Source organism: Hippoglossus hippoglossus, chromosome 6 (genome assembly GCF_009819705.1).
Source record: "Hippoglossus hippoglossus isolate fHipHip1 chromosome 6, fHipHip1.pri, whole genome shotgun sequence".
Classification (NCBI taxonomy): domain Eukaryota; kingdom Metazoa; phylum Chordata; class Actinopteri; order Pleuronectiformes; family Pleuronectidae; genus Hippoglossus; species Hippoglossus hippoglossus.
Genome location: NC_047156.1, coordinates 20638365 through 20701414, shown reverse-complemented (window position 1 = coordinate 20701414; position 63050 = coordinate 20638365). Strand labels below are relative to the sequence as shown.

General features: G+C 40.1%; 3 protein-coding genes and 1 long non-coding RNA gene across 8 annotated transcripts; 1 reads left to right on the top strand and 3 right to left on the bottom strand.

Moving 5' to 3' along the window:
- Positions 1-7209: 7209 nt before the first annotated feature.
- On the bottom strand, positions 7210-9136 carry LOC117763704. The gene is made up of 2 exons (XR_004614200.1): positions 8614-9136; positions 7210-8484 (listed from the first exon to the last, which is right to left on the bottom strand). It is a non-coding gene; the product is annotated as an uncharacterized LOC117763704 (long non-coding RNA).
- Positions 9137-9275: 139 nt separating this feature from the next.
- mfge8b (milk fat globule EGF and factor V/VIII domain containing b) lies at positions 9276-33599 on the bottom strand. Of its 4 annotated transcripts, none has more exons than XM_034588996.1 (11): positions 33390-33599; positions 23190-23312; positions 22943-23074; positions 22118-22150; positions 16289-16402; positions 15783-15964; positions 15389-15544; positions 14818-14962; positions 12773-12975; positions 12527-12682; positions 9276-10376 (listed from the first exon to the last, which is right to left on the bottom strand). In XM_034588996.1, exons 1-11 carry the CDS (start codon positions 33457-33459, stop codon positions 10233-10235), a joined length of 1458 nt encoding a protein of 485 aa, XP_034444887.1. In that variant the 5' UTR covers positions 33460-33599; the 3' UTR covers positions 9276-10232. The 4 variants fall into 4 exon arrangements, with proteins under 4 accessions (XP_034444887.1, XP_034444888.1, XP_034444889.1 ...); XM_034588997.1 differs by having other exon boundaries at positions 12773-12957; positions 33390-33577; XM_034588998.1 differs by lacking the exon at positions 22118-22150.
- Positions 33600-38862: 5263 nt separating this feature from the next.
- LOC117763669 (monoacylglycerol lipase ABHD2-like) lies at positions 38863-50754 on the top strand. Of its 2 annotated transcripts, none has more exons than XM_034589010.1 (11): positions 38863-39100; positions 39457-39515; positions 40756-40989; positions 41697-41872; positions 42192-42359; positions 42695-42878; positions 43085-43177; positions 44153-44254; positions 44341-44410; positions 46633-46717; positions 49654-49919. In XM_034589010.1, exons 3-11 carry the CDS (start codon positions 40775-40777, stop codon positions 49878-49880), a joined length of 1320 nt encoding a protein of 439 aa, XP_034444901.1. In that variant the 5' UTR covers positions 38863-39100; positions 39457-39515; positions 40756-40774; the 3' UTR covers positions 49881-49919. The 2 variants fall into 2 exon arrangements, with proteins under 2 accessions (XP_034444901.1, XP_034444900.1); XM_034589009.1 differs by having other exon boundaries at positions 38865-39243; positions 49654-50754.
- A 1197-nt stretch (positions 50755-51951) lies between these two features.
- rlbp1b (retinaldehyde binding protein 1b) lies at positions 51952-60539 on the bottom strand. The gene is made up of 8 exons (XM_034589035.1): positions 60414-60539; positions 59275-59314; positions 57760-57888; positions 56703-56907; positions 55780-55958; positions 55236-55394; positions 55005-55115; positions 51952-53620 (listed from the first exon to the last, which is right to left on the bottom strand). The coding sequence occupies exons 2-8, from the start codon at positions 59284-59286 to the stop codon at positions 53492-53494; spliced, it is 924 nt and encodes a 307-aa protein (XP_034444926.1). The 5' UTR covers positions 59287-59314; positions 60414-60539; the 3' UTR covers positions 51952-53491.
- Positions 60540-63050: the final 2511 nt, after the last annotated feature.

Below are 63050 nucleotides of genomic sequence, written 5' to 3'. Positions count from 1 at the left end.
AGAATTATTACATTGACATCATTATAAACCTAATGATTGAATAGCAAACCATGCTCCTCATTTCACAGGATGTCTATGTGGATTTAAAGGTCAAGACTCTACAACATATAGATGAATAATCAACAAAACGGCTCAAATTTGCAATAAAATGTTCAATGAACAAGAAGAAACTGTTCCCCCTCTTTTCTTCTTTTGTAATTTTTTCAACATTATGTGTTAATGCACCATTTGTTTATTAAACTGTGTCACTTTAGCTAGACATTTTCTGTGTTGAGCACATATCTGCAATGTTTGCATGTATACAAGTTTGCAAATGAAGTTGTTATGTATATGTGACAAAAAGACAAGGTGTGTAGGGAAGTATAATGAAATTTATGCCGATAGTAAAATCACTGGGAGTATCATCAATGCCACAGGCGGCTTACACGAATATCTAAAGGAAAGCTTCACAAATTTAAAGTCTTAAAACAATAGTCAAGAGCCATTAGTGTCCATTAAAACAATATTTTCCTGCTGTGATGATTCCACTTGTTCATACAGGACATTACCGGATCTCCTCCTGATGGGATTTCAGTGGACACAATCCACAGCCCTTGTTCTCTCAACAGATCCCGAATCTGAAGCTGGTAAAAGGCTCTAGTGAGTCAAGTCAACAGGATATCTTTCTGTTTTTAGAGGAAAATTCCTTGTTCAGTCTCCCTGGGCAGTGTTTCCCTACAGAGGAGGGACTGTAACAACAAGACAGGATTTTATATTAAACATACAGCAACTTGGATTTGTCCGTTAAAGACTTGAAGCTCCACATTAGCATCAGATAAACCTCTGGATGTATTTGTGCATAGGCAGAGGGCTATAGCTTTTGTTTCCTAAAATAATAATGAATGGAAAGTGCATTGATGCTATGTTAAAGTTCAGCATGAACAGGAGGAATACAGCAAAACAGTTTAAACTATAAACAGGGGTGGGAAATAACCAAGAAAAGAAAAAAATATTGCAGTGACACTAGCACCATCACTTAAGATGTGAAAACAAACACTAAACATCTAAATGTCAGTAGAAAATTAAAGAATATTACTTTAAGTGATTATATTTCATATATAATACAAATACCTGTACCAATGCCACTTCACTTCATCTTGCACACAGATGGAACTTGATTGCTATTTGCATCACTCTTAAAAAGGAATGGGGGGTCAGTTCAACCCTGCTGGCCCCTTTCTTGACCTCCTGTCATCCCACTAAAATCCTTCTCAAGCCCAACTGCTCTAGGGTCTTTTTCTTAACCCTTCAACCTTTCATCTGAAACAGGCAACTGTGGCTGCACATTACAGCATCCAAAGTACAGATATACAACCTCAACATGCTCTAGTTTTTATGTTTCCAAAGGTCCAGTCCTGTGTGAGAGTGTGCGTTCTTTTTTATTGCTACAGTCTGTGATATATTTCCTTGCTGTGAGTCCGTTCAGAGGCAGAGGAAAATCCTCATTAACCTTTAACAATGTAGGTGTATTTTATGACCTTTTCTCTAATGGTACACCACGGCCTGTCTCTGACCCTCTGCGTCTGGAGTTTAAAAATAAAGAGGAGGGGTGGATCTCATCAAAAAATACTTTCAGATCCTTTAACTACACAATCTAAAAATGCACGTGTTGGATAAAATCTATAACCAAGAAAAGCTGCAGGTTTTATTTGCCACATCAAATAACTGAAATTGATGGCAGGTGTTTTTTGTGAAGTTTAAAAACCTGTTCAGTCTTTTCTTTTTTTTTTTTTTAAACAGAAGTATTGTCAGGGGCTGCCAGGTTCTGTGCTGCTGGTATGTTGAGCCTGACAGAGCATATTCCATGCCATTGTTTGCTTGCCCTCAAGTAACACAGCAAATATTGCCACACAAACTCATATTTCAGTCAATATCTTAAATGATAGCAGCAGAAGAGGAAAACAACAGTAATTCCATTGCTCCGCTGGGGCCCTGAGAATGTGCTGCTCTTGCACCACCGCCCGAATATCTGAGTGATGGCTGATTATCACGGTGCAGATGGAAGCTGCCCTCTTGACACTGGCACATATACTCACAATATTATTGTCTAACACAACACTGCCATCCTCTGAAGAGCATCCAGTCCTCCAGTTAAAGAGCCTTGACGCTCTCTGAGTCCTGCACGCAATGTTTTCCTCTGTGGTCAGCTGCTCTACAGCCACGGATGTTTTTCTAGTGATTTGACTGACACCCAGCCGCCTTAACGGAAACCCAAGACTGCCACTGTTTCAGTGGGAGGTTGAGGAAAAAAACAAATCAGTATGTTACAATACATGTAACATTCTGAAACATGAAGTTTCACCAAATACTTTCCTAATTCCAGTGTGGTAATACAGCCATGCAAGCAACTCTGTGAGTACAGACCAAAGCAGTGAACTGTGCTACATGCTAATAATGGCATTATAACACTCTCACAATGCCAACAATCTGCTGTTAAGATGGTATAGATTTCACTCCCTTAGTTCAGTATATCTTAACATGCTAACATTGGCCAATTTGCACTGAGCACAGTGTATAGTTGAGGCTCATGGAAAGGGGACTTTCTTGCAGGTATTTGGGCAGAAACCAACTTCAGGAGAAATTCTAATTGACATGATGGTGGCGCTAGAGGGTAAATTAAGGAATCCCGCAAGTATTACTGGTAATCCTATTCGCACCACAAATATTAGTGTAATAATGGTACACAATTAGGTAATCAGGATTCACTGCCAGGGAACTATCAATGTCTGTACATAAATGTGTGCCAACCCATCCAGTAGATACAGAGATGAGTCACTGGAGAAGTGAAAACTATGACCTGCTGGTGTCACCTCAGGAAAAGACGAGGGGACCCCAAAGTCATTGGGATTCATCCACCAGGGATCTCTCACTAAACTGCATGGCAGTCCATCCAATTAGTCGAGAAAAAGAAAAACGAGAGAAAAAGACAATGAATCACCAAAGTCAGTTTGCCTCATCCTCTGTGGATCATACATACGTGTAGAAAATATCATGGCAAACCATCCGGTAGTGGTTGAGACATTTTATTGTGATGTGTTGGACAGACCAGCGGTGCCATCATCAGAGGTTCTAGCATGGCCAAAGCACAAACCCTCACTAAAGCTGAACAATTCCAAAGGAATTCTAACCTCAGTTTGAGTTTATGTGACCCTGCAGACAGCCCAGCTACATTAAGGTCACAGACATGGCTTGAACAAACACACTCACACAAATTGTCTATTATGGCAAGAATCCCAGATCCGGATTTCACTACCAACATCTCATCAGCTGTGGTTTGCCCGAAGTGGAAATCCTCAGTTAACCCTCAGTGTCCTCTTCTGCTCTTTACTTTCACAAACTCACATCCACTGTCTTCTGTTTATCCAGCACTGTAAGGACTGTGATAACTTGCACTACAACCAACAGTTTAATTGACACGGTGGTAATTTATGTTACATTCCAATCATCGGACAGGGTCTTGAAAATTGAAAATTGAAAATTGAAAAGAGCTCTCCTCCATGTCTGGGATTTCCATTTCAAACTTTGTGAGGTGGATGACAGCATTGCTGATATTTAGCTGGTATACTGTGTTCACCATGTTGTGTTAGCATGCAGACAATTTGAGAAATTGCAAGAAACACAAAGTACAGCAGACACTCTCTTTTAACGCTCTGAATGCCAGCATGTAGTAAAAGGTAACATGAGCTAGATCAACGCCCTCCACAATGTAGCCCTCAGGAAAATATGCAGCATCTTCTGGCCTAAAATTATCTAAATTGAAGAGCTTTACAAGAGGTAGACTCAGAGCCAGAGTGTGGTGCTGGAGATCGGATGTCGGATATGTTTTCTTCAGAATGGACCAGAACCGCAAATACACACCAAGGACCGCCCTAAGATGGACACCACCTGGAAAATGCAAACAGGTCTCCCCAAGACAACATGGCAGCGGACTGTGACAAGATGGGTGTCCACGTTGGAGAAGCCCAACACGTAGCCCAGGACAGGCCCAGATGGAGGTAGATAGCTGATGCCTTAGGGCCCCTGAGGGACGAAGAGGACGAAGTATATCAGCAGAGACTGAAGGAAATATAATTTTGTGTTTCTCATAGACCAAACAATTAGACATGTTTAATTCTTGACCTGATGATGGCGCTATATGAAAGGTCAAAAGATAACTAAAGTTGTTCTTGATTTCAAATTTCATGGCAATCCATTTAGTACCTGTTAAGATATTTCACATGATTAATGGATCCTTTGACCAACTCAGACCAAAGCAGAAAAATTCAGGGATCACCAAATACTGGAGTCTGCATCCTCTGTGGACCATGAATGTCTGCACAATATGTTACAGCAATCCATCCAAGTAACTGATGAGATATTTCAGTCTGAAGCAAAGCGGTGGATTGCCTGACAGACAGACCACAGAGTCATGCAACAAGCGGGCTTCGCTTGCGTTTCATAGTTAAGCTCCAAACCCCATTGTTTCCTCAGTAATGTCTAAAAATGTTTGGCCGTCTTCAGAAAGTTTTTATAAAAGTGCTTACAAGACAAGAGTGCAGTCTGCCATGCGGACCACAAGTAGCCAATATTTGATGTATGAATTCCATTTAAGTAGGAAAGTAGTTTTATTCCCAAATTAAATTAACTTCATGATATGTTAAGAGGCAGGATGAGTGGTCATCAACATTACAAGCTCCTAAAACCCTGAAACCTGCCCTCAGAGTCAGTTAGCAGCAGCAGCCCCCGCTCTCAGCCTGTGTGACAGCCACATCCCCTCCCTGTGTGTCTCTAAGCCATTATCACCCAGTGTGTTTGAAGAGATACAACATCGGTGCACTTCCCAAAGCCTCAGATGAAAGGTTTTGGCCTGGGGCCCCAAATACCAGCAGCCCCTGTGAACTGCTGGATGACCGTGGAGGTGGAGTAATTTCTGCAAGGGCAGCCACATTCAGGCCCGGAAAGGTGAGCGGAGCTTGGCCCTGGAGTCCAGAGAGACGACATAAAAGAGGTAGAGATGACTGTGTGTGTGTTTGTGTGGTTTGACTGAAGAACCAGGCAGCTGATCATGTCACACGCTGTCATTAGCAGAGAGTCCTCTTATAAAGGCAGGGTTAGTCACAAAAGGTGTGTGTGAGAGTGCATTCAGTGTGACTGTAGTGATTAGAGAGGACGGCGCCAATAAAAGACCAACAAGAGAGTGAACTGCAGGACTCGGGGCGACGGTTTCCACCCTGATTAAAAGATACAAGGTAAAATGAGCTGTAATAACAAATAAACACTACAATTTCCCATCTTTTTTAAGCCATTGATGTAAGTTTAAACCTAACTACACATTCAAAATGCCAAACAAGGGCCATAGTTCTAAACATCCCCACGTAAAAGCCACTCATCACCACCAGGTTTTACTATTTATCTGAGCAGAAAAAACACAGGTTTTCTTCTCTTTGAGGTGACGTCCCTGGAGATGTTGTCTGTGTTGGTACATAACTGATTTAAAATAGCAGTTGTTTTCAGGAGTGGATTCTTCCTGTTCAAAGCCGCTGCGGTGCCTCCAGTTTCCTGCCTGCTTTGGCCTGAGTCTGCATTCGTCCCTGACCAGCTGTCACACCAGGAAAGCAAACAGAGGAACCCTGTGCTGACCAAAGCGCTGTCTGTCCTTTCAAACTCCTCATATTTTCTGAAAGGTTTATGTAATTTACACTGAAAATGGCCATGTGCTTAATGACTGTTGATGGGTAACACCAACACTTTAAAAAGATTAAAGCTGCAACAACTATTGACAGATCTGCCCAATGTCTTCTTGATTAATCAGTTAATCTTTTAGCCTCAAACATGTTGAACAATTATAGAAACAAAAGCCCCTCACAGCTTCCCATAGTTCAAGGTGAAGACTTCAAAGTGCCAAAAGACCTAAACCCAAAGTTTTACTTTCACACAAGTCAAAGAAAAGCAGCACTTCCTTTCGTATGTTTGCATGAAACATGACCAAATCAATTATAAAACTAGTTGCCAATTCATTTTCTTTTGATCGACTGCAGCTCTAATAAAGACGCTTCTGGTAATTTGCTTCATAAACACAAAATTGGCTTTGAAATTGCAATCTCATTATTATGGGCTTTTCCACAGTTTGGACAGGTATCATTTTACATTCAAGAGTTAAATGTCAAATTTGTATAATCAATCAATGTTTTCATGGTTTTTAAACATCATGTACTTCTTAGGTACATGTTTCTTACAAGGTTTAACAAATGAATACTAAAATATATTTGAATTATGCAGTTTTGGGACAAAATGATGACATGATTCACATTGTTATTTTAAGACCTGACTAATTCTCATGAAGGCATCAAGGATGTGAAGAAGCAATGATGACTTGCTGCTAAAAAATAACACACGACACAAAGTGACCCCAATTGTAATTTAGACGAGCAGCAGAAACAAAACATCATTCTTAGACAAGATTGCTGAGGCCACTCCGCTTCAAACGGATCAGAAAGTCTTCGACATCAGGGGGAAGAGAAGATGGAGATGTGGAGAGTTTTATGAAAAGGGGACAAAAGGAGAAAGCCGTCATTAGGTTGTGACCGCTCTAACTGCCAGCGTCTCCACTGGGGGGGGTGGGGGGGGGGGGGGAACAGCTGGTTCACTGTGGATGGTGGCAACTGGACGATCTAACGAAGGTTGTCTCACGTGATAATTAGCTGGTATTTACTAAGTGAACACATGAAGGGACGTAATGTGGAGGAACAACAGCCAGGTTCCCTGAGCAATAACATGAACCCACCCAAATGTGCGGAATAGACCAGAAATAACCTTCACAGTGTCGCAGCATGAATGTATTTTCATTTGATTGTGTGGCTGGAAGCTTGCAGGGATCCCCACTTCAGTGTGACCTCTATACAGACTGTAATGAGGCAGAGAAGAAGATGAGCCCTCCTCCAGTGAAGATACCTTTGGAAGATTGTGTGTTATAAAGAGAGATTAGGCCCCTGGGCTGTTTAAATGCTAAACAGGCAAAACGACCCTCAGTGCTTTAGACCTTTTGATCTTCCACCTTTTTAAATGGAAAGCAGCTCCAATGAATTCAGCATTATAATTAATAATATACACTAAATATTTCATCTTTTGATCTACACAGAAGTACAGACCATTGTTGAAGCAGAGTCAATTAAAAATATCCAGCTGTTTTTTAAATTCTTTATTTATTCTTCATTTTAAGATACAAAGGCCAAACATAAAGGAATCCTCTTAGAAACACAACACTGGAATAAACAAAATCCAGGCAAAATTCTATGAGGTTAACAGTCAAAATAGCAAGAAACAAACTCATATAATAGCATAAAAACACATCCGTCAAATTTTTTTTTTGAAATCCATCATAGAAAACCTGAAGAGCGGACAAACAAGAGAAGTACAATAATTTGTATGTTGATGAACATCTAGAAAAAAATGAAGCTGTGTCACCATAAATTCAAATGGGTCCCACATCACGAGTCAATAGAAAGCATGCAGACGTGGATAACAAGGGTGGCTGCTCATGGAAACGTCTGCGACAATAATAAATATTGTACAGTGTTTGACACCAACATCCATCCCAGCCTCTCGGTGACACCGCTATCCCCTCATGCATTTTTAAAGATCTCGAATTTAATATTCATTGTTATCGAAACTAACAGTGTAATATTGCACAAGCCCATAATTCATAATTCATGGGGTGGAGCGGTTTAGAATACTGTGACGGGGGGGTGGCAGAAGCAGATGATAGGGCGGGTCATGTCACATGTCCGGTGGAAGCGTAAAAATCGCTTTTAATTTGGTTTCTCTCTTTCAGTCTTATCAGCGGGACCACAGCTTTTAACTGGAGGCTAAGTGTTGGACCCTAAATAAATGGTCGGCAGCAAACATCTAATATGAACACACTCCTGTACTAAAGTACTGTGTATATGCATGTCACATATTAACACTAAACACTAGACTTTCAAAACTCAGCTTACCAAAGAAACAGCAAGTCTATTGTCTTCTCTTAATTTTTTTTTTAACCTTTACATGTTATAATGACTGTTTTATGTTTACGGTTCGTTCTTCAATGCACACAATACTCTCTTTTTTTTGGTTTTTAGATATTTCAAATATCAAAACACAAACATCAAAGTGCCATAAAAAAGTGAAAGTAGGTGAACACAACTAGGAGCACAGCTGAGTGAGGGGATTAGTGGTGTTTCAGTAGCATTCGCTGTACATTAGGAGCAGATCTGCACTGACCTGAGTCCTCCACTGTTACATGTTTCAATTTGCAGCCTTGTCAACTCAGTTTATGATGCTAACCAACGGGTAATACGCGGAATTGTTGGAAGAGTATCGACTTAATGTAATTATTCCATGAGTGCTGTGTGTTATTTGAGAAATCCTGTCAGCCAGATAAAATGTGAAGTGAGAAAGATCAACACAAGCTTCCTGTGACGGTCACTCCACTTCAAACATCCTGCTCAAGACGAAACTGACAAAGAATGGGATTTTTCTTTAAAAAACACTTCTGCAGCAGCCAATATAAGCAACTGTGACATGAAAACCTTGCAGTCAAGCCATTCAAATTACTGCCAAACAAAGGTGAAATAATTGAGTTAATCTGGAATTGGAATAATCAGAAAAATTTGTTATCCACTGGAAAAGAGTGACCAAGTTGCTGAGGTCATCACTTAAAACCCAATTAACATAATTTTACAATCAACTGTAAACAGTGGGCTCTAGTTTGTCAAACTTGTCAAGTGTTACACTTTTGTCACTTGCCAGTCTTGCACTCATCGTTATGATTTAAATGTTGGAACTAGGTGCCGCGATAATGTTTAAAGGCTCTAAACATATAGATACTACATATTTTGTTTACAGCGTCCATGCTTTTTCCACATTCCAACTTCAAAACACATGTACACACCGCAGTTGGAAGAACGACTTCACAACTCGGGAAGTTGGACCTTCTAAGGAGCACGTAAATGCACAGTAATTTTCTGAATGAGTAATGTAAGACTTGTATAAATGTCTTTTTAGGGCTGAAGATCTCACAACTCACGGCAGCAGCACATGGAAATCTACCATTTCTTTTGAACTTGTTCACTAAAGATTTGAAACTCTTTTTGTTCCTTGATGATGACATCGTGTCTGTCAGTGAGATCACACACTGTTTGGCTGCTTAAATGACTGAGTGTGATGGTTCATTGACTGATTATGTTCCACATAATGAATGAATTAGTCGATTCCTCTTTTGGTTTAGTGTGGATCTACATCAGTGCAGTATTTTTCTACATAAACCCACAGGAACAAAAACAACTGAGGGTGTGTTTGGCACAAAACTTCACCCTGATGAGGCCAAATGCAACAAAGTGATTCACATGTAACTTTGTAAAAACCGGACCACAGATTCACATACAGGTTCAGTAAAAATACAAACAGAATCTAGATAGATTCTGTTATTGGCTACTACACATACAGTATATGTTTAACCAACGTGAACACTGTTAACCTTTAATGTTGTAGAAAATATGAACTGCAGGGACAAGATTTTTTTGTCTATTATTTTTTCTCAACAAACACAGAAATTGTCTCAACAAGAGCAATAATCAATCAAAAGCATCAATGTACTGTATTGTCTGAAGATAATATATATTCTGTGTGTGTTGGGGGGGGGGGTGGGGATCAAGTGTGCAAGCGGTTAAATGGAGCTTATGTACATCACCAGCCGTGGGTCTTGGAGGTTCAACGTTTCAGGTAGAACTGATGTAGGATCAGGCAGCACCAACTGATACAGCAGCAGTATTGTTACCCCTGACCTCTGACATGGGGATCAACTTTCATTTAGCATGTGGGTGAGACGAAAACAAATCTGACCCCGGAAGATGCACGGCCACTTCTTAAAGTGATCACATATTTGCTGCTGTTTTTTCAGCAAACGAAAAATGAAGGGACATATGAGCTAAACTCTAGGCCCCAGTGACAGTGGTGAGGGGTAACATCTTGCACCTCTGGGTGGGGGTGGTGAGGTGCTACTCTGGTGTTTGCTGCCCCCTAGGGCTGAGAGAAAGGCAGTGCAGGTGTGGCTCAGGAGGGACAAGGGAGAGAGGGAAGAGGAGGAGGGAAGTGGGAGGATGAAGGAAGTGGGGGGAGGAGGTAGAGAGGGGAGTAGGAGGGGAGAGGAGAGGAGAGACGGGTACTGGGCGGTGTTACTCGTCACAGCCCAGGAGCTCCATTCGCAGGGTGATGCGGTCGTGCCACTCCCACGGCAGAATGCGGACATATCGAGCGTAGATCGGCGGCTCCAAGAGGTTCTTTTTGTGAACGTTGTTGTCGCTGTTGCCGGGGAAGATCTGGACAGAGAGAAGCAGCCAATCAAAACAACAGGAAGCAACTAAAACATCTAAATAACCAAATATGTTCTTATGCTGCAACTTTCCTTAACGCGATAGTTCACTGAAAAATGAAAATTCACCCATTATATACTCACCACTATGCTGATGGAGGGGTGGGTGAAGTGTTCGAGTCCACAAAACACTTTAGGAGTCTCAGGGTTAAACAGTGTTTCAGCCAAAGTGATGTCTTCTTCAGACGTAATAAATCAGACACACCTCCATTCTGCTTGTGTGGTGTCATCCAAGTGTCGCGAGCATGTGTGTGGTGTTTCGAGGTGCCCGAGAGTACGTGAACTTAAAACTTCGAGTCGAATTTGAATGTCGAGGCTTGCGGACACTTGGATGACACAACATGAGCAGTATGGAGGCATTTTCAGTTTTTTCTGTCGTTTTATTACGTCTGAAGAAGAGGTCACAATTGACTTCAATTATATTGGATTTGGCTGCAACACTGTTTACCCCTGAGAGTCCAGAAGTGTTTTGTGGACTCAAACACTTCACCCACCCCTCCATCGGCAGTGGTGAGTAGATAATGAGTGAATTTTCAACTATCCCTTTTATACTCATAAAAGATTGAAGTTCAGGTGTTGAAATACTTTGTTTACTTCATTTTATTACAACTACTCAATATAATCTGACATTATAAACATTGTTTTTCACAATTAGAGCCTGAAAACAACAGGGTTTAAAATGAACTGCAGGCTATCGGGTCTTTGTAGTACAGGCCACAGAACTCTGGAATGACTCACCAGCTGAGATAATACTTTCTACATCTGTTACTGCTTTTAAATCCCTTCTTAACCTTTCATCTATGTGTGAATTTTATTTTATTGCTGTTTTATCCTTTTGTGTAGCACTTTGTCAATCAAGAAAAGTGCTATATTATTATTATTAAACATGTATGAAAATAAATGTGGTAAAGGTATATTTTAAGTGATTACTTCCTGTGGATGACTTGTGATGACTCACAATGAGAGTTTAACAATGAGCATATGTATTCGCAAAAAAAAATCTGGTTGAATTGATTCCCCATGTGTGAGTTGGAAAAGCAGACAATCTGACTTTTATCTGACTGCACATAAGATGCCAGATTAAAATCACGTCAAAGGAATTTTGGCAATTGAAAGAACCTCATAAACAAATGCCTACATGATCCCATCAAATAGAAATTCAAGCCATAAACTTAAAACTTCAGTCATAAACATTTCATGGATTAAGTCAGAGCAAACGAAATCAGAGCTCCTCAGCCTTGATTTATTGACTCTGTTTGGTTCATCTGGCAGATAAATGGGTTTGTGAATGCATCATGAAGGAACGCGTACAGAAAAATCAGGCACAGCGCCAACTCGATTGGTTCAATGTGTGTCAACGAGAACGTCAGATACAAGTAAGTAAAACTATTAATATCATTATAGTACACATCTCTTATCCTATACTCTATTTTCCTATCACAAGTGTTTTTTCCCCCTTTAGTCTTTATACTTAAAAAAAAAAGTAGCAGTGTTTTTATCCAATAATTTATAATGATAATAGTGTAATGCAGACCTGACTTCTTCATCTCTAAACCTAATCCCTTTCCTATTTTCTGGTAAATCCATCTTCTTTCACTCTTAAACAATAAGAAATCTATTCATCGTATATATTTCCAGTAATATTTTTAACAATTGTCCATGACTGGGTGTGGTCATATAAAGCCAGTTTCCTTGGCCTTTCTTCCAGCTGGAGGCAGAATTTTGACCAGATGCTAATCTTCCTCCTGCATCACATTAGTTATATTGCCCAAGTAGAAAATACAACAGTTCTTGGGAATTATATTTTAAAGCATCTCGTTCAGCACTAAATTCACAGTGTCCCAAAATGGTACAATCTTCAGGCAACTCCAGCAGATGTGAGAGTATAGTTTGCATCTGTATGGCCACACTGCCTCCAGCATGATTGCCTTTTCTAAAGTATTTTTCTTCTTTATATTGGGACAATAGAGAAGCAAAATACGTTTTCCCAAATAAATTCTCTCAATTTTGGTCATGTTACCCACATATTTAGTTGATATGTTTGATAAGCTGTTTTGACTTAACATTCCTGACCACGTTTCTGGTAGCGGGACTGACCTTGTCTGTACTTGTGGTCTCGTCCTTCACGATGGTCCAGGACTTCCCGTCGTCACTGTGAGCCACTTTGAAGGCCATTACAAACTGAATGGCGCCAAAGTCCTTGGCCCCTTGTGTGATGATTCCTGTGATCTTTTTGGGAGCCAGGAGGTCCACCTGAGCACACAAAAGCAGCTACACTTTACAAAAGCAGTGTTGGGGGAAAAAAACAACGTGCAGCTTTATCTTGTTCTTCTCCTGCTGTACCTGCAGCCACTCAGATCGGTTGTTTGAGGCGGCGGTCCAGGCGTTCGTCTTGCCCTGCTTGTCCAGTCGGGCATAGTGAGGGTGCCAGTTGAAGGCCTCGATGCCCCAGGTGCGGAAGGTGCTGGAGGCTGTGATCTGGCGGTCAGACACCAGTCGGGACTTCATGCCCATCGGCTCAGAGCAACCTGAAGTGTTTGAATACACTGTGGAGGTGAGACCAGGCAGAGTAACAGAGGAAGAGACAGAGAAGAAGAGGAATGGAAAGAGAGAGAAAAAGAAAGTATGATAGACAGGGGACGGACAAGAAGCGGCCCAGGCCAGCCAGTGATGTGAGGCAGCCAATGGACATTTAGATGTGATGATGATGGAGGACGAGATTAGCAGATACAGCAGGCAGAGATATGACATACAGGTCAATATGCAGCTGTAGCTGAGCTAATATAGTGGAATCTAACACCAACAACTCTTTGTTTCTACCAGCTGTGGAGTAAGTTACGGGCCATAATGAAGAAAAATATAATCTGACATTTCTGAGTCTCATTCTAGGAGAAAACAGTCACAATATAACCAGAAAATAAATCCTAATTTTATGTGAATAAAGTTATAATTATCTTCTATATTTTAGAAGAGTTTCTTGTAAAATTACAACATAATTCTCCTAAAAAAATTGTATCTTGTAATAATACAAGTTCCTTCTAAATTACACCTTTATTCTGATAATATTCCGTCTTTATTCTCATAATATTGTGGATGTAATCTCGAGACTTCAACATGGCCCTAATACTCACATCATGACGTTATATGATGATCCTTCACAAGTTTGCAGTTCACAGTATTCTTATACTCACTGTATCAATTCATATATCCAGTATGAACAGAATGTTAATCATGAAGAAAACTTGTGGAGCTCATTAATTGGCTGTAACAGACATTTGAATGAGAGTGGCTTAGTAAGGCAGCAGAGCATGCAGGTCAGATGAACAGAGGGCGAAAGCTGCATGAGGAAATTCAGAACTTCAGCTGTACTGTTGTTGCCTGGCACCACGTAAAGTAACAGCTCATTCAAAATCATTTTCATGAAATCATTTTAAACTGGATTGACCCAAGAAAGTGGAATCAAGTCTCTCCTATAACCATCAAGAAACAAAAGAAAGAACCAAAAGTCATTCAAACAGCACATGCTGGTTGTGATCGTCCGACTGAGAGGTGACCTCAAAACCAACAAGCTACAGATGGCAGTTTTGCAGTCATGCAAAAAATGGCAAGATGCAAGAAGAACAGACACTGACGGAGAAGTGGCACAACCATCAAAAAAGATTAACATTAAATGTGTAAAAAAACACACACACTGGTTTATGATAACAAAGAAAAGCAAAATTAAGGCATTTCTTGTACAGAATACAAAGAACCCAGCATTATGTTTGCCTGCTTGGTTGACATTTCATTTTCAGATGATAGATGTGACAAATGTCTCTGAATCATGAGCATTTGATGCATGTGTGTCACCATCATTACAGTAAGAAATGATTACGATTAAACATGGTTTTGATGAGAGCTCCAGGGATCCTCTTGGAATACACTCAACAGACTGTATGCATTTGTATTCAAAGTTACTGAGTAATGAAATCTTCTGAGTAGGGCTGGGCAACTAGTAACAAATGTTTCAAAACCAACTTTTATAATCTCTCACCCACATAATCTTGCTCATGTTGGTTAATACGTTCACCAGTGCTTGAATTCACAAACTGTGGGGGGGGGCCTAAAATAATCATACATTAATCATAATCGAGGTAAAAGTTTGAAATAAATGTGATATTGATTTGAAGTCATATCACCCAGCCCTATGATCGGTCACCGAGTTTAGGACTGAAAATAATTAGTGAGGAAGAGCAGGACGTAACTGCTGAGAAAGAGAAATGAGTGATGTTTCCAACATTGTTTCAGTCACTAACAAACATCAGTGAACTGAACACTTTGGGTTTGTGGGTGTACATGCAGAGTGTTGTATGTTGTTATGTTGTATGTTCTTTTGTGTGTAAGTTTACCATTCAGCTCGCAGCCCACCAGCTCCATGCGCATGGTGCAGGCCTTGCGACACACCACAGGGACAATGCGGATAAACTGGGCGATGATTGGAGGGTCAAACAAGTTGGTCTTGGTGCCGTCATTGTCCACGTTTCCCACAAATACCTACGACACAGGTAGGGGGTTAGCAAATAGAATAATTTCATAATTGATAATGTCTTTATTATTAGAAGTTTTATTTATATTTATTTTGTTTTCCAATATATATATTTATTATCATAAATATTTTCCGAAAACTGTGTGTTCCCTAAAGAAATCCTCTGTTTCACATGCTGTAATGTGGTGTCTTTTGTCAAACCAAAAGACATTACACAGTCTATTTGCAGTAGAATGTGACCAGACAGTGTAGAACAGTCAATGCTCCCTCTAGTGGTTCATTTCTATCTTTAGGAAATATGGCGTGGTTTGTGTGCTCACACTAATGTGTTTTGACATGTTTTAATGTTTCAATGTGTCGCAGGGGACAAAAAACAACTTAAAATAAGAGTTGTGGGCTGTAGTGCACTGAAGTGTCCTGACGTGTCTCCTCACATTATCCTTTCTCTGTCCGTCGGTTCTGTACATGGTGAATGTCTTGCCGTCCAGGCTGGAGGCCACCTTGAAGGCCTTAATGAACTCTGCTGTTCCTATGCGACTGGCACCTTGAGTCACGATACCTGTGAAACGCATTTTCCTCTGCAAGTTGATCTGGAATTGAGGAAAGGGATTAATTTCCTAGAACTTCTATACATGTGTTCAACTGAAAGGTCAAGTGTTCCAAATCTTTGATTGCACAATAAAAAATGTAATTAGCCTGATATAACTGTTGACAAACATTTCCACACAAAACAAAGACCTTAAGACTACTAATACTAACATAAGACTAATCATCCTAATCTACCCACTGAATTAATTTTGTACATATCTGCTGAAGCCCTGTTCTCACCTCTATCCATGGGTTCCTGTCATGTGCAGCAGCGCTCCAGGCATTAACCAGTCCCTTGTTGTGGAGGCGGGAGAGCTCAGGTCCCCAGCGTTGCAGGCCCAGCAGGCTGTAGCGGACTGATGAGGCTGAGATCTGGGATTCAGCGATGCCCCCTCCCTCCATGCCAAGCAGAGAAATGCAGCCTGTGGAGACGAAGTGTGGAGGGGGGGCAGAGTCAAACGTCAGCTTGACATTTCCCTAATGGAAATTCGGCTTACAATAACCTTTCAGACACCTGATTGAAAGGTTCCTGTATGAAGGTTAACTCAACTGGAAATCCACTACTATAAACAAAAGTGAAGACATGGTGCTAGTCCAACTAATAGTGACAAGAAAGAGCCATGTGTGACTATATATATTCACATACTCAGGTCTAATATATCTCTTATCTTTACTAAATCTTTACAGATCTTTGCAGCCATCTGGCCCTCACGTGAGAGCATGTTTTTGTGGCTGGTTACACTTACGCAGTTGGCAGTGTTTGCCCACATAAGGTGAACGGCAGTGGCATTTGAAATCTCCTTCCAGGTCCCTGCAGACGCCTCCATTCTCGCATGGCTGGCCGGCACAGTCGTTTATATCTACAGGGAGATAAACCCTATCATTACTGTGTTCGAACATAAACAGCTCACCGGTCAACTTTAATCATCCAGTCTGGACGTAGATCACAGTTAGGTGTGAGTACAGATCAGGTCATGCTCAAGAATTAAGTTTGAATATTTCTCAGACTGAGGTTAGCTGAAGCCATGCAGACAGGAGCTTGTTGTCATCATTACAGTCAATGTAGCCTTGATCAAGATATGTGGTGTCAAAGAAGCAGCTGCACCAGGAGATCATGTGGTCAGTGTGAAAGTATATAATGGAAGGCTTCCAGGAGTAAATGTATAATGCTGGGTGCCTGTAGAGGATTTATAAAACTTTTTATTATGCATGCCACGGGATTAATATGCCATTTTCTAAAACTGAAAAAAAAAAAAAAATTCTAAAAAAGGTTGAAACTCTTTAGCACGATTTAAACTTAGTTTTGAAGCCTTGCAAAATGTTTTGATCAGCTGAAAAAAAGAAATCTGAAAATGAATGAGTTCATAAAAGATTTTTTTTTAAGTAAAGTTTCCTTGTAATTCTTTGTATTTCCTCTCGATGGCACCCTTACCAACACTATCATCTCTGAGTCTGAGTTCCACGAGTCGGGGAGCCAAACGAATCGTCAGTGATACAGGGATAAACTCAAACTCCTATGTATCTCGCCCCCTCGAGAACTGCAGCGTGACTAAACCAGCTTTAGTCAAGGTTCATATTTAGCTGGTTGTACAGATGACTGCGCGCCAAGAGGGGAATTTCAGTCAATCTATGAAGCTTTTATCCCTAGAAGTTGTTAATATGCAGACAAACAACCCAAGCACACCGATGTGAGGAATTTAACCAGCAAACACACACATAGCACTAACCCCCCTACCCACATGCAGGGTCCATAAATAGCTCCATATTCAAACATTCATTTTTTCCCCACACAGACACAAGAGGAATAGAGTCATTCTGTAATGTGCATCCCTAACATCTGAATGATTAAGTCCACAGTCATGACACTTCTAGGTCTGGGAGCTCACTCGAAATCACATAAAACAGACTATTTCTAGCAGCAGCAGCTGAATATTTTAAACATCAAGCTCCAAACACTGTAAATAACCTCTTTGATCACTTTAGTGTCGCAGCACAATTTGATAGCAGCTACCTCTGTCTGTATCCAGATGTGAAAATACACTCGTAACATCAGGTCATTTTAGGTTTGACTGAGAGAATGTGTAACTTAAATCTAAGTTTTTATCCACCAGAAAAGGTTTAAACTAACTCCTGTGTGTGTTATATATGTATAATTGTATATTTAAGATAAATTTAGAATGTTTGAATTTTAAAAGCTGGATAAAACTATTCATCATTCATTTGCTGAATAGTGAATGACTTTTGAGTTAGCTCAATTTATCTATAAACAATCCTAAATTCATGTTATAATTCTCCATGTACTACCTCACAAAAGCAAACCATATGTTTTTTTTTTTTTATGAGACATGAGAATACCACACGTGCAAGCCAGAGACCTGAATCACTAATTGATGATCGACTGACGGACACTCTGGTCAAGCCGTGACATGGGTCAGCTTGTGGCCGCCTCTCCAGTAAGAGGATTGGGCAGCAGACGGACAACATAGTCTGATCAGCTTCAGGCTTTAATCTATTTATGTGACAACCAGATAACGGCAGAGGGGGCTGAGGTTCACGCATCATCCATGAGAACTGTGCTGGAAATGACTAGATCCTATTGGTAGTTCTCTACTACCCACTGACCTATAGCCAACAGCTGAATTGCTGTGACTAAACAGAAAAGGTGAGGATACTCTACGTTTTACTTAGTTTTTCTGTGCATGTAACACACTGACACGTCTCAAATATTTATATGTGTTTTGAATTAAAGAAAGAAACCCAGTTGAATTTGCTAATTTATTCAACAGAAATGTCTGCCACAGAACAGGTGGGTGTATTTTATTTACCAGTCAGAGCTGCACACATGACATGTATACGCTGCCCACATTACTTGTAAACATGCCTCAGGGTAAAGACATCGGAACTACTTCAACCAAGACAAATAACACAACAGTTGTACATACTGTATGAAGCAGTATCCTCTACTACGCACTTATAGATTTTTGGAGTGGGGGCATGTGCATGGCCTGTGTCCAACAAACCCTATAGCTTACAAGAGAAACTGCTCACTACCACAATATAGAGAGTGTCAATATCTGTCTCAGCATGAAGCAAAAGCCGATACAAACCTTATCTGAAACCAGACCCTGATCAATGCAAAAAAAACAAGGTCAGCTGGCAGTGCATGTGGTGATCAGCAAAGCTGTCTACGTCCGTGCTGCAGCCAGCCAGAGATGGGGCTAAATACAAGGTGCAAGTCTGCGTCTGTCAGCCCAAACCCGCTTTTTGTACTGCTGAGCATGAAGAGTAGATGGTGTCATGTTCTCCAAACCTCACAGTGAGAGGCCTTAACCCACAAAGTAATGAGTTTTTAAAAACCATCTGTGATTTTTATGGTTCGACAACGACACTTTGCTACAGTGACTGTGTGAGGAGTGAAACTAAGAAAAGTCTGAAACATTTGTCCTTACGGAGGTGTAGCTCAATACTGTAATACTCAAGTGTATGGGACAACTGGGATGAACCTTGCACAAAATTTAAGACGAAAGTTTGCACAATAGTTAGGTTAGACTAACATAAAATAAGGAAATTACATATTTTTAATCACCACTCCTATGTAACCATGGTTGGGAGACCAAGGGTGCTCTAAAAACATTATGGTCACCAGACAAGACCACAATGGGATTATTGATGAAGAAAAAAAGGTTTCCAGATGTGTAATTTGCTGTGCACTGTGTGGACTGGACTAGCATTAGTACACCAGGGAGCGCCACAGCAGCACCCGGAATAGCTTTAAATTGGACGTCTGCCAAGGTGTCAGTCTGCTGGAGGGATGCAGAGCCGACTTGAAACTTCTGATGTCATAAAGTATATTTACAGAGCTTATTATTTAAAGCTGTGTCTCTAAGCACTCACTCTGAATAGAACAAGGTATGGTGACATCAGATCCTGTGCACTGGTAAATAATAGCTGTGGTTCTTAGAAGTGCAACATCTTCATCTCAATTATTGCACATCTGCAGTTCAGTTCTAATGTAAGATCAACTTTCCTACACTAAATGTAGGCTACATTTGTTGACTCTTTCTTTATAGCAAACATACAGAGGGACCTTAAAAAAGATCTTAATCAGAGAAATAAATTGTCACCAAACTTAAAAAGTCATGAATCCATGTCCTTGTGGCTTGGATGGTTACAAAAAGGGATTCCCATCGATGTTTAACAACAATGGATTTCCCCTGACTGAACTCCACCTTGTGATGACATATTTATACAGCACGTTGTTATTGTAGTTTCTGAAGGAGCTCACACAAAGCACTCAACCCCCATCTGCATAGTGTGGTCAAAGGCATAGGAATGACGGATGTGAATATACAGTACTTAACTTAACATTCTTTCTTTACTTTTCCCTTTATTATTAATCAAATAAATATTTCTTCCTACTTTTCTGGTACCACAGAACTGGAAATGTTGTTTTCGTCATCAAATCTCTACAACAAGATTCCTCGATTGATTTAAAAAGGAACTTAAGGTAAGTCTCAATTGTCACCAGCTCCTCATCAAATATAATTTGAGTCTACATGAAATAACCGTCTAACCGTTCTATCCAACCAGCTGTACTGGTTTCATACTAACAAAAACAACCACCGTGGTTAATTGTGGTTACAGCTCTCATCAGTTGGTTATTGTTAACACGTGAATGTTCAGCCTCTCCCGTCTAAACACCTGACAGCTGTTTCTGTTACTGAAAATATTGTTGTAATTCCAGGTAAGCAGATCTCGTAGGTTAAATGTAGCTTGTTAAATGGAGACAATAGTAAACAAGGAAATACAAGTCAGAGAGGACCGAGTTCAGTTCATTTAAAGAGAACTATATTTAAAAATTGTCCGATCTGATACAAACGTACTTTATGTAGATGTATTAAATACACATACACTCCCTCCATAGGGGGCATGGAGCCCAGTCTGCCCACACTACCACATGGGAGGAGCTGAAAACTCAACAGAGAGAGCAGCACACCCTTTGGGCAACATCCAAGCAACAAATAACTGCGTTTATCTGTTGAGAAAATCTGGAATTTAGAGACGTAAGAAAGGAAAAGACTCCCTCTTCCCTGACTGTTTCCTTCCTTCTGCTTGAGTCCAAAGAGAAATGCCATTAACCTTTCTCTCTATTTTCTCTGCATCTCCACACTCCTCCCCACCCACTCATAGAGGCTTTTAGGCCAATTTGACAGGACGGTCACAAGTGCTGGAGCCAGACCTGAGCAGTGAGTGTGACATTGTCAGGAGGGCAGACTTAATTCACTGTTCCGCCTCCACTTTCACTGTTTTCGCCCGGCAACAGTAGCAGCGCTGACGTTGTGAGCGCTCCGTGTGGGCCGCCACTTTCTGTTGGCTAGACCGGCACGAGGGATAAACTGTGTGTGTATGTGTTTACCAAACAGCCTGTATATGAGATCATGAGCTGTGTGGGGTTGTTCACGAGGGACGTGCAGTGCACACGTGATTTAAGGTTTGTACATAAAAGATTTGTTTTCATCCAAAATTGTTTTTTCTAAGGAATTTTAGTCTTTTAGGGGGAAAGATATTCAGCAATTCATTTTATACATTTGAAAAACATTCATTAAAGAAACTCATTTATAATTGTTTTTCTACTTGTTTCCTGTAACTGAAAGTGACTATTAGTGGATAGTGCACACACACGCACGCACACACACACAAGAACAATTAAGCTGTCACAACACAGTCATCATTAGCTGTGAATGGAGGGGTTCTAATAACCAGTATGGTCAAATTAATTCCCCTCATCAGTGTCCCTGAGGCGTTATCTAGTTAACGTAAATGCCTGCTCTGCAGAGGGCTCCTAGTCTGACAGCTTACTTACTTGTAGCACTTTCCAAATGTGGATTTTTATGAGCTGTGATTTGCGGTTCTCAGCGTTAAAAGCAAAACACAGAACAGTTCACTTGGACTGTACTCAGTAAAATGAGTACGTTTGGAACATAAATACTGGCGGAGGAAATGTAGATTAAAATAGATGCCAACTTTAAAAACAAAAAAAATGGCCTTGAAGGCATATGCATACATTCAGTAAAGGTTGTGGCATTAAACAACTCATTTATGAGTATGAAAGAAAGTCTTCTTTTCAGGGTTGGAGAACTGATAAAAAAGTGTGGTGGTGTATCTAATGCTGGCCTAACTCTCAATGCCACATTTTCTGCTGGACTTGAGTCAGGAACAAGGAGAGATAATGTTGACCTCAACACTTCCCCCGCCTGTGAGAGAGTGTGTATGTGCATGCATGGTGAGTGTTTATGTTGGTGTGGGAGTGTTTGTGGAATTCCTCTGCCTCCACATGCAGCCAAAGAAACAGAGAGCACCTGGATCAAAGAAGGAACACACACACACACACGCACGCACGCACACACACACACACACACACACACACACACACACACACACACACACACACACACACACACACACACACACACACACACACACACACACACACACACACACACACACACACACACACACACACACACACACACACACACACAGTTCTCACTTGAATCCCAGTTTTAAAGTTTTACCTTTTTGCGAACTTAAATCTGCCCCTTGGACACCTAGGATAAAAAGGCACACATGGTCAAACACAGAATGCACTTAGGCTTTTCCTAAAAGCTTCCTGCTAAATTTGTTCTTTCTGCACACGGGCCTACTGTTATTCTGCCGCCTTCTCGTGCAAACAGTAGCCATCTGTCTCTGTCTGCGAGGCAGAAGGCTGTTGGAGGAGGGCAGCACATGTTCCCACCGTTGTTTCCCTCTCTTAGGCCTGACCCTGACTGAACCAACCTGGTCTGAGTGACGTGTGAATGAAACTCCCATAAGGACCACAGCTGACTGTCTGGTGGCCGGCACTTACGACAGCTGTCTCCAAGTTAGAGTGCCGGTTAAGACAGATAAACAGGGACCTCCTCAGCTTGGCCAAGTGGTTACGTAGGAATGACTGGGAGTAGTAATTGTGTTCTCAATACATCAACAAATCTTAATTACACTTGTAGTATAAACCAAAGAGGCTCAATGGATGTTTTGTTGGTATAAGATGTAACCTAAGACTTACCTACTAATCTTTACAGTCAGTAATGCTGTAATTCTGATTTGTTCAATATTCACAGTCAATCTTTCTATCTATTCTTTTCCACTACAGTGAAAATGGCCAAAAACCTTTAAACTGGCCAGAACAAAAATGCTTGGAAATAAAAACATTGAGCAACTTTCCATGAATCTTGATTCGAAGCAGACTATTATTCAAACTCTCAGAGTTATAGCACAACTTTACAGAGAATATTGTTTAGTCGCTGAACAACTATTGATGTAATCCTCATCAAACTATTGAAGAGGGAGCACAGACTTACTGTTCTGGCAATGGACACCTTCAAAGCCCGGCTGACACTTGCAGACGTACTCGCTGAACACGTCACCTCGGCGGGATTGGCCCGTCACCTCGCAGATGGCATCGTTCTTGCAGGGATTGGGGTTGCAGGGCCCTTTCGGAGGAGAGGAAAGACATACATGAGTTGAACAGAGGTTGAGCAGTACTGTGTATTGTAACCTCTAATGAATATGTACTCTTCAGGAACTGGGACAGGATAAATGACTTACCAGTCTCAGTCTCGTTGCAGGTTTCTCCAGAGAAGCCATCAGGGCAGATACAGATGAACGGAGTTCCTGCTCCAGTAACACAGGTTCCACCATTACTGCACACATTCACCTCACAGTAATCACCTGCACACAGAGGTAGAAAGACAGGTTGAGTGCTACAGAAATTTCAAACAGTGACAAGCAGCAGAAATGTATCTAGTAAAGAACAGAGGTCTGCGTTAAGGAACCTCATGAATACAGAAAGTAAATCATTTAAAAAAACATTTTTACCCGCTCAAATTGCAACACTATCCCAAAAGATGTTGATTTAGTGTAAAGAGTTAGAATTAGATTAAAAGAAAAAAAACTAGGGTGGCACGCGGTGCTGCAGTGGTTAGCACTGTCGCATCACAGCAAGTTTCCCTGTTTAGCTGGGGTCTCTGTGTGGAGTTTGCATGTTCACTTGGGTTTTCTCCAGGTACTCCAGCTTCCTCCCACAGTCACAAGACTCTTAAATGACCATAGCTGTGAATGTGAGAATGAATTGTTGCTTGTATATACGTTTGCCCTGTGATACACCCCCACCCCCAAAAGGGATAAGTGGTAGAGATAATGGACGGATGGAATAATGATCTCATAAAGCTGTAGTGGGTAAGAGTAGTAAATCAATCAAAAATAGAAATCAGCTTCAGTTTGTTTACAAGTCACATTCTATGCCCAGACTTGAGAAGATGATTTGAAAGAACATCTGATATCTGAAGATAATGTCAGCTGAGCTTTGGAAAACAATGCAAACTTTACTGGATTGCATTGAGTTTTTGGCTGCTTTCATTGAAATATCTTGTGTGGGAAATAAAAAAATCAAAGCAGCAAAAGTGGAGCATACTATAAAAACTGGTTGATTTGACTGGGGTTTGTCTTCCACATTTCAATTTCATAAATGCCTGGCAGCTCAGCGTTTCCTGTCAACAAACATCTGATATCCCCAGACCCATATTTCAGGACAGGAAGAGGACAATCAGATACTGCAGCAGTTGTGACTTGACGTGAAAGTCGTTTTTAGCATTATCTGAGAGTGAAACATGTTTTAAGAGGCAAGGGCTCAAATCATATTTTCTTTCTTTATTACTGTGGTGATGAGAGAAATTAAATAAGAATTCATATATTGAACTGTCTTTAGTGAATTTATTGTAGCAGGAAATACAACAGAGAATATAAGAAAAATAACAAAAGAGTATATCTAAGAATATAATCGAGAATTTATCAGAATATATCAGAGTCTATTTTCAGCTGAATAAGACAGAGTTCTCAACATCCCAGCTTGATGCAGAAGTCTGACAAAGGAGAGTTCAATCCTTCGGATATTTATGATATTCTGGTCAAACCACTATCGTCAAAAAAGGAAAACAATTTTCATCCAGGAACTCTCAGCCAGCTCCCACTACACAATCAGCACTGGATCAGTGCCAGTGCTTTGGGTCGCAGTTCATCTTGCTTCTTACAAGGTCAAGGGAGGTTCATGCACAAAAGGCAAAATAAAGTTCATGGAGTAGAAAAACATTACATACAAGGTATAGCAGACAGTTATAATTTCCATTACAATTACATTTGCCATTTTCCCCCCTGGTAGCCTGCTGCAGGTTGGATGTGTTAGACTGAACAGCTGAGTAAGCCGTCACTACACTGTAAACACAACAAGGGCACTGGATGCTTCCACCAGCTCCACCTCTGCTCTGCCAGAACCTGACGATCTGGCAGCTCTCAGGGCATGAGGGAAATCATGTCATCCAGCTCTGGGTGGAGAAAATAAAGGAATGAAGAGGCACGTGGTGGTTTTCAACAGTGAAGACTGAAAGAGCAATGATTTATTGTCAGTGTATGTACTGTATATATTTAAAATAAATATCACAAACTGAAAAGTAAGTATGATCAATTCAACTAGATAGCATGGAATCTAACAAAATACCAAACTAGGCTCTACATATGGTTTGAACAACAAACCACATGTAATTACAGTTTCCTGCACGTACACCTCGTAACACTGCGGAAATGAACTTCTAAATTATACCCTGATTACCCCATTTTGTCACTTATGGAGAGAGTAAATCATTTGGGAGCTTTTTAACACCCGAGAGGGCAGGGATGACTTTACCAAGTTAACATTTATCATTTGGATAATTGATGAGGAAACTGAGGTTGACACCCAAGTGTGACACTGGTGGTTTAAGAACCAAAGTGTGATGGTCTATAGGCTAAAAAAGAGCTATGACCTGGGTTTTTTTCCCAGTTTTTTTTATCATCGTTTAAGCAGGGTGCCTATTCCACCGCGAACAAAAATACTTACGGACAAAAGTACTGTTTAGTCCTGCTGATGGTATAATTCTCAGCAACCACAATGCCACAGCTGAAACACATTTCGAAGACACTTGAAACTTCCTATTGATCGTACATCCTGTGTCCTCTCCATCTTTCTCACCTCAATTTTATCCACTAACGTACAAAATTTGGACGCCATTCTCCATTAGAGGAAATGTAATGTAGATCTGTGACACCACTGAGGGAGGAGGAAAAAATAGAATGAAAGAGATCCACTTTGCAAAAATCCGTTTGGCTGTTTATCCACTGAACTGCACTTCTCATGGATGTCAAGTGTTATCAGCGCTGTATCCAGTGTCATGGCCTTCAAGTGCCTTCAAATCTCATGGGACTGTTAGGCAACAGGTTTGGCTGGCACAGCCGGTACATCCTTATCCAAATGTTGCTGCCTGTTTATCTCTAGGGAAGGAGCAAAACCTCTTTTTCTTCAGGGGCAGACCGCTCCAACAGGAAACTCCCAGTGCAGATAAAATCCTCCTGAGAAAAGACTAAATCTAATATTTTACTGGAACAATCTGACTGATACACTCACTAGAAGGGCATGCATACCTCCACCAAGGTCCAACAGTCCCCTTATGAAACATTATAATTCACAAGATCCAGATTTTTATTGAGATCTGCATCAAATTACACACACACAGAAAAATGAGTCCCCCAAACATGCCAGATTTTTTGTCCCCATCAAGAAAATGTTGGAAAAATGCTTGCAATGTTGAAGAAAGTGAAAAAAGAATCCTAGATCTGCTGCAAAGTTGTATGGGTTTCTCTTTAGGCAATGCACACATCCCCTCATTTCATGGAAATTGGTTGAGTAGTTTTTGCATAATGCTGCTAACTAACAAACAAACAAATGCAGATAAAAGCATAAACTCCTCGGTGGAGTTAAACTTTGTTTAACTGTCTCTGTAAACGCTGCTTGTGGTCTGCTCTGATAGAAGGGTAATGTAGTCGGGAGACTGTCAGGATTGTATGAGGAAATTAAGTGAGCGATGTATTAGTCAAGGTGGTCAGTGACGAGACAGTGGTCAAACCATCAGAGACTTCTTAAAAATCCCCTAAATGGTGCCACTGTCAGTAGAAACCACCACGGTATTAAATTACACAGTAATAAAGAAAACTGCTTATTTTTCAAACATATCCACAGTACAGTAAAGATATGATAGGATCACAAGACCAGCTTAAAGAAAAAAATGGCATTGAATTCAACCATTTAGAAAATAGTAGTTGTGTGTGGTTTCCTCCCTAAGCTCTGCTGCTGTTTCAGAGGAAACCACAGACTTATTCTTCTCCTTAATTGACGGGAACAGCTGACAAATGCTGTTTCATATAAACACAACTTTGTATTTCAAGAGAAATCTGTGACTCTCAGTTTAGTTTCTTGAGAAATCCATGATGGAACACAGGCTTTGATTTCAGCACTTCTAATTTCACTCACCACAATTTAAAGGGTCAGTTCCGCCTTATTTCAAAACACAAGACATATTTCCTTAACAAACCTATGAAAGATTGGGTTTTTGTCATGAATTGTCTGTCTCTGAGACTTGTGCCTACATCATCAATACATTGCTAGTGAATCAAATTTGTTTTATGGCACCAACAACATTGAAAAATGCAGTTTGTTTCCAAAACCTCTTGTACTTACCCTGAACAAACTTTCCACTTAGACATAGTCCCTATGAACACTCTTTGACAGACACATAAATGTTGGTGGATTTTCTAAATGACAGTTTTACATGCTGAGAGCACAACAAGCCAAAACCTATTCATCTCCATTGTGATCTGCAGGCGACCAAAATCTCAGGGATGTATTTAACAACCTCAGTGAGAAATTATTTTGTGTATTTCTTCAAGCTGCTGCCGCTGCCTATGTAAGGAAATTCCTAAACCTGATCAGTTATCCAGAAATACATCAAGTAAGGGAAAAACACTTTAAGTGCTGTTTGTCTCTTTGACTTTGATCTATATTAACCCTGTTTGGCTGCATGCGCCTAAAAAAAAGGTTGCTGCCGGAGGAGTGACTCCTAAATCCCTTTGTAAGAAGCGATGCGAAAACAAGCCTAAGCATGTTAGCATCTTGATGTTCAATTAAATAAATATGAAACTGAACCTGAAGATATCTATCTACTAATTCCAGAAATATCTGTCTGTCTGTGGAACATGTATCTCAGGAGACCCTTCTTGTCTTATCGGCTACACACTTGGCATTGACCCAAGGAAGTGCAGTGTCGACTGTGGTGCGATTTGGACACGTTATGTTTTATATTAATTAAATTTGAATCAACAGGTAAACACAGCCTTTCAGTCTGTGGGGGCGGCGTAGCGTGCCTTAACAGGCAGTCTGCAGTACGGGTTAAACAGGCCCTGGCAAACTGGCAGGGATATGTCCAGGACAATGGGCACAACAATTCTCCAGTTTGGGTTTGCATAAACAGGTGAACAGCACTTTGTGCAGCAGTGGTGGCTTCAGGGTTCTTTGGACTGAGTCCACTTTTTCAGAAAGAGAAGAGCATCATCACAGGCAAAACAAACAGCCCATTCCAAACAGGCAGGTTTAGAACAAGTTTAGAATAGGCAATGCATTCACAGGCACATGTGAATTATAAAATATCAATACTTGATTGATATTTCGCTGATATTCTCCCTCATAAATCAAAGTTAGAGGTTCCCAGCATCTTCCAATGCACCTCATTAAATACATTTGCACAAATGACACCACTGTGCTAAGTGTACCCAGCGCAGTGTCCCACTTTAACTTAACCACAGTGACAGATTAGTAAGGTATGTGGAGTTATGTTTGGCAGAACAAGCCATTTCCACCGGGCATTGTGCTTCTCTCAGTCCTTATGAGTCATAGTCTGTGCCTTTCCCATGATGCCTCAGTGCAAGAATGAGTTTCAAATACCAGACCAAAAACACAGAGCAAAACACAATGATTAAGTCATCAGTGAGACCTGCCAAGAAGGGGTATATGTACTTCTGCGTGAGCTTGAGCCTCTGATATGAGGACACAGCTCAACATGTGTGTTTGTCATATCGGTTCATGTAGCGAGATTCTTACTGCAAACATTGGGAGACATTAAATATCCTGTAACACTGAACTTAGTATCTCAGGATGGTCTGATGACAGCAGCTCCTTGATGTGCATACATCGATAAAGCAAGCCTTTACAGTCTTTACTGACTATTTAGTTTTTCATACCTGAATCTCAGCTAAGTAAACTTTAAGAAAACCAGGCTCACATCTAACATGATAGCAGTGACTGCTGATCTAAGTCAACACATCTCCTCTCAAACTGTATGAGATCACAGGTGAATGGGAAAAAAAGGAAACAACCATTTTACAAGGATAAAAAGGTACAGCTAATGGATAGATGGATGGTACCCTTTTACAAAACCTGCTGTAGGAAGTCATTTAAGGGCCTTGCTAAATTGTTATGAAGACGAAGGAGCCATTACAGTCCACAAGTATTGGAAGTGAACTCTCTGAGGACATTTACAGCAGCCCATATTGGTAAAACAGTTGATGGCTTTGGAGATAAAATACCACTTTGGGAAAATGTCACCTTAACATGAGGAGCGTTTGTGAATATTAATAGGTTTTTCTAGGGACTGCTTATGAGTTTTTTCTTTATTCAATTCCTTGAATTTGCCGCTCCATGTTGACCAGGGATCTACTGGACTTATGCACCATGAAGGTGTTGTCATTAGGCCAATCGCACAGTCTGAGCACAAGCAAAGCAGATCTTGGCACTAGCAGGGGCTATTTGAGTGCGACCACAGGGGTTTCAGTGAAAGCATTACAAATCAATAAGTCCTGCTCTCAAACTGAAAGACCACACTCATGAATAAACAGAAAAAAAACACATAACTGCTTTATTTCACAGAAAATTCACTCAACAAGCATGCTGTTATGAAAATACAGAGTCCACAGCCATGGGCAAAAACCTCTTTCATCTGAATTACTCTTATTAAAGATGACATGAAGATTAGCAGCGCAGCGACAATTAAAGACGGATTGGAAGGAATTAGCTTATTAAAAAGGAACTGTGAAAAGAGCCAGGTTGACCCTCATGATCCGCTCCATATCTGACTGAGTAGGAACCTTAAATACACATGAATAAGCCTGAATATACTGTGCATGTGTGCATGTTCAAGTGTGTATGGTTACGTCACTGCTCCATGTCCTGAAGCCTGACAACAGTAACGCTCTGCGCTCTGCTCTGTCACACACACTGGGATGCCGGAGCATATAGGCTGGCAGGCCAGTGTGGGAACTCTGTGTTCCAGAAAGCAAAGGAGAGCCGCCCGCGTCAAACACGCACACACACACACAAAGACACAGGTCCAGCCCTTGTTAAAACCGTTAAGGATGTACTGAGGCATAATAAGAAGGCTTGAGACCTGTAGAGTGCTCATCAAGTCTGATTGCCAAATTGCACCACTGAGTGCAGGAGACATTAGAAAGAGAAGACCTGGACATGTTTTACAGGAAGTGGATTCATCAAGGTCGGGCCTGCTCTGAGTCCTTAAATAACCCTGGACCTTTTTGTCAATATGAAGATCAGCAGGACTCCTGCTGCAGGTTAGCTTTGTGTAATCTTCAAGTGCTACTCCAGAGCAGCACAGCCATCTGCTGCCGCTCAGAAAAAATAAAAACAAAGATAGCCAGCCGCTAAAAATACACTCACACGTCACGCACCATCAACACAACAGCATGCTTTTCTCTGAAGAACTGTACTGGAATAATGCCACAACAACAGTCTTAGCAGAATGTGATGCCTATATGCAACACTGTTACCGAGCTCTGATCACTTGAACTCAAACGTTTCATGTTCTTGGACAGAAGTAGTGACTATTTTGTCATTGGCTCAATCTTTTAGCTCATATGACAGTGCGTAAAATATTCAGCATGGCAGATTGGAAAGTGGGACGAGTGATACTAATCAAGTGGCCCAAATTAGATGATATTCCATATTGCAATGAAACATTGATTAAGGAAGCTATTCTAAGAGATTTGACGGGAAAAGTAATAAAGTCATCAGAGCTGAAGAAGACAAACGCCTAAAGGGAGGACACAGCACACGCAGATGGTACGAGTTGGATTTGACAAAGAAACGCACAGACATTCAACTTTCCCTCACACACACTCACAAACCTTCTGACTTAAAAAGTCAGGGTATAAATACTTTACCAATAAAACATTCACTGCGATTAATAATCATTTGATTATGGATTCATCTACAGGATATTTCTTTAAAGGTTGAAAATATGTGAAAAATACACATTTTATTCAAAGGTCTTGTTTTCTTCAACCAACAAACCTAAATACTTTCACTTGATTTTCATGCATCAAATCCGTACATTAGAGACCCAGGAATCAATTATCAACAATGTTGAAGATTAATTTTCTTTCAGTCACTTTATAGATTAACCAACTGATTGTTTCAGCTCTACTCTATTCATTGGTTTGGTAGCGTGGTTTTTTGTAGTGTTTATTCTCGTTCAAAAAAGAAAAGAATCTAGCTCTTGTCAGGGTTAAATTGCTAAAAACTTAGTATTTGAGCCACAGCACCTGTTCAGTCTGTTGATAAGGGAAACTTCATTCCTCAAAATAGCACAAGTAGAAATAAAGGATAATTCATGTATCAAATGACCTCAAATAAACCTTGATTAAACAGGCAAAAGAGTCATTACATGATCTGATGTGGACGAAGCACATCCCTCACTTTAGCAGGAAATTATATTCCTGAATGAGTCCAATGACTGCCAGCAAGTGAATTTGCCCAGATTCTAACTGCAAAGTGTTTCAGTGCACCTGACTGCATCCACATATTACACCCTCCTGCCACGCCATTGGACCAGCATCTGGTTATATTTAGCGTGGGTTCCCTCCGCTCACTCTCAAGTGGCCCTGTGATTGAAGACATCCTCAGTCCTGAGACAGAAGACAGGTTTCTACTGCTTTCCCCTGAGCCGTTAACAGAGAAGACCAATGAGCCACAACGTGCTGAGTTGAGCCTAATTGTGTAAAACGAAGAAAGAAAAAAAAAAACACTCCTCAGCTTTCATTTTGCCCTGTAAACATTTCACATGACACAGCAGCAACAAGTCCAGTAACACACCCCAACCCCCCCCCCCAAACTCCCTGACAGCGTTGAAAAGGTCTCAGTGAGGACTGTTGTGGGTGGAAGTTCACTAGCATGTCCGTGTTGGCTGCTGCGTCCGGAAAAGTGACTCAACGCTGTGGTCGGGGCAACCACACCTAGTCTCTCTATATGGCCGTCCAGCCCCTGATCCTTGAGGAAAAAACGAGCTGGGATTTATGTGCTTCTCTTCAGGCTGCAAATGTTTCCAGTTACAACAAAAAGATATTAAAAGGGAGGGTATTAAACATTTATGGAAGTGATGCACCGGGGGAAACGCAGCAGCCTGGCTGTCACGCATGAGGATGTTACAGGACACAGAATGCAAATACTGGCCAAATCTAAGTTTAGTAGAATAATTTTTAAGAAGTACCTGCATTGAGTCCCATGTAAAGTAAATTGGCAAATAAACTTTGACAAATTGAAAATACTAAATACTACAGCTGATTGACCCTCCTGTCAATAGTCCTAAAAAAACAGTCACTTACTAACAATAAATATGAAAATGTATTAAGAATTTATATTTTCAAAGCTTTTTGAAGTACTCAATGTGTTTAAACGATAATCAATTTTCAAATATATATGAAATGATGTGTTGTTCAAAGCTATAGAGTATAGATCTGTGTAAATTGTGGGCCCTAAAAAAAATCCTAGAACCACCACTTGAGGGTTTGATGAGCAGATATAATGCCATATTAATATTCAAGAAAGTTATACATGAGCAAAGGGGACTAGTTAAACCGTATGTCTATAGGCCTACAACTTGCCAGGTGCTTCAGTTCACTGTTTAACTATTTTATACAACATTTCCACCTAAATCTATTAATGAGTGGAAAAAGCCAGACCTCTGGAAACAAGCATTGGTCCCTGAGACGTGGAGGAAACGTCAAAGCTTGACTTGTCAACACGAAAGGGGTCAAAAGTCCAAATGTTTCAGGAAAAACCACAATCTGTCTTTCACATAGAACCCACCCGACTTATGAATTCACCTCCTTGTCTGTGTGCACGCAGTGGAAAAGGGGACATTTTCACATTTGGAAAATACATCATCATCATCATACCAAGGGTTCATGTGACATGTGAAGTCTTCCCCTGTAGGTCTGTGAGGAAAAGTGAAAGCAGAGGAGAATGAGGCCATTTTGCCCTTTGTCCATCGCCCTAAATGTGTTTGATGCATGGAAATGCAAACAAAGCCAAACGCCAACGGCATGAGGTTAAACATAATAACCAGCCTGTATCTGCCGTGCTGTTTTAAAGGGGTCACAGTGCATGTGACCCCTTTTATAGTTATTATGTTTAATAATGCCCTCAGGTAAGCATTCATTCTGACTTAAGAGGAAAACCCTTCAAACATGCAGCCATATTTCTCAAAGATAAATGATCTGATTCTCCTTATAACTAATGTGATCTTGTAGAATCGGAGCCAGACAATGACTCACTGCTCACATTCCCACACTGTGCTCTCACTCAGGGAGGGTTCGAACTTGTGTAGCTGCACATGTCCCACTGCTGATGAAGTGACGGGGCCCGGCTCAGGTTTACACCTTCACATAGCAAACACGCGGGCTGAAAGTACATGACAAGTGAGTGGGTTCAATCGGGAGGAGAAGACAAAGAGAGAGGAACCACCAACTCAACAGAAAGCGACGCTCCGGGGACGTGAACGGTTTGAACTGTAAACAAACATGGAAGAGCAAACTTACCGTTCACTGCCAACACCAGACAAGCCGCCAAAAGTTGCAGCCACATGAGAATACGCGTGTGCTCCGTCATGGCTGCTGTGGTTGTGGGTTGTTTGGAGTTCTCGGAGGTCGGTGGAGGACAGCGGGGATTCGCGCTTTGCTGTTGCCGAGGCTCGCGCTCGTTGTGCGGCTCTTCTGTCCCAGGCGGCAGCCGTGGAGAGGGAGCACGTGCGCTTGCGACCTCAGCCAATCGCGGTGTGGCATTTAATTGTAGCCCCGCCCCCTCCTCCTCGCTGTTGTTGATGTAAAAAAAAAAGACCAACAGGGCAATAAATTACCATGGAAACAAAAGAGAGCTTTTATGGCTAATGATTTGTATTAAATGGAAACGTCTTGATTAAGATCTTTAATATGAAAACCTCTGAGAGATAATGAATGGCTCCCTGCAATTTTTGCCAGCTGCACTTACATTTAATGCTGACCTAATTTATTGTTTCCATTGAGAGATTGTTACACAATGGGCCCCTGATATGTAAAAGCCCCCCTCCCTATCCCTCCTGCAAGACCCCTAGACTGGTGGAGACACAAAACAAACCAGACTACACAACCATGTCCGCTGAGGTCGGTTTATGGTTATTTTGCACCTCTCTTTGGTTGTGTTTGTGTGGCTCAATGGTCATTTAATGTCTATTGTGGTTGTGTTGCACATCTTGGACTAATTTTGTCTCTTAACAGTCCTTTCTGCATTTCTCTGTAATTGTATTGTGACTAATTTTGGTTGCTTTTTGTGTCTTCCTGGGATTTTTTCCAACGGCAGACCAACAAGCCCACTGACTGCTTGAGGCGAGAAAGAAAACAACACAGAAAGCTGCATGTTTTAGACTACATGGTTCTATTTGATGTGTTTAGCTTTTATTAGAACTATTATTGTCATTGTTATTGTTATTATTATTGTTGTTGTTATTTTAGCTTATGCTGACAAAGAGAATATTCCCGAAATCAAATTGCATTTAATTATTTCCCCTCATAATAACAACCCCCTCAAAATTTCAGCACACAGAAAAACAAGAGCCAGATATGTCACCTAAATGTTTATGGTCTATTGTGCATTGTGGGTGATGGGTAATGTGGACAGGAAGAGAAGCCCAATTAAAAAAATCTTACTGTCGGGATAAATGTGGCAAGAGTAAACATTTTAATTACAGTTTCTGTTTGTGCATGTGACACAAATCACTTTTGTTTTACTTAAAATAGTCTACACACTGTACTATTTGGAAAATGTTACCAAGGTGTGTGAATATACGAACACCAACAAACCTTGTTTTTTTTAACACTTGTAGAATTAGTCTGACTTTGCATGTTTACTCTGTTTAATTTGATCACACAAGCTAATCACATCAATGCATCTTCAAATCTGTAATTTTGTTTCTTGATTGAGCCTATATGGTCATTGTTGTCTGATTCTTCAATTCTGAGAGAATTCCCATGATGGAGCCATGCATGAAATCCTCCTCTGTAATGCAGATTTCAGGCCAGTGTTATATTGAGGAAAGCTGAAAGGTTCATGTGGGTGTTTCTTGAGCCGAGATCCAGCAGTGTGGGTCAGAGCAGATTTTTGTGCTGTCAGTGGTAGTGGGCGTGAAGTGAAGAATTGTTTTTAATGGGAGTGACTCTGAGCAGTGTCCGACAGTGTCAGACCCTTTCAGTCTTTGCATTGTTTATGTCTCATTCCTCTTCCATGGATGGATATGATTTTGCTATAATTTTTATGCACTAAATCTACTATAGATATAGCCTACAAACACAGGCCAAATATAATAATTCTTATTTTTATTATAAGCCAGGCATTGTATCCGTAGCTATCACATTTACATTTCCTTCCAAGTGGGTTTAAAATGTGACATATGCTACTGCAGCAGCAACAATATTCTCAGATGAATTCGACCCACTTTGATTGGCAGGGTAAAATTCACCCTTCTGTAGCCTAGTAACACGCCAAAGTGATTTAAATGCAGCTTAAAATGATCTCACGCTCGACGATGGGTTCTAACACAGAGGAGAAAGGCTGCTGCGCTTTGATGGTCTGTTTTCATCACATCTCAATGCTCAGTGTGTCGCTGTCTTCTCAAACACTTTTTGATCAAACGCGCTTGTAAACGTAGAGATTGTTCAGTCTTGGAAAAGTTCTGTGTGAAACCTATAGCATTTTTCACAAGCTGAAAAAAAAATCCTTCCCCTGGATGACCCTATAACATCAAAGCTAAGTCTTGGGCTGTATGGACCAAGTTCCTCCTATATTCCCACTCATTAGTTTGATGAGCTGTATGGGTCAAAGAGGGGCTGAACAGACTTTACTGTAGGAATTGAAAGAATCCCTGACGTCATCGCCTATAAAACGATGAACATACAAGCAAATGAGAAATTTAAAGTACATGTTTCTGTGTATGGCGTAAAATATTCCTGGGTTGAGGGTCTCTGGAAGTATTTTCATAAACTTAAAGTACCAACAGAACAAGCTTCTGTTTATACACGTGTAATGAAAAATGAGTAATCAAGAGGTGCTTAATTAAGACGTCTTTTACAAAGAGACCACACCAAACTGTCCAATTACAAAACACTATTTAAAACCCACCTTTTCTAAACTGCTTTTGATCTTTCATTATGACGTGTATCTTTTATTTCAATGTGTGATTATGATGTGTATCTTAAAAAAAGAGCTGGATGAAATAGCATTAAAGGGTGTGTATTGCATTTGACTTTATTTCTCATCTAATCCATTTTGAGTGAAAACCATACTGGTGTGTATCTATATGTAGCCTGGATGCAGGATCCAGGATGCAGGCATATGAGATTTCCTCTCTCCTGCAGCAACAGTGTCAATGTTTTGATGCCTAAAATCCCAAATGCTTTCATCATGCTGAAATATGTTTCAGAAAAAAAAAAAATGTAATCCTCTCTTGGCTCAGGAAAAACTGTGTCATCAAAATCCCTAAACTATAAAACTCAACAGGCAGATAGAGAAACCTGCTTCTTACAGTCATGAAACCACAAGTACACATCAGACGGTCATGTGCACTGTGGGCTGGCTGACGCACAGCAGGGGTCAAATGTGGTGATGGTCCACAATGGAGGCGTCCTCTGAACAACAGAGTAAGTCTGTGTCAGACCAGGTTCATTATGACTAAATGTGAGTTAAATGGAACTTCAATGAGACAGAAGCCTGTTTGATCCTAATCCTCAAAACAGAACGTGGCATAATCCCGTCAACTCAAACCTCGTGAACATGTGGTATGGCTAAAGGGGAACACCACCCATGAAACAAATGAAACAATCCAGTGGATTTTCACTTCTGTCTCCTACACAAAAACAGGATGAATCCATCCAGCCCTGTTTCACTTCTGCCTCCCAACTGGAATCAAGAGCGAGGAGTTACACTTCTAAGAAACATTGTCACATATGTAGAAGGAGATGATTGAAGATGTAGCTGGTTGCTGTGGTTTCATTTTTTCGGAAGGAAAAGAGTCACGGTTCATCTGAAACCCTCTTTTCACATACATAGTCCACGCAGCTGTTTTCGCTCACAGCTCAATGGGATTGTGCCACGTGTAGGATCTCTGATGTGTTCGGGCCTCAGAGACAGTTACAGTGGATGGTCATGAGGATAGTTTGATGGTAAAAGAGTATAATAATCTCTAATAATAAATCAAATGTTCTTCAGCAGATCTTTGAAATTATGGTCTTTTAAAATGAGCAAGCATCATCATCACTCTAAATCAGTGTGAAGCTAAATATTATTGAAGCTATAACACAAACCACCCACACTCTCCCTTCAATTTCACTTCATAATCAATATTTAAGCATTCTCAGATGTGAGACAATATTATTAGTGGTTTTCTAACTCCAGATAAACAATGTCATGGGTTTTAATCTGTATGTTGACCTATAATGTCTTATCAGTAGTTTATTGTACGTAAAAACACATTTAAAGTGTGACTAAGTCAGTATATAAATGAATTTTCACTCCCACTTATATGTTTCATTAGTAAATGGCGCCCTCCAGTGGTTAAAATACGTAAAGAAAAAGTTTTTTTACTGACAATTTGAAACATCATGAAAATGTTCTTATTATCTTATGATAATCATTATATTAATATCATAATTATCATACTCTAACTCAATATTAAAGCCCTGATTTTTATATTGTTAATGGTGTCACTTTTATCCGTGCAATCTTTTAAAAGCTATCATGTTTATATTGACTGAAAATGTCTACTGGATATCCCGGTCTGTTTGATATGACAGCTTAATGTAGATTATAATACATAATTATTCAGGAAAAAAATATGGCACAGTTTTATGTTTCCTCTATTTAGTTAATATGTGATTAGAGGAGTGAAGAATAGAAAAAAGTTAGCTCAATTTACAATTTAATATTTTAAGTATTCATGCAAAGTAGGTATGAAAATAGTCATGGAAATAATTACCTTAATTCAAGAGTACAAGTGTAGCTACTGAAAAAGGTTTTAGAAGTGTGAATAGTACATTCATTTATACATTTCATCCTGTGTCTCTTTGCAGTGTGTTTTCTTCCTCTTGTGGTCATTTATTGTATTCTTGTGGTCATTATTGTGATGCCTTGTTGTCATTTTGCATCTCTGTAAACATTTTGTGAATGTTGAGGGTCTATTTGGATTTATTTTGAGATATTTTAAAGGGTTAGGGTTAGCTAACACTTACCCTAACCCGAGCAATTTGTGTGTCATTATTAAATGTATGACTACAGACAGCCGTCTTTAGTGCAATGAGTAAGATATAACCGCGGTTTATAGATTGATGTTATAAATGTATAAATTATTATTATATATAAATGATGTTTCTGTTGATGATGTTTCTGTTATTATTAACTATTATTGAAACCACTAGTGTTGTGTTATTGGTTTGGTTGTTTTTGTTCGTGTGTATGTTTTTGAACAACTTTATTAACAAACATTGCAGATATGTGCTCAACACAAAAATATTGAGCTAAAGTGACAGGTCAGTTCAATAAACAGACTTAGATATTAGTCAGAAATAAACAGTAAATACATACATTATGCCAAATATGATATACAGCATAAATATATATAAAGAAAAGGAAGCGAGGGGAAACACTTTCTTATTGTTCATTGAAAAGTTACTTGTGAATTTTGTTTTGACAGTTTTTACTTTTTTAGTCTACAGGTTGTAAAGTCTGGACATTTTCTTTAAGTCCACATAGAAATCCTGTGAAATTAGGTTTGTTGTTTGTCATTCTGTGAAATGTACCGCACACAATATTATAATGAAGTCATTACTGTTGGTTTGACAGAATGAGGAAGTACACTAAACCGCATCTTGTTATGCTGCCTTTGAGTGCTGTAGGATATTATATTTTTTCAAGAATGTCAAACGAACAAAGCCGGAAGTGGACAATAAGCCACCAGTTGGGATTTCAGTCATATATTTAATAACAATATACACATAGAATAACGGATGTTGTATCTTCATGACGATCAGAGAGATAAATTCGCGTAACGAATAGCCCAAACGACTGGGGGTGGTAGATTGGACTTTCAGATCTAATCTGTCGGAGCCTGGTGGGAGCCTGTGAAGGCAGCGTGAGTTCCTGTGCTAAGAAGTGACGGTGACAGACACGGAGCTGAAGTCTGGGTGGATCCGACCAGAACCGGGACTCACAGCAGCCTCACACGATGGTAGCGCCTGGAAACTTCCATCTAAACTTTTTAAACAACCGCCCGAGCTGTAGTTTCAACTCCGTGGGGTGTTTACGCGTTTGCTGAAGTGTGGAAACACTTCGGGTCTCACAGTTTCACCTGAGTGACAAAAACAAAAGAAAGTAAGAAACTGAATCCAGCAGACAAGTGGCTGCAGGTCTGTCCTGGTTCAAGTCCGGCAAACACAGCAGGCTGCTGTATTCTTCTATAGTCCAGTGTTGTTGTTCATGTGTTATACATGTGTGTCAATCGGACAAAACAGCCAGTGACATTTTGTTTTTCTTATCAAGGCTTTTGTTAAGTTGTTCCTGAAGTTGTTCATCTGTGTTTTCCAGCACTGAGTCAACACCATCAGACTGAAAGCTCCTCAGTCTCTTCAAAGTCACACAACAAGGTGAGTAAAACTCTTCATCAGGGGTCATCATGCCAGGGGCAGATCTAGGGGTTTTCTTAATCAGGGGGCCATGAAGGGGCGACAGTTTTCACAGAGATTATATCTCCAACATCCATGCAAACTGCCTGATTCAGTAAGGTGCTAATGTAAACTTCTTGTTTACTCTTTTAGCTCTACAGCTTTGAGCAAAGCCACACACCATTAAACCTATTTTAAAAACCCTGTTTAAGCACATTGTGAACTTCAAAAAATCTTAACCAACAAATGTCATATTTATGGTTAGTATTGTAAGTAAGTGACTCGTTTTTTTAAGACTACTGATAGGTCAGATGCACTAAAGGGGCCAATCAGATTACAGCAGGGGCCAGAGCCCCCCTGGCCCCAGTCCTGGATCTGCCCCTGTATCATGCAAAGGCTCTAATGATCATTATTAGCAACAGCATACTTTTGGACTGAATCATCCACCACATGATGTTTTGTACCACGAGCAAAATCTTGTATCTGGGATTGCAAGTGTGCCTCAGTGTCTGTTTAAAAGATGTCAGATTCTCTTGACCATCAGGAGAAAACCAGACTACAGAATTTTTTTCCCAGTAGGAGCAGCTCTCAAATGGCTGAGGAAGGCAGAGTTGGAAATTTTGATGTGTTTGTGTGGACTCTTGCTACTTTTCTTAATGGAAAAGAGAAACGCAAAAGGATTTTTTTTTTTTTTACTTATTTTTGAATCAGTGTCTATAAGGACTTGCTTTAAAGACTTTATTCTGCCCTTGTCACAATAATAATAATAATAATGCATTACATTAATGGGAACCTTTCAAAACACCTCACAGATATAACAACAATCTAAACCCAGCTAAATATCAGGACACCAATCAAACAATACAAAGTAATAGGCTGATGAAATAAGTTAAAATCAACAATAGTAAAAATAAGACCATACAGGCCATGGTCACACAGAATAAACATGTTTAAAAAGATTTGTTCTGAGTTCCATTTATCACTGATTACAACAGTTTATTCTGAGATAGAGACACAGAGAGTTTAATTAGAAAACATATTTTTTTCTTTCAGGAGCTGTTTTCAGGTAGTAACGTCCAATAATGTGAGCTGAAGAAAGCTTATATGTAATGAAAGGCCGAAATGGGCAAACTGATATTAATCTAAATCTGGTTTTAGAAGTCGTATTGTGTAAATATTTCTACTTCTATGAGCTCCCGACTTAATTGATTTCCTGTTTCAGGTCCTCTCTCGTACCTACAATGCCGACCCTCGAGGACAGCGGTGACCTGCACGCAGTTTGCTCCGAGCTGCCTGCCATGTTTGATGGCATGAAGATGGCAGCGGTGGCAGCGGCCCTGTACATCATCGTCCGCTGTCTGAACCTGAAGAGTTCCACATCTCCACCAGAGATCGTGTACCAGGACACAGCACTCGGCCGCTACCTGCTCAAGTCCTGCCCCATGCTGACCAAAGAGTGAGTGTTCACTTTATCAGAGCCTCCTATTGTGTTGTGTTGCATAGCAGGCTAGTTGTAGCACTGCATCTTGACTTGAATTTATATGGCATTCCCTAAGGGTTTATGCTAGTGTTTTGTAAGGCTGCATTGCAAGCATCTGTTTACAGTTGAGATGATGTCTTGAGTAGGCCTGGTGATACTGTTAAATGTTTGGCTGAATAGGTGTCTATGTCCATCCATGGCATCTAAAGTTACACTTGTCACTTTTCTGTTTTTCATATTATTCAAGTAATAAACAAATATCGGTATCGGTATCGGCTATCGGCTAGATTGTTGTTTTAAATATCGGTATCGGCCAAGAATTTCCATATCGGTGCATCCCTACTTCTTTCTAAATCCACACTGAATGAATGTATCTGGAGTCATTTCATTTCTTGTCTTTTGATCTGTCCTGAAGACAAACTTTTCTCTGCTCCATTCTTACTCTCACATGGGGGTAACACTGCATCGTCATTGGCTGATCCTTTTCAGTTGATCTATTCAGACAGGGCTTGTCAGTTAAACGGCTCACGATGCCGGCATATTTGTCTCCCACCTCCTATGGTTGGACTGGTATGTCTTGCTGCCATTGGGCTGGTAAACTTCACAAAGACTGTGCTGAAGCATCTTTAAGGCTGATTTTACAGCTGCTGCATATTATATAATATGATTCTCCTCCTCTTCAGATACATTCCTCCCTTGCTGTGGGGAAAGAGTGGTCATCTCCAGACGGCCCTGTATGGCAAGATGGGACGTGTCAACACACCGACGCCCTGCGGGGTCCGCAAGTTCCTCCCCATGCAGGACGGAGCCACGGCGACTTTCGACCTCTTCGAAGCCCGAGGGGATCACAGCACAGGAGGTCAGAGGTCAAATACTAGTTCAAGCCCCAAGCAGTCTGCTTTAGATTTACTGTATCTTAATCACTCAGTCACACAACTGCTGATGTTATATAGCTGACATGACACAATAATGATCAGTTTAACATTTTTGTGTTTGTTTGTTTGTTTTTTGAGTCATAAGTGCTTGTTTGGATCATGAGTGGCTCAGCCTCAAGTCACAAGCAGCTCATTCTACAGTATACACTCTAATGATGTCCCTCTTGGGAAAAACAACAGACACAGAGGCGCACAATATCCACCCTTACACACGTGACTCCATTTTTTTATGTTGTCCGTCAGGTGATGTTACCATGGTAATCTGCCCTGGGATCGGTAACCATAGCGAGAAGAACTACATTCGGACCTTTGTTGATCATTCCCAGCGGCAGGGTTACCGCTGTGCCGTCCTCAACCACCTGGGAGCGCTGCCCAACATGGAGCTCACGTCGCCTCGCATGTTCACTTACGGTAAAGAAGGAACACCACATGATTGCAAGCTTTAGTCTAAAACATTGTGGGGAAGTAATCTTCATCGTATTTTGGATTTTGGTTTTTCAAATTAAATAAAATAAATTCTAAACAACTTTATTTGTGGGGGATTTTTTTTAACAGTTACAAAGTAATTTAACAAAAGAAATGAGAGACAGATATACAAATGTATAAATAAATGACTGTGTGGAGAAATGACTAGGAGAAGGGAGTAGGAGAATCAGAATACAATACAACATATTAATGATATTGATGTCAAACTGTAAGTAATAATCAGTACTACTCAGTTGTAAAAGTGTCTGTCTTTCATTTAGGTTGCACCTGGGAGTATGCAGCCATGGTGGCTTACATCAAACGGGCCTTCCCCCAGACGCTCTTGGTGGTGGTGGGCTTCAGTCTTGGGGGGAACATTGTCTGTAAATTCCTAGGCGAGAACCGATCAAACCAGGAGCGCGTGCTGTGCTGTGTCAGCGTGTGTCAGGGGTACAACGCCCTCAGGTTGGTGGACTGAAGGGAAAAACAAAAGTACAGAACCATGACTGGATATGACAGAAAATGTATAGATAAGAATACCTGAGTGATTTAAATCAGTAAACGTGGTCACTGTGAAGCTTTTTTTTAAAGAGCCACTATCATAAAGGTGGTCCTGTGTTTTTCTCCTATAGTGTATTTCTATGTGTGCATTGAAGCATTTCTGTGTTCAGGGCTCAGGAAACATTCTTACAGTGGGACCAGTGCCGGAGGCTCTACAACTTTGTGTTGGCGGACAACATGAAGAAGCTCATCCTGTCACACAGGTGGAGAAACACAACATGCAGTGTCTGCAGATTTAACAGTTACAGCTGCTACACAAACATATTTATTGTTTAGTTTCAGTTGTGTATGAAAAAAGCTGTAAACGAAACAATATCCAGTGGTCGAGGAAGTACTCAAACATTTTACTGAAGTGAAAGTAGAAATAAATAGACATGACATTTTCTACTTGAGTAAACATAGGCACTTGCTTTTAAATATACTTAAAGTATTCAAAGTAAAAGTATTTGCAGAGTGTAGCCTATTCACTAATGCAACGGTCTGCTACATCAATATAACTGAGTCATGGCGTTGCTCTCGTCGAAGGGGGTGGGGTCTAATGTCACCTGCCTGCTCTGATTGGATCAATTCCCTCTCGTTATTGATTACTTTTAAAAATATGAAAACAACGTGAACAGATAATACAATGCATTGTTAATTTAGAAAGTACAGAAATAAGAACACACATTTGATATATGTAGTGGAGTAAAAGTGAAAAGTACCTGAAAATAAATGTACTGAAGTAAAGTACAGATAATAAATGTACTGTAACAATGTATTTAAATACAGTAAATAAGTAAATTTAGGTAAATAATATTTTAATAAATAAGCAAATTTACCACTGCCAATATCAAATGCAGTAGTGTTTTGAATTCCTGTGTGTGTGGTGCGTGTTTACATAAATCTTTCTGCAGCAACAATTGACAACACACTGATTTACAACACACTAAAATTAACATCAATTGGAGGCAGTATATTCTTGACTTTCTTGTCTACAGACAGAAAGAAATTATTTTCTGTCAGACAAGTGCTGAAGAATCATGGTAAATGTATAGTGTAAAGCTCTGGATTAAACTGTTTACATTTTTTGTGCTGTGCTATAAAAAGGGGACAGGTGGGTGTTAGGGTTTGCCAGCCAAACCACAACTCAACCTCCTGGCCTGATTTGACTAAATAACCTTTATTGTTGTGTTTAACAGGAGCAGTTTGCTGGAAATGAGCTCCAGCTGCATTGGTGATGCAGACCTCATTAGACTGTGTGCAGCCACCTCTCTGATGCAGATAGATGACTGCATTATGAGGTGAAGGCTTCTTGGATTTTGATTTTAATTGGGCCACTAATAGCTTCTCCAAACTCTATAACTGATCTGTGTATGTTACACTGCAGAAAATTCCATGGATACAGCTCCTTAAAGGAGTACTACGACAAGGACAGCTGTGTGCACTACATCCACAAAGTAAGTGACAAGTGTTTGTATGTTTACTACTGAAACCTTGATGGATATAATGTTGTTCCTCGATCTCGATAATGCATGTGGGTCAGTACCACGTAGTGTCCTCTGGGCTGCTTTCGACTTCTTCAAAGTACCAGAGCCCATCATAAATTTGATGAAAGCCTACTTCGAAGATCTGCAATTCTGCTTCACCACACTAGATTTGCCACCATATGGCAGCGCCTCCCCACTAGTATTCACCATGGCGATCGAGGGGATTATCAGAGCTTCAAGATGGGTAGTAGGTGGTGAGCGACAAAAGTCGGGGGTCCGATTAACACCAATCAGGGCCTACATCGATGACATGACAACCCTGACCACAACAGCACCATGCACCAGACTGTTGCTAGGGAAACTTGAAGAAAACATTACATGGGCCAGAATGAGGATCAATCCATCAAAATCAAGAAGCATCTCAATAAGCAAAGGTAAGATATCAGACCATAGGTTTTACATTAATGGAGAACCCATTCCAACGGTGTCTCAGAATCCTATTAGAAGCCTTGGACGATGCTATGATGCAAGCCTCAAAAACTTCATGCAGGTCCAGCAACTGAAGCAGGATATCAACAGTGGCCTTAAGAACATCGACCAGTCCATGCTTCCTGGAAAACCACACTCAAGCAATACAGGGGTAGTGGATGAAATGGGAAAGCATAGAGAAAAGAAAGATCAGCTGGAAGGACCTGTGGGGAATGGAAGCAGGCAGGTTTAGAGCAACCTATGACGTCCTTCCCTCACCCAAAAACCTACAGCAGTGGCTGAACGAAGATCCATCCTGCCCACTGTGCTCAACTCCAGCTACCCTCAGGCATATCCTCACTGGTTGTGAAAATAAGTCTCTCCCAAGGTAGGTATACGTGGAGACACAACCAGGTACTCAAATGCCTTGCAGCAATATTTGAAACAAAGAAAACTGCTACCAATGCCTTGCCATCCAAAACATCAAACACTGTACAAAGGACAACATTTGTCCGAGAAGGGGAACAGGGACAGAGAGGGCCTCCTCCACAGGAGTGGTCAGTTGGAGTAAGCCAGAGACTGGAAGATGTTTGTGGATATGGGCCGGCAGCTTACAGTCCCATCACATATAGTTACTACCACCCTCAGACCAGACCTGATACTCTGGTCCAACACCCTGCGCATCGTCTACTTTGTAGAATTGATTGATATACGGATTATGCAACCGATTTACATGCTATTTTGTGGAGGAGTGGGGCATGACCCAAAGAAGAACTTTTATGGATCTTGATGAAAAAATCAGGCAGAGGGGACTGATATTTATGAGTGTGTGCAATTTGGAGCAGATCAAAATGCATGTACTTTGGTTAATATTTGGCTTAGTGTATTAATCGTTAAACTTCAAGGAATAGTGTAATAATTATTGGCTTTCTGTCAGAGACTTAGATGAAAAGATCGATAAAGCTATCATAAGTGTATGTATAGTATGGAACACATTGTAATTATTTTTGTGTAACCCTGAAACAAAAATAAATTTAAGGAAGTCAAGTTGTGCTTTTATAGGGGAAGTTATACTTTGTTACTGTTTCTATGTGGAAACATTTAATCCGTTGACTAGCAACCTCCTATTGCTATCCCGCAAGCCACAAATTGTTGTTTTCACTTCACAGTTACAGAAAGGTTATTTTTAGTGAGCTTCAGAGGAATGGTTGAGAACATATTTTTACTTTGGGCACAGCTGGGCTAGCTGTTCCCACCTGTTTATTTATGCTTGGCTAAGGTTGTTAAAAAGTACACTGAGCTTCTCTGTTATGTGGTTAACATGTCAGAACCAGACTGGGTTCTTCCTAACCAACCAAATCCATCTTTGTATTCTCTTGTTCAGAGACATTTTCTGCTTTGATGTTGTTTTACAGTTTTTTCAGTCAGCTGCACATGGAACTCTCTGTGAATAAGCATAATTCCTGAATAAATTTGAATACAGACATATGTGCAAATAATATAACATATGCAAATACTGCTTTTACCACTACCGCTACTTACACATATACTACCACTGCTGCTATTACCGCTACTACAGACACTGCTTCTACAACTTCGACACTGACTTAACAACTAGTAAACCATCTTCTGTGAATACCCCTACAATGCAGTTACAGTGTGTAACTAGGCTTTACAAAGTGATTTTTAAACAAACTGTTTTTGATCAGATTTTTTCTGCCCAGGTCACTGTGCCTCTCCTCCTGGTTAACTCCTCAGACGACCCACTGATTCATCAGTCACTACTGGCTATTCCGCGCACACTCGCAGGTTTGTGGTTAAGATTCATTCATCACTGGATGTTAATGGTACCTAATTCTTTGGTCATCATGAGAAGTGATTTATAAAAATACAGTTTTATCAAATATGTTGTTTGGTTGTGTAATGGCTTGTCATAATTCCACACTGCACATTTTTAGTATCAGTGACCACTTTGGAAAAGAACATCTATGGTCTAAATAGTGAAAAAACGTATTCACCTAATCCTTATGTCTAAGTCATTGTCATTGGTGCATAGTAACCATCATGTTGTGTTTTGGATCGCCCAATTGCTCACCTATAGAGGCCTCCTGCCGTGGCCGCTGGTTCCATTCCAGGCCCATTATCAAATGAAATTTTTTAAAATATGTTTTTCAGTAAAATTTTAAGTAGGCATTTTGACCAGAAATTTGCTTAATAAGTGAAGTCCATTTACCATATGAAAGTATTCTTCACGTGTAATTATCCAACAGCATGTGTAGTTACTTGTGGTAAACTACGGTTGTGTTTTGTTGGTTGTGCCTATTTTGTGTGTTTCCTAGAGAGCAATGACTGCAACAGTGAAACATTGTCCTCGCAGTGACATGAACGCAGACTAATGTGAAGTGAATGAACCCGTTGTCTTCAATTGGAGCTAGACTCTAGAGCCAGAGTCTTAAGTGTTGATAAAGTCTTGTTGGAGCTATCTACTCAACAGCGGCGAGCCTAGACACTCTTGTTGAATTTTTCAGGGCTATGTGATCTGCTTAGGCTGCTGGGTTATATATATAGAGCAGGGTGCAAGTGTGTGTGTGTGTGTGTGTGGCTGTCTTGTCTTGCGTCTGCAGGTCACATGCACTGACCCTGTGTGTGTAAATGAGTGGGTGTGAAGACTGAGACCTGGACAAATGAAATACTAAACTCGTCCTCTACTTCAAGGAAACGTGGTTACTCAGGATTTTAACGTTTGCTCTGCTGCTCATTAACACTGTGTAATGTGTTAACAGACTGACGTCGTAGATCCCAGTTACCCAGTGAGGGAGACTCACTGACCATGACACACAGAGATGCTGGCTGTTTGTTATGGCTATCTACCTTATCAGTAACGTCATGGCTGTCCTAGAAACAGTGTACCTTTGTTTTCAGGAAATGACATTTGAGCGTGACCTACAGAAAACTGTATTGCACACACAGAAAAAAAATCTGCTCTGTTTTACTAAATTAACGAGATAGTTGAAAATTTGAAATTATTATCTGGAGGCTTGAGGCCATTGTGTAGGCTTTACTGCTTCTCTTTTTAGTTCTGTAAAATGTAGTTGAATGGGGGAGAACCTTTTCTGTATGTGTTGGTGTGTAGGTGCATCTACAAAAGCAATAGGTCGGAGTGTGACGATGGTGTAGAATAACAGAAAGGGAAAGGAAGAGGACGAAAGTCTGTGTGGAAAAACAAACATCTTTACCCCTGACCTCACAGTGAGTCACTGAACCATTTTAATGATACTATCTCTTTCTAAGTAGAGGGACGGTTTAATTATTTACCCTCACACCAGCAAGATCAGGACGCCTTTAATTACCAAATGCCTGGAGATGCTTATCAAGGAAATCAGAGTGACACGACAAAGTGAAAAACGTTTAGAAATTCCGCTGAGTTTTAAATGATCTGCATGGAGGATGTCCTTCTGGGGAGTGTATCATCTCTAGGATTTATTGCTTCTACTCAAGCTTTTGATGAATTGCCACAAATTGAGTGACTATATAATCTGTGAAATGGTCTCAGGTCTCATTGAGAATATGCACTCAGTTTGAAGCTCTCTGCAGCTCTTACAATTTTGTAGTGTTTTTGTTCTTTTTCTGGACATAGACTTTGAATTTACCATTATCGGTTTGTCAAGAGTTGACGAAAACCAAACCTGAAATACCAGGAGAGTAAATATTGGACTTATTCTGGATGCTTTTCCAACATTATAGTAAACTTGATGAACCAGTTGTGCAGTCTGTCAGGACTCTGTGTTTAGTGTTTATTTTTTTACTATTTTCACCTTCGCATGGTCAAAATTCACACTTGGCTTTAAAGTAGCAATAATTGACATTTTGATAAGAATACATTAAATGAGACAGTACAATGTCAGTGAATAGCTTTTGAACATTAGCAGCTAAAGAGCCACATAGTCTTCTTAAGAGTTTGGCAAAGTAAATTAGAATCTAGTGTTGGATTTACATTCATCGAGTGAAGTCAAACACAAACCCAGATAAATGCTAATCATCTGCTGAATCTGAACTTTCTCTCCCATTTCACAGCCTCTTGCCATCTAATCTAGTCAAAATCAGTTATTGCATGTCTAAGTTAGACCCCTAAAGGGTTGACCATACTTTCTGCATTCTGTGTCGCTAAGATGTGCATTGGATGGGTTGTACAAATGTTTGTACAGGCGGATCTTGCACAGCCTCTCTTCAAAACAAGCATCTAAGTTCTTTCTCTTCTCTTTTTTGCAACCAAACCAAGAGCATGCCACCAACAGGACTGGAGAGTGTTTAACAACAACATATTTTGTACCTGGACACCTAAAGTCAAAGTGGTCACACATTTTGGGCTGTACGTCGATGTCTGTTTAGGGGTCAATGCGTGCCCTTGCGGACATGAGTGGATGACGATATTTAAGACACGAGGAGAGTAGTGGACCCCAGTGGACCTCAGTGGACTAGTGGATGTGGAAACTATGAATTTGCCTTTAAAACATTGAATTACTCAATCAAGTCAGTGAACTGAAACATAAGACATATGAACAAATGTGTTATTTAGCTCTAATGGATAGATCATGTCATCAGTATTTTAGTATCCCAACTTGTTTTCCCTCTAATAGACACTGTACTTCTATGTGTCTGGTGTTTCAAAGGATGAAATGCTGGCACTAAATAAGTTGCCACCACAGCACACTCTTACCCCTCCTTCTATCTATCGTCCTCTCCAGAGAAGATGCCCAATGTGATATTCGCCCTAACCCAACACGGAGGCCACCTGGGTTTCTTCGAGGGAGCCGTGCTGTTTCCTCAGCCGCTCACCTGGATGGACAAGGTCATAGTGGAGTACACAGACGCCATCTGCCGCTGGGAGAAAATCAAGCCAGCCTGCCAGAGGAGCAGCCATCAGGACATGAACCCCTGCCTGCAGAGCACAAGGGTAACCCTTAGTGGGTAACACATACTGTACATACAGTATACTACTGGAGACAAAACAAAAGACCATAACAAACGCACACACACAGCCCTTTGTTACTGCCCTACTTTGGTACTAATGACCTTAACCTAGCTAGATTAACTAAGACAGGCTGATGGAGGTGAGTAAAACTAAGTGAAAAGTAAAACTTACAGATATAATAAAACCTTTGAGGATAATATGACCCCTACCATCCCCTTTTGATCTCACTTCACCTCTAATGCAGCAACAGTTCACCCTCTGCAGGTAGCGCAAAAGAAGTAACCCCCCCCCACCCCCCAAGTAGAGATTTTTATCATCAGCCATAATATTTAACCATCCAAGGTAGACGTACCACCAGCTACAAGATTGTGAAGCAAAGCAGTATCCATGGAAATGTTAACCATAACCATGAAAATCACATCAGCTACAATCAGATTGTTCAGCTTCACATTACGTTTACTAGAGAGCAACCATGATTTCCCTTTTGAACATGTGTGATTGGAGGGGTAATTATTTTATTGTTATGTACACAGTCTTGTACTTTTGCCTTTTTCCGTTATCCAGTGTTTGTTTTCTGAATCAAATATTTTATGGTCATGATCAATCTCGTAGCTGCTCGGCCTGGTTCCAGGCTTAAAACTTTTTTATAACGATTTTCTGAAACATCAATGGAGAAAATGAGTGAAAAATGTACTCCTAGAACCAGAACTGTTCTAAAGAACTGTTCTAAAAGTGGGTGGTCACTGTTAAGCTCTATACTTGAATATCCATCAGTCAGTTGACACACACACTTAACTCACTTAGAGAAAGTGTGAAGGCAACCAGTTTGAAGTCTTAAAATCTTAAGAAGAAGAATTTCAAATATACCTGAAGCTCCACATCATTCATGTTTTAATATTACGGCTATTCAACAGATTTGAGTTTCAGCTTCTCAAATCTGATGAGCAGCAGAACAACATGGTTTATGGTTTACAGTGGTGATTGCCAACTGTTGTTATGGCTCAGTATAACATAAACTGGGCTCAAACTGGGATTTTTATTTCCTGAAGCTGCATTTTAAATCTTAGATATGACAATCCTGTTGTTTTATTGCAGCAAATTACTGTTAAACAACATACGGTTTGGTTTGATTATGTGGTTTGAGGCTTCATTTTGCTCACTGGACACTGCTGTCCAGTTTCTCTGCGTTTCAATGGTGTGTGACGGATCATCAAGCTGCATTCTTGCTCCTGACCTTCAGAATAAAAGACTCAGGTCACATCAGCTTTAAAAGATGTAACAAAAACCCAGTCAGACAGACATTGTATTTGTTTCTGTTTAATAACATTTTTAATGATTTGTGTAGTTGAACAGAAATATGGACCCTGCATACAAACTACCTTTAACATTGCACTCCAAACAGTGTAGTTCTCTGGGTCAGCTTGTCCCATTCAGTTTTTGTCCCACAGGCCCAACTACAGCTGCTTGGAGCATTATGCCTCCTGTCGTAGGAGGATGGAAAGGAATTTTCTAAATGATGCAGTTTAGTTGGGTTATTACCACAAAAATGTGCTTTGACACATTTACAAACCAGAGCAGATTGTCAGAAAATAAACTGAAGCAAACGGCTGCTGCGTCAAACCTTGTTTACGAATAGTTCAACAGGAAGGAGAGAAGAGTGTGAGACTGGGACGTAAACAGCTAGTGTATAAAATAAAAAATGTAGTGTTTACACACTTGCACACAAACTAATGGACCAAAGCACTTTTGACTTTAAAATACAAAGCAGCTCATCTTTGTTATTTTTAATGATGCTACTGCATTTCGGCCACATAACCAACACATATGACTTTGCCTCAAATACAGTGGAGTTCTCCTATCCTCCTAACAAATGCTAACTACTAGTTTGAATAAGGTTCCAGTTTCCTGGGTTTGTATAAAGCTGCCTATTGCTGCATACAAGAAAGATGGAGTTTGCCGTGTAAAATAATTATGTAACATAATTAATATAGTGAATGGAGGAGTGAAAATGTTTCTTTCATTTAAAACACAGCATGGAATTTAGCTGTGTCTCATGATTTGGTAGATTTCCATGTGTAATGTGTTGATACAATGAGAGGTCAATCAAACAGCTCAGTAGAGCACATACTGTACCTCCACCAAGGCTCAAAAGACCCCTTATATTCAGTCAAGCTGCACCAAATTTCACAATCTCATAGAGTTCAGTTCCAGTTCCCATGATTTATTCCCTGAGAAAACAGTGAAAATCTTGATATACACTGTAATTTACAGTAACTTCTGCCAAATTCCATGCAAATATTTAGAACATTTGCTAAAAGACATTAAACAGCACTGCTTGATTGATGACTAGAAGACATACTGCATTGCTGGCATCACTTTGTATAATTAGAACTCTGTAGAGTGACAGTCTATAACACTCCCCTTATGAAACCACATTCAAATTCACTAAATCCAGATTTATTTGGATTTTATTTGGATCTGCACAAAATTGCTAAACATAGACCCTTTTTCACAATGTTAAATAAAGTGAAAAAAAATTGGATCTGCTCCCTGTATCCGGATCCGCACCAAACTTTAATAGGTTCTCTACTGACCCGTACCACGTCCATACATACAGTTTAGTGGTAATCTGTTCTGTAGTTTTTGTGTAATCATTCGTACAAAATCAAACAAACAAACAGACAGGGGTAAAACAACCTCCTTGGTGGAGGTAATAAGAGGTGCATTTTCTGTGCTGGAATTCCTTTTTGATTTCTGTGGTTTATTTTGGTCTTTTTCATCATGACTTTGAGAAGTGCCTATGGTTTGTTTGATGTTAAACTGAACTGAATCCTGAAACCTGCGGCAGCAGCACTGCTCTGTCTATATGTACAGTACAGTAAGTCCTGACTGTTACAGGTATAGACTCTTTTGCCTGCACTTTACTTGCCTGTACAGTTCTTTTGTACTGTATGACAATGTGTATCCTTATCTGGGTGTAATATTAATGTGTTTTGATAGTTTTTTTATTTGAACGCACCCATTTATTGATATTTTCCACAAACATTTACGTTTGTTTATTTTAACCTGATCAGGGTTTTTCTATTATTTTTTTTATAGATTTTTAGATTGATACAAATACAACTTATATTTATATACAGTTTATTGTACATTTATTAACATTCTTATTGGTGCAAGGGGTAAAACTTGATAATACTCATATTGAAGAACAACCTAAAAGTTGGAATATCAGCTTTCAAGGAGAGACTGGGGGGAGTGGAGAGTGGAAACTGAGTAATCTGGGGCCTGCCAGTGTCACAACAAGCTGTGTGGATGAGCTACAGTCTGAACAAAGCACAACTTCACAGAGGAGCAAGAAACAGCGTCTCAGTATGCTGCTCAATGCTGCTGATAACAGATATAGAATATACAGAATACTGTAGAGTGAAGTAATGACTGAAGGGTGAGAGTAAGAGAGGCCACCTTGTTCCTCTGTTCTTGTGCTTTGGCAGGACCTCTGGCAAACAATTCAATTTCATTCATATCTTTTTTTCTCTACAACCACACAGCTAGAATTTGAGTCTCCACAGTCTATGGGAGTTTGCAATATCTTAATGATGGATGGAGGATGTTTAGTCAAACAGCTTGGCCGCTGTGGCCTTGCCGTCGTACTTGGCGCCTTTTCCGTCAAACTCAGACGGCAGGATGTCCGCGTCAAACTCCTTGTAGTAGTTTTCCAGCTCGTCTCCATGGACGAACACCTGAGGCAGGGACGACAATCTGTTAGTCATCTCAGACTGTGTATTCAGTTTGTAAATGTGTGGAAATTAATTTAATTTGATTTGCTAACTATAAAACCGTGAGGTGGGAATAATCCATAAACAGACTGGTACAATTTAACTGGTACTTTAGGTCTTATGATTATTAGAGTCTGAAGCCTCCAGACTGCTGTGCTAATCATAGAAAAATGCGACACTAATATTAAGCATGCGAAACTCCAGCATTATCAAGCAATGTCACATGAGAGATATTTAAACCAAACCAGAAAAACATGACCCTCCAAACTGGAGTAAAAATCTACTTTAACTCATGTTACCTTTTTTTTCTCATCTTACAAGTTTTTAATTACATGATAGTTACAACACCAGGGAGACTCTGCATTTATATATTTTATCATGGAAGTGCTGCACTTAAATTTCCCTCTAACATTATTGCATCCCATAGACTGAAAAAATGTCTTGGAAGAAGCAGTAGTAGATACAGTTATATCGTTATTTTCTTTTTAATGCATATGATTTGATGACTATCATTATTATTTGATGACCCTAAAACTCCTCACATAACACTGTCACCCTGCTAAACTGTCTCCTTGATTTTCATTCTGATGAGATTCAGATTTTAATTGTCTGTCAGGATAGTGAAAATAACCTAATTTTGAAGTCTTGGTCCACGATTTAATTCCATAACTCAGCATTGCTGAATCCTCAGTGTCATCTTTGATCATAACCTCACTCTAATTAAACATGAAAAATCAGTGGTTCAATATGATTTCTCACAAGGATTTCAAGGATTAGAACATATTTTCTGCTACAAAAGTAGAAACAGTTTTTCATGCTTTATAAACCAGTCGATTGCCCTGCAGTAATTCACTACTCTCTGGTACCAAAGAAAAATCCCTTCCCTGCCTCCATCTCATCTTAAACTTTTAACTCAGGCTAAGGAATGTGATAATATGTCAACTATCAAATTTGCTTCTCTTCACTGGCTACCTATTTTTTTTAGAACTGATTTTAAGGTATTGTGAATTACTTGCAAAACCCGGAGAGGCAGCGCCCCATGTTATTCATCAGATTTGTTAATGATTTATGTTGAAGCGCTGCTTTTGATTGTCATGGTTTCCATTGATAAACAAAGGTGACAGAACCTTTGTCTGAGGAGATCAGAGATGATTTGTATTTTTAATCACTGTTAAAAAAAAAGAATAACAACTGGCTTGTTTAAAATTGCTTTTTTTTTCCCAATTTCGTTGTCATTTTATTGTGATGCACTTTGTAACTGTTTTAAGAAGTGCGATATAAATAAAATGGTTATATTATTATTGTTACAGTGTAGTCATTATTATTGTATCAACTTTGTAAGACTCACTCTCTCTAGCAGCTTGCTCTTCATGAGAGGTTTGACCACGTTGTAGGTGGTGGTGAAGTACCAGGGCTGGTGGATGAAGTGCACAGCTTTGAAACGGGCAGGGAATGAATCCTGGTGGAAAAGAAAATGAAGAGAACGTTTAGTGACTTTCTGAGACTAAATGTTTTCAGCAGTGTCTCTCTAATTGTCTATAGTAACCAATTAGTCCAGGGTAAGAACGGGTTTTCCCACCTGCAACATGTCCACCATCTTTTTGAGCTCGGTGGGTTTGATTCCTGACGCCTGCTGCATAGTGAAGCCCTTGAAGTTCTCGATGATGCAGAACCCGTTGATCTGAGTCTCTTCGTTCTCCAGCAGCTTCTCCAGGATCACACAGTAGGCACGAAGGATCTGAAATCACACACACACACAGACATGCAGCATGTTTGTTTGCCAACCTGTTAACAGACATCCCCACTCTTGTTCACAAGCTCACAAATAATGTACCCTAAATAAACATGGTAGAGACCTATGGGGTTTTTCATGTCTACTATTTAACTTTTGTGTATGTTCAAACACTGTCGAGCCAAACATCATTTATCAAGGTTGTGTGATGATTGAGTCCAGTAAAGATTTTTTTTTAAAGTAGAGCTCAGGCCAAAGTGTCCCACCCACCTAATTTTTTAACTCTTTTTTGAAGGATGGGATGATATAGAAAACATCTATGGCGATATCAGATTTGTCCATCAAATAACAAAATAATCTTGAATTTGAATGAAAAGTGAGCACTTCTAACCTCATCGAAAGTGATCTCCTCGTAGTCCCAGTTCTCGATGTTGAAGAGCAAAACCACACGGCCGTACTTGTCTCTGCTCTGCAGGATGCCAGGGTAGCCGGCCTCGATGGTGCTGCGTACGGCCTCCGGGGTCAGATTCTCAAACAGCTCAGGGTAATCCTTCCTGAATCGCACGTAGCCTAGACACAGGAGCAGCTTTTTAGAATTTGTGAGTTTTTTTTGGTAATCACGTCCTGTTTGGTCCTGTCGTCCACTGGCAATTTGATAGAAGTCCTTCTAGCAGCTACACTGTGAAATAATTGTTTTAATTTCGATTCAATTACACTTTTATATATTTATTTATTATTTAAAACCCAAATTATAAAATGTATTCTATTAATGAAAAGTTTGACTGGGTCACACTCAGCTGCACTCAGCAAATGGTACTGCAATGAAAACAATATAATCAGGCTTCAGTGTCTCATGATGCTCTAAATGCTGTTTCACCCTGGCAAAGACAAATATCTGGAAACACAAGACCACTACCAAAAGAATTATTCATAGAATATCAACATTGGTGCTCTATCAGACTTAAAACCATGTGTCACTTGAATAAATATGCAATATTAACTGTTGTTATACAAGAGTGGATAGTGGAGGTTCAGATTGTCTCACTACTTGAAACATAATTACAGTTAAAACAGGAAAAACTTCTGTCTGTTAGGGCAGCTTTGGCTGAGGGGTAAAGCGGTCGTCCTCCAATCAGAAGGTCGGCGTTTTGAACCCAGTCTTTCCCAACTGCATGCCGAAGTGTCCTTGGGCAAGGTACTGAACCCTGAATTGAACCTAATAGCTATTGGAAGTCTCTTTGGATAAAAGTGTCAGCTAAATGATATGAAATATATTTTAAAAAATGGCACTTTAATGCATTTTCTTAAATTTACCCTTCATAAGTTCGAAGGCTCTGGGCACGTCGTACTTCCTGGCGCGGATGAAGCGGACCAGCAAAGTGTCGGGTTTCTCCCCGAAGGTGTTCTGCACCCCCTTGGCCAGATCATCACCTGCGTCCGCCTTTTCCTTTATCATTCCTCGCAGCTCCTTCACCGCAGACACCCGCTTCTCATCTGTCTCGTTCAGCTCATCCTTTGCCTGCAGGGGGAGCCAGGCCAGATGGTTAGATCACGTTCTTTGCTCAGTGTTTTGGTTTTGTACACCACAGGGTCAGAAATGTACGTGAAGATTTCATAAAAAAAAAATTTCTTTATCAAAGTCTGTTGTGAAGAGTTAAATTTAGCTAAGGCCAAATTTGCCTTCTTGACATAGCTAGTGGATTCGATTAGCAGACAGATGGTAAGCTAGTTATGCTAACTGGCTAGTGTTTGTGTGTTAGCTCACTTAAGTTAGCTGAATTATTGGCCTCTTCTCATGTTTTTCCTCATGTTTGTAGTGTTTTCTTTTAAGAATATATGTTAAACTAAACATCTGTTATGATAAAGAGAAAGTACAACTGTAGGCTACTGGAAGCTAACATGTTGCAAATGTCAACTCCCCTGCATAGCTGAGGTGTCCTAAACACCCTGTGTTTGCTAATATTAATGATTAGAAAATAATGATTATTATTCTGAATATATTTAATGTATAGTTTTGTGCAGTTTAATATATCATCCATATAGAACTGTTCAAAGACCCTGCTAACACACAGGAGTTGTCAGGTATTCTGGCTAATTAGACCTCTCCTGGTGTCAAACTTGTGCCGAGCTAAGCTACAAATTACGAGAACTAAATTTGAGAATTGGTTGCAATGATAAAGGCCTAAGTCATACTTTCTTAAAAGTGCAGGTGAAATAAAAAGAAAGTCAGATATACCAACAGACTCCTGGAAGGAAGTCTAATCAGGCAAAAAAAAAAAGGTTCGGTGTGCTACAGGGAGCTAGAACTGTTCAATGTCCTGATGTCTGATGCAGTTTGGTGATGTCTCTGAACGTTTGTTTGTTCGAGTACCTTCTGCTTAGTGTGGTCTGGCAGACTGGCACAGGATCCAAACACTGGCCCGTGGTCCTTGACGGTGAGACGCTCCAGCTTAGCCCTGAGAGCCTGCTCCTCCTCCGACACCATACGGTAAGTTCCACTCTGAAGAGACAAGAGACAGCATTAATGCAACAGACAATGTCTCCTAGTCTGCCCACCAACACAAACACAGCAGGTCAAACTTATATACTGGTTGGCATATTTCATCGTGGAAATTCTGATATTTTATTTTATTCACTGGTTTAGCTAATAATATTATTATGTGTCAAATAACTTTAATTACACTTTATAAGATATACACAATACATTTGAGGAATCACATAATTGTACAAAAGTCAAGTCATGTTATTTATATATTATAATGCCCAAATCACAAATTCATCTCAAGGGGCTTGCCAACCTCTACAGCCACACCACGTATGTCCTCTTTCATTCAGCAGAACTTCTCATAAGTTACATGTTGTCTAAACACAAGAAGATCTGTACCTGAATCAAGTCTAGAATTGGAAAAATTGTGATCTACATTAGTAAATAGTTTTAAATTATTGAAAACATTTCTGTAATCGCAGGAAAAATCTCAACTACTTCGACCAAATGAGTCCTGGTGGTGAAGACTGGTCACTGCAGTTATCTTGTACTGAAAACTGAATATAAATTATAAAGTTGGATGTCGATCCCTGTTTTTCCACAGCTCTCTGTGGACATTAAGCTCACATTACACTGTCGAATGTGTCATTTTTACAGATGACATTTCACCATAGAAAAGCACCGGTGTAATTAAAACCATTAATAATAGATGACCTCTGTTTATCTGTGCCGGGTCCAGGGCTTTAACATGAGACATAGCTCACTGACCTGGCGGCAAAAAGAATGGAGCAAATGCATCATTAATGTTAGTAATGTGCTTTTCGTAGATTGCAAAAAAATATTAATAACCCATGCTGCATATTGCATACTTCTTTTACTCCCTTCATTGTGAGAATAGAAACATCCACACCACTGCTGAGTGGTTGTTTGACTGTTTTTTATCTCTTGCATATTTCTTTAGTCAAAAGCTTGATGCCTTGCTATGCCAGTGCAAAAACAAGTCTTGTGCTGTTTAAAATGTGTCTAATCCACTTGAAGCAACATGCCTCTCCAGCGGTGTTTCAGGGCCACAATGAATGGGCCTCAGTGTTTGCTTAATCTCCCTCACATGAGTCCAGTAAAGCTTGTAAATACATGTTAAGGAATACCCGTTGGCCTGAAGCAGGGATCAGAGATTAAGCGGCTAAGGCTACTGTAGCTGTAGACGGCATCCACAACAATGAGCTTTGGTGTTGAGAAATGTTGAGCTGCGGCTACAGAGTCCATGTTATATGAGGATGAATTGGTATTTGTGCTGAAGAAGGCGATTGCCTGATGGGCGTATTACTTAATACCAACCCCTTCATCCCTCAACACCACTGTTAAAGCAGTTTTTAAATGAATAGAAGTGCTAGTACTTACAACCACAGCCATGTCCTCGGCTCTTTAAATCAGCTTTGTACTAGAAGAAAATAAAAAAGAATTTATTCATGTGAATCTCAGTTTAAAAAAAAAGAAAAAGATAAAAGACAATTGACACATTGTAGTCCACATTAATCCCCCTTCATCTCACCCTCTCTCCCATCACAAGCTAGCCTCTCTGTGCTATATTTGGCACTCGCCCTTTCCCGGGTGATTGATCAGGAGATTTAAGGTCGGCACTCTATTGTTTCCTAATCAACACGCTCACAGTCACTGTCACCGTTTTTATTCTTTAATCTTTTATCATCAGTCTTTTAATCTTTTAACCATTCAAATATTTTTTATCTTACATTAATTACACCAAACGTTTCTTCATAATGTTTGTTGCAGCGTGTTCTTATTCTAATAGCTGAATTATCAAGTATTTCACAGCAAGAAAATTCATCTGAAACTATTTTGATAATCGATTCATAATTTCCCATGCAAATCTTCCATTCATTATCAATTCCAGCTTCTCATCTGCCAGAACATGTGGCAGGAAACTGATTATCTTTGGGTTTTGGATGGTTTGTCACACAAAACAAGCAAATTGAAATGTTACACTTGACTTTGAGAAATTATGATTGGTGTTTGGACTATTTACTAAACTAGACCAAATTATATATTGGGAAATAACAGGGATATGACTCTATCAAGCAAACAATCCTCTGTTTGACTTACCTAATTTACAACACTCAATATTCAAATCCACTGTGATATTTTTGGCCTGCGACAAAAAACAATTTCACTTCTTCTGCATAATTTTTTTTCTATCCGTTAGTAGAGACTTAACCCTGTTCTGCCTGTCATGCTGTACTTGTATAGCCGACTAGTAGAGACCATGGCCATCCCATTTACAGGTGCAGCTACCATGCAAACATGTTTACCCACAACAGACTTTATTTAACACTGAAATATCACATATAGATAGAAAGATACGGAAAAAGTAGTGTTATAAAACAAAAATTTGCCAAATACACTCATATATACACACATTGCGGTTTCATGAAACTGTAAACAACATAAGTATCACCAGCTGAAGCTCTACTCCTCAGTTACAGTATTAAGCAGAAGAGTTGTACATCATTCAACAGTCTTACCTGAGGCAGATGTGAAGTTGCTGGCAGGAGGTTGCAGCGGTCTGCGTAGAGCAGGGTGCAGGGGACCGGTGTTTTGTAGCTGTGGGATTAGTGGCGTCACACCAGATTACACCTAACAAATTTTTTCTTGTTCTTTTCGATCAGCATAAAGTGCTGGAGGTGCTGAAGAAGGGGGAGGACGCAGGGGGAGTGATGGTGATGGTTTTTTTTAGACCAATGGGGAAGGTGCTCCCATGATGACAGGGAAAGGGTCAGGGCACATTTTGGATGATGTAATGCTGGGTATGTACTTTAGGTAACAGGTGGTTTAAGGGGAGGGGGGTTTGGACGGATTTGATCGCATTCCAACGCGACTTGGATGGAGAGAAAAGTGACCATTGTGATGGCTGATTCCCGGTTGGATTTCTGCCACGTGAACACACTTGGGTGAGAGGAGAGGTGGAGTCTGTATTCAGATGTGTGGGTTTCACATGTTTATAGAGGCACGATAGAGGAAATCTGTTTATAGGTCATGCTCCTAACTCAGCCACCAGGAATATTTTATTGAAGGCAGCAGGCAAAACTTTCTCTCCACACCTTAATGCAGACCCGCTTTAAAATTGAATGGGTTATTCACTAATCCATACCATATCCTTCCATGAAGTTTCGTGATAAACTGTTCAGTGGTTTTTGGCGTAATCTTGCTCAAACCAACCAACCAACCAACAAACAAACAGACATGAGTGAAATCATAACCTTCTTGAGGGAGCTAATAAAAACATAACCCAATAACAGATTTCAGACTGTTTATAATAAACTTTGCTGGACTCTGTCCGCTCATTGCAGAAAAAAAGTGTAATTAAATTCAGCATAATTTAGTCTAATTGGCATCCAACTGCCAAAGCTTGAACTTCTGTGAGGGACAAAAGTAAAGCTCAAAAGAAGATATAGCAACTCAAATTGTGACAGTGGCTATTTGTCACTCCAAACGTCTCCCAAATCATCAGACAAGTCATAATCCTTCCTTGTGTGACTGAGGAGAAGAGCTGGGCTTTCATAAATAAGAAATATCTATATACACACACATACACACACACACAATCACCACTTTCGCAACAAGACTTAGGTATAGACTCGTATTATTAAACGTGAACCGTAAACTATCCACAATTCCCTGTGATCAGATTAGTTCTCACATACACATTAAATCTCAGTGTGCAGAACATAATGACACTGTGCACGTGTCAGTCACCTTGATTGGAGTGTACCTGTGTGTGTATGTGTGGAGGAGGTATTTTGAGCATGTGGGAGTAATGTAAAGGTTTATATAATGTGATCAGCCCTTCATCATATCAAACACATATACTCAGGCTTCATGAAGCTGAGTGAAATAGTAACTAGAATTTCTGTGCTGTGGTCGTATGCCTCCGCCAACCAGTGCAGGTTCTGTGTACATATTTCTACATACTTTTCCAGATTCATATAAAGGTCACTGTGATTTTTGACCACTGAAACATAATCACTTTATACGTGATAAAATGGAACTCCTAATGGGAGGTGCTTCAAAATCTAAAAAGTTGTTTATGAACATATTAAAAATCAGCCTTGCCGAACAGTGAAGCATGTTTGAGCCTTAGGTTTGCACAGGAAAAACCTAGAACAATTAAATCATCAGCAACATGAACCATTTTTGAACTCGAATGGCACTCAGCAGAGCTCATGCCTCCAACAGTCGCCTTACATTCAATCAAGCTGCAACAAAATTCAGTTTCCTTAATGCGTGAGAATTTTTTCAAATCAAAATCCAATCATCATGATCCCTGGGATAATAGTGAAAATGTTGAAATCTCACAATGTTATATAAAGTGAAAAAATTCCTGGATTCAGACCAAAACTTTAATGAATTTTTCCCTGACCCATACCGCATTCCTTTCATTTAATTATAATCTGTTTGTATGTATTCTCGCTTACAAACAAACAAAAAACAACCATCAAACAAACGAATGAAAATATAACCTTGCTGGAGGTAACTATTGTATGAAATAATCATTTGTTTTCTTTTACTGGGGTATTATTGACATTACCCTTATTGACATAAAAATTCAAGAAGCCGTGTTAAAGACACTTCACCAAAGTCTAACATTTGTCACTACAGACATGACAATTCTGTGCACCAGTTGGACAGCAGTTCTATCCTCAATGTGAGGTTCTGTGGATCTTTTCCTCTTCATCAGGAAGGTCTGTGTACATCTAACAGTGTCTGGTCTCATCACACCTGCAGCAGGTTGCTCTTGTGTTGGTTCATATTTGGAAGTTGTGCATTTTCCTTCCTCTCGCCCAGGCAGCGCTGACGTCACCAGCACACGTTTTTTCCTCCTGATGCAACGATGAATGAGCAGGCAGTCGACCTGTAATCTTCTAAATCGGGCCTGATCTGCTCAAGAAAGCGATTAGGAAAACAAAATTAGATGGATTGGGCAAACAATGCTCCTCTGTGTTTTCTCCCTATAGCCTGAGCTGTAGGTCCAAGTTTAGGCTTTAGGTGTGTGCTCGTGGTGTTTGAGCAGGAAACAAATAAGTTGAGACACAGGGACAAAGCCATTTACAGAGCTGTACAGCTCCACCTGCAGCTCACTGTACTGCATGTTTAGTCTAAGT

Coding starts and splice junctions, on each gene's coding strand:
- mfge8b (XM_034588996.1), bottom strand. CDS start 33,459: ATGACGGAGCACACGCGTATTCTCATGTGGCTGCAACTTTTGGCGGCT. Junction 23,313..33,389: donor TCTGGTGTTGGCAGTGAACG/GTAAGTTTGCTC, acceptor CTCTGTGTGCAG/GTGATTACTGTGAGGTGAAT. Junction 10,377..12,526: donor AGACCACAAGTACAGACAAG/GTCAGTCCCGCT, acceptor CTCTCTGTCCAG/ATCTTCCCCGGCAACAGCGA.
- LOC117763669 (XM_034589009.1), top strand. CDS start 40,775: ATGCCGACCCTCGAGGACAGCGGTGACCTGCACGCAGTTTGCTCCGAG. Junction 41,873..42,191: donor AGGGGATCACAGCACAGGAG/GTCAGAGGTCAA, acceptor GTTGTCCGTCAG/GTGATGTTACCATGGTAATC. Junction 46,718..49,653: donor TATTCCGCGCACACTCGCAG/GTTTGTGGTTAA, acceptor CGTCCTCTCCAG/AGAAGATGCCCAATGTGATA.
- rlbp1b (XM_034589035.1), bottom strand. Junction 55,395..55,779: donor AGGAGATCACTTTCGATGAG/GTTAGAAGTGCT, acceptor GTGTGATTTCAG/ATCCTTCGTGCCTACTGTGT. Junction 55,116..55,235: donor AGATGGTGGACATGTTGCAG/GTGGGAAAACCC, acceptor CTTTTCCACCAG/GATTCATTCCCTGCCCGTTT.